The 72,089-nt window shown below is 49.6% G+C and overlaps 1 protein-coding gene across 1 annotated transcript; it reads left to right on the forward strand.

Annotated features, from left to right (window-relative positions):
- Positions 1-20,135: 20,135 nt before the first annotated feature.
- On the forward strand, positions 20,136-54,014 carry LOC121875039 (repulsive guidance molecule A-like). Its single transcript, XM_042379388.1, has 3 exons — positions 20,136-20,462; positions 50,312-50,913; positions 54,000-54,014. Exons 2-3 carry the CDS (start codon positions 50,332-50,334, stop codon positions 54,012-54,014), a joined length of 597 nt encoding a protein of 198 aa, XP_042235322.1. The 5' UTR covers positions 20,136-20,462; positions 50,312-50,331.
- The last annotated feature ends 18,075 nt before the right edge of the window (positions 54,015-72,089 follow it).

Here is a 72,089-nt window from a genome sequence, read left to right on the forward strand (position 1 = left end):
CTGGGGGCTGTGTTGGGCTGCTGGGGCTGTGATGGGCTGTTGGGGCTGTGTTGAAATGGGTGTTGGGGCTGTGTTGGTGCTGGGGGGCTGTGTTGAAATTGTTGGGGGCTGTTGAACTGCTGGGGGATGTGATGGGCTGCTGGGGGCTGTGAAATTGCTGGGGACTGTGATGGAATGCTGGCTGGGGAATTGCTGGGGACTGTGTTTGGACTGGGGAAACTGTGTTGAACTGCTGAGGGGATGTTGGGACTACAAGGCCAGGACTGTAATGGGCTGTTGGGGGCTGTGTTAAACTGTTGGGACTGTGATGGCTGCTGGGGGCTTTGTTGAACTGCTGGGGGCCGTGCTGGGCTATGATGGCTACAAGTGAACTGAGGGCTGCTAGGGGCTGTGCTGGGACTGGAGGATCAGCCTGGGACATTCTGGGCTAGTTCAGACCTGAAACTAATGAAGGTCAGAGTGTGGAGCTGGAGGGGGCTGTATAAGGTTGAGGGCTTAAAGGGCTACTGGTTCAGGGCTGGGTCAGGTGTGGCTCAAGGTGTGAGACGTTGGTGTGGCCAGGTGGAGATGTTGGTGTGTTCAGGTGGAGACGGTGTGTGTGTGTGTGTGTGTGTGTGTGTGTGTGTGTGTGTGTGTGTGTGTGTGTGTGTGTAGGAGACGGTGTGTGTGTGTGTGTGTGTGTGTGTGTGTGTGTGTGTGTGTGTGTGAGGTGGAGGTGAAGGTTGGCAGACTACAGGTTGATCCTTGATGATGATGATGGCGGTGATGGTATGGTAACTAGGGAGCCCTGTGTGCTGGTGAATGACACAGAGGGCAGCAATAGTCGTATCAATAGTAACACTAGTAATGAACGGTAAGAGTTCAGGTTACTAGTAGTAATAGTAGCAGAAGATAATAGCACTAGTGTTAACAGCATCAAAAGTAGCAGTAGCAAACAACAGTAAATAAATAATAAAATATTAGTAGTATATAGCAAAACAACAGTAGCAAATAGTAGAAATAGTAGTAGTAATAATAGCAACAACAGTGACAATAGTAGAAATATCAGTAGTAACAATAGAAATAAATAACAGTAGTAACGTAAATAATAGCAGCAAATAGAGCATTGAAAATAAAAACAAAAACAAGGAAAAGTAGGTGGAGGAGGTTATAGGTGGCGGGGAACAGGTGTTCCTCGCGGTGATTCATCATGCCGGGAGACTCTCAATTAGCGGGCGACTCTGTTGCATAGCGGGTTCTTCGTTACCGTCTGCTGGGGCGATGCTGGGGAAGGGCCTGACGAGGAGATGAACGGGGATGACTTGTTGTACGGACCTCAAGCAAGAAGAATGGTTGTACCTGTGGGGTGTAGGCTGTAGCTGTGGGTGTTGGTTGTAACTGTGGGTTGTAACTGTGGGTGCTGGTTGGTACCGTGGGTGTTGGTTATACCGTGGGTGTTGTTGCACCGGGTGTAGGTTGTAACCGTGGGGTGTAGGTTGTAAGGTGGGGTGTAGGGTTGTAACTGTGGGTTGTAACTGTGGGTGCGAAGGCAACGAGTGAAGGTTGTAAAGGTTATGGGCCCAGGGGTGTTGGTTGTACCGGTGGAAGGTAACTGTGGTGTTGCTGTACCGTGGGGTAGGTTACCAGGTGTAGGTTGTAAATTGCAGGTTATAACTGTGGGTGCAGGTTGCAACTGTGGGTGTAGGTTGCACTGTGGGTGCAGGTTGCAACTGTAGGTTATGTAACCGTGGGTGCAGGTTGTAACCGTGGGTGCAGGTTGCAACTGTGGGCGTTGCCATAACCGTGGGTGTTGGTTGTAACCGTGTGGGTGTTGGTTGTAACTGTGGTGCAGGTTGCAACTGTGGGTGCTGGGTTGTAACTGTGGGTTGTAACCGTGGGTGTTGGTTGTAACCGTGAGTGTAGGTTGTAAATTGTGGGTGTTGGTTTAACGCTCGGTTGGGTAACCGGGTAGGTTGCAACCGTGGGTGTTGCAAATGTGGGTGTAGGTTGTAACTGTGGTGGTGCAGGTTGTACCGTAGGTTATACCGTGGGTGCAGGTTGTAACTGTGGGTGGGTTGCAACTGTGGGTGTGGTTGTAACTGTAGGTTACAACTGTGTGTAGGTTGTACCGTGGGTGTAGGTTAAAATGTAAAAGAAGGTACCGTGGGAAAAGCAAGGCAACTGGGTGAAGGTAAATTGTGGGTGTTGGTTACACCGTGGGTGGAAGGTAATCAGGGTGCAGGTTGCAACTGTGCAGGTTGCAAACTGCAGGTTACAACTGTGTGCGCAGGTTGCAACTGCGGTGCAGGCTGTAAAACTGTGGGCGTGAAATGTAACTGCAGGTTATGGGCCGTGTGGGTGCAGGTTGCACCGTGGGTGTAGGTTGCAACTGTGGGGTGTAGGGTTGTACCGTGGGGTGCAGGTTGCAACTGTGGGTGCAGGTTATAACTGTGGGTGTGTTGTAACTGTGGTGTGAAGCTAAAATTGTGGGGTGTAGGTTATAATGTGTGCAAGGTACTGTGTGTGTAGGCTGTGTGGGTAGTTAAGCGAGGCAGTGTACAGGCAAGCCTATGCGGAATAAAACTGCAAACAGAGTATGTGAATGTAGCAGTTTTACCTAGTGTGTGTGTGTGTGTGTGTGTGTGTGTGTGTCAAGAAGCCGTGGAAGACAAAATGGAGACAATACAGCTGTGAGACAAAGTGAGACATACCTACACATATTCCAGACACACTACACACACATACTCCACACAAACACTCACATACAACAGGAGATAGACAGACACACACACACACACACATTTCACACACACACACATTTACACACATATACTTCAGAGACACGCAGACACACACACACACACATTTCACACATGGTTTACACATGGGCTTACATACAGGACATACAGACATACTACATATACAGACATACTTCTACACAGAGCAGACACATACACTTCAGACGAGGTAACACTTCAAAGTTTTGGATATTGGATATAGAGAGAGAGAGAGAGAGAGAGAGAGAGAGAGAGGTCGAAAATGTCAGGCTGGGAGAGGAGGGGACTGAGATGAGGTGAGAGGAGAGATGGGGGGGAGAGAGAGGGGAGATGGGGGTAGGAGAGAGAGGGAGAGATGGGGTAGGAGAGAGAGGAGAGATGGGGGGTGGGAGGAGGAGATGGGGGGAGGTGAGAGAGGGAGAGATGGGGGTAGGGAGAGAGAGGGAGAGATGGGGGGTAGGGAGAGAGGAGAGATGGGGGGAGAGAGAGAGATGGGGGTAGGGGAGAGAGAGGGAGAGATGGGGGTGGGAGAGAGAGGAGAGAGGGGGGGTAGGAGAGAGAGGGAGAGATGGGGGTAGGTGAGAGAGGGAGATGGGGGTAGGGGTGAGAGAGGGAGAGATGGGGTAGGAGAGAGGGAGAGAGGAAGGAGAGAGAGGGAGATGGGGGGGAGAGAGGGAGAGATGGGGGTAGGTGAGAGAGGGGAGAGATGGGGTAGGAGAGAGAGGGGAGAGATGAGGAAGGAGAGAGAGGAGAGATGGGGTAGGAGAGAGAGGGGAGAGATGGGGGTAGGGGTGAGAGAGGGGAGAGATGGGGGGGGAGAGAGAGGAGAGATGGGGTAGGTGAGAGAGAGGGAGAGATGGGGTGGGGAGAGGAGGAGATGGGGTAGGAGAGAGGAGAGATGCAGGAGAGAGAGGAGAGGTGGGGTAGGAAAGAGAGGAGATGGGGGGAGAGGAGGGAGAGATGGGGTAGGAAAAGAGGGAGAGATGGGGGGGTAGGGGGAGAGAGAGGGAGAGATGGGGGGAGAGAGAGGGAAGAGATGGGGCAGGGAAGAGAGAGATGGGGGGGTGGGAGAGGGAGAGATGGGGGTAGGGGAGAGGAGAGGGGAGAGATGGGGTAGGAGAGGGGAGATGGGGGTAGGGAAAGAGAGGAGAGATGGGGTAGGGAGAGAGGGAGAGATGGGGGTAGGAGAGAGAGGAGAGATGGGGGGGAGGAGATGGGGGTAGGGAGAGAGAGGGGAGAGAGGGGGGGTAGGAGAGAGAGGAGGAGATGGGGGGTAGTGAGAGAGAGGAGAGATGGGGGTGTGAGAGAGAGGTAGAGATGGGGGTAGGAGAGAGGGAGAGATGGGGGTAGGAGAGAGTGGAGAGATGGGGGCAGGAGAGAGGAGAGGAGAGATGGGGGTAGGAGAGAGAGGAGAGATGGGGGAGGAGAGGAGAGGAGAGATGGGGGAGAGAGAGGGAGAGAGAGGGAGAGATGGTATAAAGGTGGTGGAGAGATGGGGGGAGTGGTGGAGAGAGAGGGGAGATGGGGTAGGGAGAGAGAGGAGAGATGTGGGAGAGAGAGGGGAGAGATGGGGGGTAGGGAGGAGAGAGGGAGATGGGGGTAGGAGAGGGGGGGAGAGATGGGGGCAGGGAAAGAGAGGGAGAGATGGGGGTAGGGTGAGAGGGAGAGATGGGGTGGGGGAGAGAGAGGGGAGATGGGGGGCAGGAGAGAGGGAGATGGGGGTAGGGAGAGAGAGGGAGAGATGGGGGTAGGGAGAGAGGAGATGGGGGTCAGGAGAGAGAGGGAGAGATGGGGGGCAGGGAGAGGGAGAGATGGGGGGCAGGAGAGAGAGGAGAGATGGGGCAGGAGAGAGAGGAGAGATGGGGGTAGAAAGAGAGGAGATGGGGGTGGAGAGGGAGAGATGGGGGGTAGGGAGAGAGGAGAGATGGGGTAGGAGAGGAGGAGAGATGGGGGGGGAGAGGGAGATGGGGGGGAGGAGAGAGGGAGAGTGGGGCAGGGAGAGAGGGAGGGGGGGAGAGAGGGAGAGTGGGGGTAGGAGAGGAGAGATGGGGGAGAGGAGGGGAGATGGGGGGCAGGGAGAGAGGGGAGAGATGGGGGGTAGGAGAGAGAGGGAGAGATGGGGGCAGGAGAGAGGGAGAGATGGGGTGGGAGGAGATGAGTGGAGGGAGAGAGGGAGAGATGGGGTAGGAGAGAGAGGAGAGATGGGGTGGAGAGGGAGATGGTAGGAGAGGAGGAGAGATGGGGTAGGAGAGAGAGGAGAGATGGGGGAGAGAGAGGGAGATGGGGGTAGGAGAGAGAGGAGAGATGGGGGTAGGAGAGAGAGGGAGAGATGGGGGGGAGGAGAGAGGAGAGATGGGGGGAGAGGAGATGGGGGAGGAGAGAGGGAGAGATGGGGGGGAGAGAGAGGGAGAGATGGGGGAGAGAGAGGGGAGAGATGGGGCAGGGAGAGAGAGGGAGAGATGGGGGTAGGAGAGAGAGAGAGATGGGGGTGGGGAGAGAGGGAGAGATGGGGGGTAGGAGAGAGAGGGAGATGGGGGGGGAGGGAGAGAGAGGGAGAGATGGGGGGGGAGAGAGAGGGAGAGATGGGGGAGGGAGAGAGAGGGGAGAGATGGGGGCAGGAGAGGAGAGATGGGGGTGGGAGAGAGAGGGGAGGGGGGCAGGAGAGAGGAGAGATGGGGGCAGGAGAGAGAGGGAGAGATGGGGGGTAGGGAGAGAGAGAGGGAGAGATGGGGGCAGGAGGAGAGGAGAGATGGGGGTAGGGAGAGAGGGAGAGATGGGGGGAGGGAGAGAGGGAGGGAGAGAGATGGGGGGGTAGGAGAGAGAGGAGAGATGGGGGCAGGAGAGAGAGGAGAGATGGGGGGGAGGAGAGAGGAGAGATGGGGGTAGGAGAGAGAGGGAGAGATGGGGGCAGGAGAGAGAGGAGAGGATGGGGTAGGAGAGAGAGGAGTGGGGTAGGAAGAGAGGAGAGAGGGGTAGGTGAGGAGAGAGAGATGGGGTAGGAGAGAGAGGGAGAGATGGGGGTGGGGAGAGAGAGGGAGAGATGGGGGTAGGAGAGAGAGGGAGATGGGGTAGGAGAGAGAGGGAGAGATGGGGTAGGGAGAGAGAGGGAGAGATGGGGGAAAGAGAGGGAGAGATGGGGGGGAGAGAGAGGAGAGAGGTAGGGGAGAGAGGGAGAGGGGGGGTAGGAGAGGGGGAGAGGGGTGGGAGAGAGAGGGAGAGATGGGGGTAGGGAGAGAGAGGGAGAGATGGGGGGGAGAGAGGAGAGATGGGGGGGTAGGGAGAGAGGGGAGAGATGGGGGGAGGGAAAGAGGAGGAGAGATGGGGAGGAGAGAGAGGAGAGGGAGGAGAGAGAGGAGAGGTAGGAAAGAGAGGAGAGATGGGGGGGTAGGAGAGAGGAGATGGGGGGTAGGAGAGAGAGGGAGAGAGGGGGGTAGGGAGACAGAGGGAGAGATGGGGTAGGAGAGAGGGAGAGATGGGGGTAGGAGAGAGAGGGAGAGATGGGGGGGAGAGAGAGGGGAGAGATGGGGTAGGAGAGAGGAGAGATGGGGGGGAGAGGGGGGGAGATGGGGGAGGGGAGAGATGGGGGGGTAGGGAGAGAGAGGAGAGAGGGGGGAGGAGAGAGGGAGGAGATGGGGGGTGGGAGAGAGAGGGAGAGATGGGGGTGGGAGAGAGGGAGATGGGGGGGTAGGGAGAGAGAGGAGAGATGGGGGGAGAGAGAGGGAGAGGATGGGGCAGGGAGAGAGAGGGAGAGGATGGGTAGGAGAGAGGAGAGATGGGGGGAGGGAGAGAGGGGAGAGATGGGGGGTAGGAGAGAGAGGGAGAGATGGGGGAGGAGAGGGAGAGATGGGGAGATGGGGGTAGGAGAGGGAGAGATGGGGGCAGGGAGAGAGAGGAGATGGGGTGGGGAGGGAGAGGGAGTGGGGGGCAGGAGAGAGAGGAGATGGGGGGTAGGGAGAGAGGAGGGGGGGGGGGGGGGAGAGAGAGGGAGAGGAGTGGGGGCAGGAGAGAGGGGAGAGATGGGGGTAGGGAGAGAGGGAGAGATGGGGGAGGGAGAGAGGGGAGATGGGGGGGAGGGAGAGAGGGAGAGGGGGGGTGGGGAGAGAGAGGGAGAGATGGGGGTAGGAGAGAGAGGGAGAGATGGGGTAGGAGAGAGAGAGGGGAGAGATGGGGGTAGGGAGAGAGGAGAGATGGGGTAGGAGAGAGGAGGGGAGAGATGGGGGTAGGGAGAGAGGGGAGAGATGGGGGTGGGGAGGAGAGGGAGAGATGGGGGTAGGGAAGAGGAGGGAGAGATGGGGGTAGGAGTGAGGAGAGGAGATGGGGGTAGGAGAGGAGGGAGAGATGGGGGTAGAGAGAGAGGGAGAGAGATGGGGTAGGAGAGAGGGGGAGAGATGGGGGTAGGAGAGAGAGGAGATGGGGTAGGAGAGAGGGGAGATGGGGGGGGGAGAGAGAGGAGATGGGGGTAGGAGAGAGGGGAGAGATGGGGGTAGGAGAGAGGGAGAGGTGGGGTAGGAGAGAGGGAGAGGGAGAGACGTTAACGAAGGGAGAAGCAGATAAGGATGAAATCAAACCAGTATATTCCCTCTCTCTCTCTCTCTACATCTCAGAGTGGGGTCAAAGTTGATAGCTATATAAGTTATTGGTCGACTGGAGATTAATGGCTGGATAGATGGATTAACACAGTCACCACCACTACACAGTCACCACAATCACCACTACCACCACTACAGTCACCACAATCACCACCACCACTACTACACAGTCACCACAATCACCACCACCACTACCACAGTCACCACACCACCACCACCACCACACAGTCACCACAATCACCACCACCACCACTCACAGTCGCCACAATCACCACCACCACTACTACACAGTCACCACAATCACCACCACCACTACTACACAGTCACCACCAGTCACCACCACCATCATGCACGTCACCCAATCACCACCCACACAGTCACAATCACCACACCCACTACAGTCACCACCACCACCACCACGTCACCACCACTACACAGTCACCACAATCACCACCACCCTACACAGTCCCACCACTACACAGTCACCACACCACCACCACCACCACACAGTCACCACAATCACCACACCCACCACACACACCACACCACTCACCACCACCTACACAGTCACCACAATCACCACCACCACTACTACACAGTCACCACTATCACCACTACCACCACTACACAGTCACCACCACTACACACAGTCACCACAATCACCACCACCACTCCCACAGTCACCACCACCACAGTCACCACAATCACCACCACCACTACCACACAGTCACCACACCACTAAGTCACCACAATCACCACTACCACCACTACAGTCACCACAATCACCACTCACCACTACCAGTCACCACAATCACCACCACCACTACTACACAGTCACCACAATCACCACTACCACCACTACAGTCACCACAATCACCACCACCACTACTACACAGTCACCACACACCACTACCACCACTACACACACAATCACCACCACTACTACACAGTCACCACAATCACCACTACCACCACCACAGTCACCACAATCACCACCCACCACTACACAGTCACCACATCACACCACAACCACACCCATACACAGTCACCACAATCACCACTACCACCACACAGTCACCACAATCACCACCACCACTACTACACAGCATCACAATCACCACCACTACACAGTCACACAACTACCACCAGCATCATCACACAGTCACTATCACAACAGTCACCACAACTAACTCCATCATCACCACAGTTACCACCACCACCACTTCCCACCACTTACCACCATCACCACTTACCACTCACCACTTACCACCATCACCACTTCCCACCATCACCACCTCCCACCACTTACCACCATCATCACCACTTCCCCCATCACCACTTACCACCATCACCACTTCCCACCACTTATCACCATCACCACTTCCACCCACTTACCACCTCCATCACCACTTCCCACCACTTCACCAGCACCACTTCCCACCACTTACTCACCATCACCACTTCCCACCATCACCACTCCCACATCACCACTCCCACCACCTCTACCACCATCACCACTCCCACCATCACCACCCCACCACCACCACCACTCCCACCACCTACCACCATCACCACTCCCACCATCACCACTCTACCCACCACTTCACCACCACCACTTCCACCACTTCCCACCACTCCTATCACCATCACCACTTCCCCACCACTTACCACCATCACCACTTCCCACCACTTCTACACCACCACCCCACCACTTACCACCATCACCACCTCACCACCATCACCACTCCCACCACTCCCACCACCACCACCACTCCCACCACTACCACCATCACACTCCCACCATCACCACTCCCACCATCACCACTCCCCACCACTTACCACCATCACCACCTCCCACCATCACCACCCACCACCACTTACCTCCACCACCACCACCACTTCACCACTCCCACCACTCTACCACCATCACCACTTCCCACCATCACCACTTCCCACCACTCCACCATCACCACTTCCCACCATCACCACCTACCACCACTCCTACCACCACCACCACCACTTCCACCACCTCCCACACTTACCACCATCACCACTTCCTGCACCATCACCACCCCCACCACCACCTACCACCACCACCACCACTTCCACCACTCCCACCATCACCACTTCACCACCATCACCACTCCTCATCACCATCACCACTTCCCACCATCACCACTCCCACCCCACCACCATCACCACTCCCACCATCACCACTCCCCACCACCATCACCACTTCCCACCACTATCACCATCACCACTCCCACCACTCCCACCACCATCACCCACTCCCACCACTTCACCACCAGCAATCCACTTCCACCACCTAATACCACCACTTCCACCACCTCACCACTTCCCACCATCACCACTTCCCACCACTTCACCACCCATCACCACACTCCCACCATCACCATTACACCACCACCACTTACCACCACCACCACTTCCACCACTCTACCACCATCACCACTCCCACCATCACCACTTCTACCACCACTTCCAATCACCACTTCCACCACTTCCCAACCACTTTCACCATCACCACTTCCCACCACCTACCACCATCACCACTTCCCCACCACCACTCTCACCACCACCACCACCCCCACCACTTACCACCATCACCATCTCACCACCATCACCACTTCCCCACCACTTCACCACCACCACTTCCCCACCACTCCTGCCACCATCACCACTCCCACCATCACCACTTCCCACCATCACACCACTTCCCACCACTTACCACCATCACCACTTCCCACCATCACCACCTACCACCACCTCCCACACCACCACCACCCTTCCACCACTTCCCACCACTTATCACCATCACCACACTTCCCACCATCACCACTTCCACCATCACCACTTCCCACCACTTCCCACCATCACCACTTCCCACCATCACCCACTCCCACCCCACCACCACTTCACCACCACCACCACCACTTCCACCACCTCCCACCACTTACCACCATCACCACTCCCACCATCACCACCCACCACCACTTCACCACCACCACCACCACTCCACCACTTCCCCACCACTTACCACCATCACCACTCCCACCACATCACCACCTACCACCACCCTACCACCACCACCACCACTCCACCACTTCCCACCACTTATCACCATCACCACTTCCCCACCCACTTACATCACCACCATCACCACTCTACCACCACCATCACCACCTCACCACCACTTCCTTACCACCACCATCACCACTTACCACCATCACCCACTCCCCACCATCACCACTCCCACCACTTACCACCATCACCACTTCCCACCATCACCACTTCAACACCATCACCACTTCCCACCACTTATCACCATCACCACTTCCCCACCACCTCTACCATCACCACTTCCCACCACTCTCACCATCAGCACCACCTCCCACCACACATTATCATCACCACTTCCCACCACTCCTCACCACTTCCCACCATCACCACTTCCCACCACTTACCACCATCACCACCTTCCCACCATCACCACTTACCACCACCACCACTTCCCACCACTTACCACTCCCACCACTTACCACACCATCACCACTTCCCACCATCACCACTTCACACCACTCCTACCACCACCACCACCACTCCAACACCACTTCCCACCACTTATCACCATCACCACTTCCCACCACTCTACCACCATCACCACTTCCCACCACTACCACCACCACCACTTCCCACCACTTCACCACCATCACCACTTACCACCATCACCACTTCCCACCACTCTACCACCACCACCACCACCACTTCCCACCACCTCTACCACCATCACCACTTCCCACCATCACCACTCCCACCATCACCACTTCCCACCACTTACCACCACCATCACACCACTTCCCCACCATCACCACCTACCACCACTTACCACCACCACCACCACTTCCACCACTCCCACCACTTATCACCATCACCACTTCCCATCACCACTTCCACCACTCCACCATCACCACTTCCACTCCCACCACCACCACTTACCACCACCACACCACTTCCACCACTCCCACCACTTACCACCATCACCCCTCCCACCATCACCACCTACCACCACCACCACCACCACCACCACTTCCACCACTTCCACACCACTTACCACCATCACCACTTCCCACCACTCACCACCTACCACTTACCACCACCACCACCACTTCCACCACTTCCCACCACTATCACCATCACCACTTCCCACCACTCCTACACCATCACCACTTACCACCACCATCACCACCTCACCACCACTTACCACCACCATCACCACTTACCACCAGCACCACTTCCCACCACCACCACTTACCACCACCACCACACCACCACCATCACCACCACCACCAGCACCACTTCCCACCACCACCACTTCCCACCACTCACCACACCATCACCACTCGACTACCAGCTGGGGATCCATTTATGTAAACCAGCTTAACGACACATAAACTACCCCACCATTAATGGCCAAGAACAATTAGACTTGACAATCGTTTAAGCCTGAGATGTACCGCTTGACAGGTTAATGTGCTCTGCGTCTGTCTGTCTCTGTACCTCTGACCTGCAGCATAGTGGAGGGAGACAGACAGACAGACAGACAGACAGGGTCGAATGGCATAATACACTCGTTTTCCTCTCTCTCTCTCTCTCTCTCTCTCTCTCTCTCTCTCTTTTTAGTTCTCATTCGTTTTTTCTTCAGTCAAAGCATTAGTCCTCCTCCTCCTCCTCCTCCTTCTTCTTCTTCTTCTTCTTCTTCTCTTCTTCTTCTCTTTCTTCTCTCTCTTCAGTATCCCGGTGACTGAGGGTGACTTGGTGATCGATTTGTTACGGTGTTGTATTGTATGGTGACCTGGCCCTGAGTCATCCCCTCACCTGTACACTCTCTCACCTGTACACCCCTCTACCTGTACATCCCCTCACCTGTACACCCCTCTACCTGTACACCCCCCACCTGTACACCTCCCTGTACACCCCCACCTGTACATCCCCCACCTGTACACCCCCACCTACACCCCTACCTGTGTACACCCCCCACCTGTACACCCCCACCTGTACACCCCCATTTTGTACACCCCCACCTGACATCCCCTCTACCTGTACAGTGTACATCCCCCACCTGTACACCCCCACCTGTACACACCCCCACCTGTACACCCCCACCTGTACACTCCCCCACCTGTACACCCCCTCTACCTGTACACCCCCCACCTGTACATCCCTCTACCTGTACACCCCTCTACCTGTACACCCCCTTACCTGTACATCCCCTACCTGTACATCCTCTACCTGTACACCCCTACCTGTACACCCCTCTACCTGCTACACCCCCTCTACCTGTACATCCCTCTACCTGTACATCCCTACCTGTACACCCCTACCTGTACACCCCCTCTACCTGTACATCCCTCTACCTGTACAGTCAGAAAAAGTCGCGTTACGCTTAAGATTCCCCGTTTCACACAACACACACACACACACACACACACACACACACACACACACACACACAAGCCCCTCATAACACCAACTGTGAGGGAATTACTACACCACGTGTCTGCTGTTCAACACCTCAGCTTATATGATCTACTGTACGTGACCTCCACTGTAAACATTAATCTGTATGTTCACTGTATGTTCCTCTCTCTCTTCACCCTGATAGCCTTCTCCTACCCTCCCTGCCCCCTGGCATTGTAGTGAGCGTGGCTGCTCCACCCCTCTCCCCTGCCCCATCTGGCACCCTGGCAGTAACGGTGCCAATCACGCTCGCCCACTACCATTCATCCCCCCCACACACACACACCACCGGCTACTGAATGACTGTGCTGTACTGCCCTTCTTTTTTTTTCTAATCTATATCATCGTCATTCGTCTTACTGATACAAATACTGTTATTATTACTATTATTATTATTACAACACAATAATCTGTATCAAATGTGTTCATGATGATGTTTATAGAATTTGTGTGTTAATTAATTTTAAATTTGCCACTTACAGCGGCTAGTTTATTGTGCACTCCATACTCATCCTGTGAGCGGTAGCGCAAAAGGATTACAGAGTAGAGTTTACAAAGGGTGTGTATAACTAACCCTCGTGGTCGGGATATTATGGCAATTATTGTTATACAGTATTTCAAATAAATTCTCTCTTTAGTTCTATACTTAAAGGGTAACTTATTCACAACTGGGTGAGTGTGAGGCAGTATGTCTGGCCGCACACTTTGTTATTCACATTTGCGTGAGAAGTATTCAAGCACATTGTGTATTTGGTTCTTGAGGACAGTTCCCTTCGATATCACAATACCGACATATCCGCCTAAAAAATTAATTCTACAAAGCATTTATCTCCAACACACTGCCAAAGTGAGAGTTTTGAACACATACACACTCTACAGACTGATGATAATATCACAGACCATCGACACTGATGGATCTCTTAACACCGCCTGTGGAGGGCTGGAAGTGCTATTGTTGTGACTCAACCTGACGGTAATATAATTGAGAAAGGAGTTAGAATTAACAACTGGGCATCCACTCTACAAACTGAATTAGTTGTCATACTCACAGCTATAATTCATTGACCACTGACAGTCTCATCATCACTGACTCTCTATCCTCTGTGTGTGTGTGTGTGTGTGTGTGTGTGTGTGTGTGTGTGTGTGTGTGTGTGTGTGTGTGTGTGTGTGTGTGTGTGTGTGTGTGTGTGTGTGTGTGTGTGTGTGTGTGTGTGTGTGTGTGTGTGTGTGTGTGTGTGTGTGTGTGTGTGTGTGTGTGTGTGTGTGTGTGTGTGTGTGTGTGTGTGTGTGTGTGTGTGTGTGTGTGTGTGTGTGTGTGTGTGTGTGTGTGTGTGTGTGTGTGTGTGTGTGTGTGTGTGTGTGTGTGTGTGTGTGTGTGTGTGTGTGTGTGTGTGTGTGTGTGTGTGTGTGTGTGTGTGTGTGTGTGTGTGTGTGTGTGTGTGTGTGTGTGTGTGTGTGTGTGTGTGTGTGTGTGTGTGTGTGTGTGTGTGTGTGTGTGTGTGTGTGTGTGTGTGTGTGTGTGTGTGTGTGTGTGTGTGTGTGTGTGTGTGTGTGTGTGTGTGTGTGTGTGTGTGTGTGTGTGTGTGTGTGTGTGTGTGTGTGTGTGTGTGTGTGTGTGTGTGTGTGTGTGTGTGTGTGTGTGTGTGTGTGTGTGTGTGTGTGTGTGTGTGTGTGTGTGTGTGTGTGTGTGTGTGTGTGTGTGTGTGTGTGTGTGTGTGTGTGTGTGTGTGTGTGTGTGTGTGTGTGTGTGTGTGTGTGTGTGTGTGTGTGTGTGTGTGTGTGTGTGTGTGTGTGTGTGTGTGTGTGTGTGTGTGTGTGTGTGTGTGTGTGTGTGTGTGTGTGTGTGTGTGTGTGTGTGTGTGTGTGTGTGTGTGTGTGTGTGTGTGTGTGTGTGTGTGTGTGTGTGTGTGTGAACTTTGGACATGTACAAAAATAGTGGTTTAATCGATGCAATTATACTACATCAACCGCCTCTGCCTGCCTATTTACCCACCCACCCACCACCCCACCACACCTCCACCCACTTTTGCAATCCCAAAACACTATTGCACTTTAGATTGTTCTCTGACGTTCTTTCCTGCCAGGGGAGAGAAGCAAGAAGAAGGAGAGGTTAGAGAAGGAAGAGGAGGAGAGGTTAGAGAAGGAAGAGGAGGAGAGGTTGGAGAAGGAAGAGGGGGAGAGGTTAGAGAAGGAAGACGAGGAGAGGTTAGAGAAGGAAAGAGAGAGAGAGGTTAGAGAAGAAGAAGAGGAAAGGTTAGAGAAGGAAGAGGAGGAAAGGTTAAAGAAGAGGAGGACAGGAGGGAAGAATGAGAGGAAGGGGAGGGAGATAAGGAAGAATGAAAAAGAAGAAAAAGCAAAGGAAGGAAGAAAGAGAATGGGAAGTAGAAGATGAGGGAAGAGGGATGTAGAGGATGAGGGAAGGGGGATGTACACACACACACACACACACACACACACACACGGATATAGACAGACAGATAGACAGACACCACTGTATTAACAGATGGACGCCACCTGACCCATTTATAGGTGTGAGGGGTAACGTGTTGGAGGCTGAGTGGTGGAGGAAAAAAGCGGGAGTATGAGGTGGTGGTGAAGGAAGGAAGGAAGGAAGGAGGTAATAGTGGTGAAGTAGGAGGTGGTAGTGTTGGAGAAGAAGGATGTAGAGGGTAATGATGGTTAAGGAGGATATAAGAGAGGATGGAATTGGAGGAAGATGAAATAATGAAATTTTGAATTTGAATTTTGTTTTGTTTACTCAGACATCAGCTAGTTTATTGTGCACCCTAGTGGGTCAGTGGAGTGCACCAGATGTTTATATTTGTATCATAGCCACAATCTACAGCAGCAGTGACGACATCCTCCTAATATAATGACATTATTAGTTCTGTTTTACAATGCAAAATTATATTCAAACACATTTAGCTGAAGTATCACATCTGTTATACTCGGAAGATTCAGATTTGCGCCTCGTGGGGCTAGTTTTTTGTGGCACCCCCCCCTGCACAAGGCGAAGCACCAAAACGTTTACAGAACCCAACAGGAAAGCATGCCGGGTCCATGCTTGCCTTCTGTGACTCATACTTGTGTAAGGACGCCACAACAACATGATCTTAACCCTTCACTTGTGTGGCACTCAGTTGTGGGACTCGGGACCAAACAGTGGAGACAGGGAGACAGTCCATGGACCAGAGAGGTTGGTCGGCACTGTACCACTGGGCGGCCCCAAACACCCGTTGGTCAAGGATGCTAAATACGTGACACAAATGATTGTTGGACATTTATAAAAGTTAGTTTTATTGTTATCTCGGCCTTCTAAGCTTGTACTCACGGCCAAATAACGATATACTACATGAAATTATCAGCCTGAAAGCTACACAGTATACATGTCCAGTAGACTGTTTTGGAAACTACGGATATTTAGCTTTTAGAAAATAAGTGTTTTATCTGGTACCTTCATTTGGTACCAAGAGAGCAATACCCAGAGTCAGTGATGATGAGACTGGCTGTGGTAGTGACTTGTACCAGTTTAAGTGTGGTGGATGGCCAGCTGTAAACTGAAACTCCATATTCTAGTTCATGCTTAACTCTTAACAGACCAGGAGTGTCTCACACCTGGATAAAGTCGTTTGTTGTTATCCAGAATAAAATACCTAAGTACATCGCTGCCCTCTAAAGAGTTAAATACAGTTACAGACACATGTTCAAGTACAGCTAAGTCAACCACACACACACACACACACACACACACACACACACAGCAATCACCGGAATATATACATGTTGTTACTGAAGGAGAGAAAAAGATTGTGTGAGAGAAACGGGGAGACCAAACGGGGCGGGGCGAGGCAATTCGGAACGGGCTACACGAGACGGGGTACAGTGGTAGAGGACGGACGGGCGGGGCAGACCGTCAACATCTCAGCATCTATGAGGGAGTAGGAGGACGGTCGGATCACCCTCAGCCAGCATCGTCTCACAAGGCGGTACAGTTTTACTCACACTCATTTCCGGTGCGTGAGTTAATGTGCGGGGCAGTGCTGACGTGAACCCCGCGGTGTGGTGGGAGGTCGTGCTGACGTGAACCCCGGGGTGTGGGGAGGTCGAGCTGACGTGAACCCTGGGGTGTGGGGACAGTTCTGACGTGAACCCCGGGGGTGGAGGTGGTGCTGACGTGAACCCCGGGGTGTGGCGGGAGGTGGTGCTGACGTGAACCCTGGGGTGTGGGGACAGGTTCTGACGTGAACCCCGGGGTGTGGCGGGAGGTGGTGCTGACGTGAACCCCGGGTGGCGGGAGGTGGTGCTGACGTGAACCCTGGGGTGTGGGGACAGGTTCTGACGTGAACCCTGGGGTGTGGGGGACAGGTTCGACGTGAACCCCGGGGTGTGGCAGGGAGGTGGTGCTGACGTGAACCCCGGGGTGTGGGGGACAGGTTCTGACGTGAACCCCGGGGTGTGGCGGGGAGGTGGTGCTGACGTGAACCCCGGGGTGTGGGGACAGGTTCTGACGTGAACCCCGGGGTGTGGCGGGAGGTGGTGCTGACGTGAACCCCGGGTGTGGTGGACAGGTTCTGACGTGAACCCCGGGGTGTGGCGGGAGGTGGTGCTGACGTGAACCCCGGGGTGTAGGGACAGGTGCTGTCGGGTAATATCAATCATGGGGTAGTTCATCACACACACACACACACACACACACACACACACACAGGGTAGTTCATCTCTCATGGCTGTGTAAGTTTTAACCGTGAATTTTGTCCTGGTGGAGGTTGAGGTGAGGGTTGTCTGGTCACACATACACGGGTCCTGGTGGGTAGAGGTGAGGGTTGTCTGGTCACACATACACGGGTCCTGGTGGAGGTGCCGTTGCTCCAGTGGCTTCTCAGATCAGAGTATGGAGCGTCCTGGTAACCTGTGAAATTAACCCCCGATCACTCGAAGTTTAGGCACCCCAGCGTATTTCAAGTGCAGATCAAACACCCTAACGCTACCTGGGGGTGTTAGGTTTGGGTTAGGTAGGTTGGTTAGGTTAGGTTAGGTTATGTTTGGGTATTTAATCGTCAGGTGATTCTTAACCTCAGTTCTGGTGTATGAGAGCCACACAGAAGACGTATATTCTAAACACAATTCGTCTAAAGTATTACTGGCAATCGTAAATCCTCGCTGCTTCTTTGTTAGTTATGTGGTTTACAATATTAATCTTATCCAGTATTGAGTTGACGCCACACCTCTGTTCACCTCACCTGGACAACAGCAGACAGGGAAGTAACGTTCTTCTCAGAGGAACATGATAGTTATTTGGACATGGAAACCAACCTCTCCCTCTCATTCATCTCCCTCTCCTTCTTCAACCTCTCTCTCTCTCATTCCTCATCCTTTCCTCTCATCCCTCTCATCCCTCATTCCTCTTCCTCCTCCCTCTCATCCCTCTCCTCCTCTCCCTCTCATCCCTCTCCCTCAACTCGTCTCCAAGTTAAGACAAAGACTGATGACTGTTGCTGGTGAGGTTAAGCCTGGGAACATCTCTGGTAACATTACTAGAGTCAAGAACATCTGCAGTACACAGTGGAGAACTTGTTGAACTTATCCAAGAACATTATGTGACGTATGTATGTATGTATGTCTGCACCATGTATGTATGTATGTATATAATGTATGTATGGGTATGTATGTATGTATGTATGTATCTATGTGTATGGGGATATGTTTACAGACATTGTATATCTGTGTAAGTATGTTTGGTGTGACGCTGGTGGTGAGAGATGCTTCTGGGAGGGTGAAGATAGGGCGGGGGAGAGAGGGACCCACCGTGTGATAGAAGGGGTGGGGTACTACTGGCTTGGTGTTTTAGGTAAGGTGACGGTCGTATAAGACAGTGTTGGGAGTGTTAGGTACAGGCGGTCACAGGATTATGTATACACACTGTAGCTGTAAGGTCCGAAAATGGTCTGGTAACGTTGAAACTGCGCATCCAGGCGCATGATGAAACTCAGCTCCCCTCCACCTGTTATCTCTAACTATTTTCTGTTTCCTTCTTATTCTTTTTATTTATCTCCTTCCTTTACTAATCCAAACATTAATAAAAAAGTAGGGTAAGAGAAAGTGGGGAGGAGGAGGGAGCCGTACGATAACTGCAATCCAATTCAGCAACAAGTTTACTACCATTGGCTACAATATATTACTTGAATTGAAACACAAGACACTAGTAAAACATTCACAACAAATGTATTTATAACATATATGTAGGAATAAAACATAAATTACAGGCCATTTATAATTTGTTTGGTCTGTTCCGGACAGTGTTACCAGATATTTTGTCTCAAACACGAACATACTTATTCTTGTGGCCGACTGTACCTAAGCTGGTGTTATAAACCTCTGTGAGTGTTTAATCTACAGTTCCTTGTTTGTTTATTTAATTTTTTTCATTTATTTGCAGTCTTTTGATTTGTTCATCATTATCTTGTTTTAATTGTATTTGTATTATTTTATTCGTTCTTTAACACCGTTTTCTTGATCTTATTTATCGCTTTGTATTGTTTCTGTTTCTTATCTGTGTTGTTGTTGTTGTTTTACTTGTTCCTCCGTCTCTTCTTTCTTCTTCCTCTTTGTTTTTAATCATCTTACTTGTCCTCTTCCTCATACGGTAACACGGACCCTCCTCCAGGTATATTACAGGTAAATAGAGTACTGTACCATGGCCTGAGGGGCCGGGTAACACGTGGTGCTTCTCAAAACATTTCTCTCTTAGTTAAACTGTTTTCCCTTTTTTTTATTTTTGTCTCCCCGCCTCTCTTGACTGACAGACTGCCGAGGTTTTTTCCCCCACGTGAGGGATTTTTTTCACAAGGCTCACTAATTACGCTACCAGGTGGACGAGCGACCCACACTGACATAGATATGAGGAGTTGTGGCCTTTATTAAATTGTATTATTTTCCATTCAAGAATTTAGGGCGTTAGTTAGCTTAATGAACGCTTTTCATTGCTGACTTGACTAGCCCATCAAAGAGTTTTTACCCCGCGGCTCCGACCCGCTTCTTACTGTACCCCTGACTAGTCCGTCACTAACGCAGCTGAAGACTAACTCTTTGTCACCCCTCAATTTTATTTTTTATTTTTTGTCTTTTTCCAGTAGCAGCGACGGAGTGACGGTATGGCCGTGAGTTTCAACACCTCTTAATTCACCCCAAGACGGTGATAAAAACCCTCTCAGTGTTCTCCCCTTAACCTTATGTTTCTCTTGGCCGCAGGTAGGGGGCGCTACCACTGCGGGACGCCAGGAGACCTGCCGGCTGAGGACCACACGCAGCACAAGTAGCACCAGCAGCAGTACAAGAAGCCCTTTCCAACACCAACCCGGTGACTGCTGAGACGTTAGGAGGAGGTGCCGCAGAAACAGAAATCCTTCTCTACCTCCGTTGAAACTCTAGAAGGAGGTGGTGGTGAAGTAATAGGAGGCAGAGAGGAGGAGGGGCTGGTGGATCAAGGGGGTCGTGCCTGGGGGGGATGAGGCTCCCCCCCCGCCCTCACATGCTGGCCTCGCCACCACCACCCTCCTGCTGACCACACTGCTCACTGCTGGTATGTCAACACACCACTTCCTGCCCACTGCTGCTTCTAACCTGTAGTTAGCACTCCTACCTTCACCCCTTCCCCGCCCTGCTGCAGACACTACTCCTCTCCGTCACCTGTACCCCTTCCCCGCCCTGCTGCAGCCACTACTCCTCTCCGTCCTGTACCCTTCCCCGCCCTGCTGCAGCCACTACTCCTCTCCTGTCACCTGTGCCCCTTCCCGCCCTGCCAAGCCCTTTCTCCTCTCCTGTCACCTGTACCCTTCCCCGCCCTGCTGCAGCCACTACTCCTCTCCGTCCTGTACCCCTTCCCCGCCCTGCTGCAGCCACTACTCCTCTCCTGTCACCTGTTCCCTTCCCGCCCTGCTGCAGCCCTACTCCTCTCCTGTCACCTGTACCCCTTCCCCGCCCTGCAGCCACTACTCCTCTCCGTCACCTGTTGCCCCTTCCCCGCCCTGCCAGCCCTACTCCTCTCCTGTCCCTGTACCCCTTCCCGTCTGCTGCAGCCACCACTCCTCTCCGTCACCTGTACCCCTTCCCCCCCCTGCGTACCATATCTCCGTCACCTGTACCCCTTCCCGCCCTGCTGCAGCCACTACTCCTCTCCGTCACCTGTGCCTTCCCCGCCCTGCTGCAGCCACTACTCCTCCTGTCACCTGTACCTTCCCCGCCCTGCTGCAGCCATACTCCTCTCCGTCACCTGTGCCTTCCCCGCCCTGCATGCTCTCTCCCGTCACCTGTACCCCTTCCCCGCCCTGCTGCAGCCACTACTCCTCTCACGTCACCTGTACCCCTTCCCGCCCTGCTGCAGCCACTACTCCTCTCCGTCACCGCCTTCCCGCCCTGCTGCAGCCACTACTCCTCTCCGTCACCTGTACCCCTTCCCCGCCCCTGCAGCTTTTCTCCTCTCCTGTCACCTGTACCCCTTCCCCGCCCTGCTGCAGCCACTCTCCTCTCCTGTCACCTGTACCTTCCCGCCCTGCTGCAGCCACACTCCTCTCCGTCCCTGTGCCCTTCCCGCCCTGCTGCAGCCACTACTCCTCTCCTGTCACCTGTGCCCTTCCCCGCCCTGCTGCAGCCACTACTCCTCTCCGTCACCTGTACCCCTTCCCCGCCCTGCTGCAGCCACTACTCCTCTCCTGTCACCTGTACCTTCCCCGCCCTGCTGCAGCCCTTTCTCCTCTCCGTCACCTGTGCCTTCCCCGCCCTGCTGCAGCCACTACTCCTCTCCTGTCACCTGCCCCTTCCCCGCCCTGCTGCAGCCACTTCTCCTCTCCGTCACCTGTCCCCCTTCCCCGCCCTGCTGCAGCCACTACTCCTCCTGTCACCTGTACCCCTTCCCCGCCCTGCTGCATGCACTACTCCTCTCCCGTCACCTGTACCCCTTCCCCGCCCTGCTGCAGCCACTACTCCCTCTCCGTCACCTGTGCCCTTCCCCGCCTGACCACTCTCCTCCGTCACTGTGTACCCTTCCCCGCCTGCTGCAGCCACTATCTCCTGTCACCTGTGCCCTTCCCGCCCTGCCGCAGCTACTCTCTCCCGTCCACTGTGCCCTTCCCCGCCCTGCTGCATTTTCTCCTCCGCATCACTGCCCTTCCCGCCCTGCTGCAGCCACTACTCCTCCGTCACCTGTACCCCTTCCCCGCCCTGCTGCAGCCACCTACTCTCCCGTCACCTGTACCTTCCCGCCCTGCTGCAGCCACTACTCCTCTCCCTGTCACCTGTACCCCTTCCCGCCTGCCAGCCACTACTCCTCTCCGTCACCTGTGCCCCTTCCCCGCCCTGCTGCAGCCACTACTCCTCTCCCGTCACCTGTACCCCTTCCCGCCCTGCTGCAGCCACTACTCCTCCGTCCTGTACCCCTTCCCCGCCCTGCTGCAGCCACTACTCCTCTCCGTCCTGCCCCTTCCCCGCCCTGCTGCAGCCACTACTCCTCTCCGTCACCTGTACCCTTCCCCGCCCTGCTGCAGCCACTACTCCTCTCCGTCCTGTACCCCTTCCCGCCCTGCTGCAGCCACTACTCTCTCCTGTCACCTGTACCCCTTCCCCGCCCTGCTGCAGCCACTCACCTCTCCCGTCACCTGTACCCTTCCCTGCCCTGCTGCAGCCACCACTCCTCTCCTGTCACCTGTACCCCTTCCTCCCTCTGTAGCCACTACTCCTCTCCTGTCACCTGTACCCCTTCCCCGTCCTGCTGCAGCCACTTACTCCTCTGTCACCTGTACCCCTTCCCGCCCTGTTGCAGCCACTACCTCTCCCGTCACTTGTACCTCTTCCCCGTCCTGCTGCAGCCACTACTCTCTCCCTGTCACCTGTACCTCTTCCCTGCCCTGCTGAGCCACTACTCCTCTCTGTCACCTGTACCCCTTCCCCTGCCCTGCTGCAGCCACTACCCTCTCACGTCACCTGCACCCTTCCCTGCCTGCTGCAGCCACTCACCCTCTCCTGTCACCTGTACCCCTTCCCCTCCCCTGCTGCAGCCACTCACTCCTCTCCTGTCACCTGTATTCCTTCCCCTGCCCTGCTGCAGCCACTACTCCTCCTGTCACCTGTACCCCTTTCCCCGTCCTGCTGCAGCCACTACTCCTCTCCTGCTCACCTGATTCTTCCCCTGCCCTGCTGCAGCCACTACTCCTCTCCCGTCACCTGTACCTCTTCCCCGTCCTGCTGCAGCCACTCTCTCCTCACGTCACCTGTACCCTTCCCCCCCTGTTGCAGCCACTACTCCTCCTACCTGTCACCCCTTCCCCCTCCCTGCTGCAGCCACTACTCCTCTCCTGTCACCTGTACCCTTTCCCCTCCCCTGCTGCAGCCACTCACTCTCTCCTGTCACCTGTACCCCTTCCCTCTGGTTGCTTTCACTACTCTCTCCCACACTGTACCCTTCCTGCCCTGCTGCAGCCACTACTCCTCTCCTCTGTCACCTGTACCCCCTTCCCCGTCCTGCTGCAGCCACTACTCCTCCTGTCACCTGCACTCTTCCCCGCCCTGCTGCAGCCATCCTCTCTGTCACCTGTACCCCTTCCTGCCCTGCAGCCACTCACTCCTGTCACCTGTACCTTCCCGTCCTGCTGCAGCCACTACTCCTCTCCTGTTCCACCTGTACCCCTTCCCCTGCCCTGCTGCAGCCACTCCACCTCCCCGTCACCTGTACCCCCTTCCCCCTGCCCCGTGCAGCCACTCACTCCTCTCCTGTCACCTGTACCTTCCCTGCCCCTGCTGCAGCCACTACTCCTCCTGTCACCTGTACCCCTTCCTCCCCTGCAGCCACTACCTCCTCACGTCACCTGTACCCCTTCCCCGTCCTCTGCTGCAGCCACTATTCCCACGTCACCTGTACCCCTTCCCTGCCCTGCAGCCACTACTCCTCTCCTGTCACCTGTACCCCTTCCCTGCCCTGCTGCAGCCACTACTCCTCTCCCGTCACCTGTACCCCTTCCCTCCCTGCTGCAGCCACTACCTTCCACGTCACCTGTACCCCTTCCCCTGCCCTGCTGCAGCCACTACTCCCTCTCCCTGTCACCTGTACCCCTTCCTCCCCCTGCTGCAGCCACTACTCCTCTCTCCTCCTGTCACCTGTACCCCTTCCCCTGCCCTGCTGCAGCCACTCACTCTCTCCTGTCACCTGCACCCTTTCCCCTGCCCTGCTGCAGCCACTACTCCTCTCACGTTACCTGTACCCCTTCCCCGCCCTGCTGCAGCCACTACTCCTCTCACGTTACCTGTACCTTCCCCGCCCTGCTGCAGCCACTACTTCTCCCCTTATCTGCACCTCCCTCCCTCATACCACCACTTCTCCCCTTTACCTGCACCTTCCTCCCTCCTGCAGCCACCACTTCTCCCTACCTGCACCCCTTCTGCCCTGCTGCAGCCACTACTCCTCTCCTGTCACCTGCATTCCTTCCCTCCCTCCTGCAGCCACCACTCTCCCCTTTACCTGCACCCCTTCCTCCTGCTGCAGCCACTACTCCCCTTTACCTGCACCCTTCCCTCCCTGCTGCAGCCACTACTCCTCTCCTGTCACCTGTACCCTTCCCCGCCCTGCTGCAGCCACTACTCCCCCCACTGCACCTTCCTCCCTCATGCAGCCACTACTCCCCCTTACTCGCACCCCTCCCTGCTGCAGCCACTACTCTCTCTCCTGTCACCTGTACCCTTCCCTCCCTGCTGCAGCCACTACTCCTCTCCTCCTGTCACCTGTACCCCTTCCCCGTCCTCTGCTGCAGCCACTACTCCCCTTTACCTGCACCTCCCCCTCCCCCACAGCCACTACTTCTCCCTTTACCTGCACCCCTTCCCTGCCGTAGCCACTACATATCTTGACCACAATGGTACACGGTCCTCACTACATACTGTAGGTCGTGTACTTAAGCTGCTCTCGTAACACACTACTGAGGCACCGGTGACTTGCTAACACAACCAGACACTCTCGCCCACCCATCGTCCTAGTGTAAGAAGGCAAACATCAACTCCCGCATGTCTTCCCTGTTGGGCCAATGCCTTCGTGTTTCCCCTTACACAGGATGTAGATGGGGTGGGGGTGGGGTGCCAATAAATTAGCCCCGGCGCTATGTGGGGGCTAATCTGGAAATCTGAATCCACAAGCATCCCTCCTCCCTTCTCCCTCCTTCCACCTTCCCTCCTCCTTCCCTTCTCCTCCCTCCTCCTTCCCGTCTCCCCCACATACCCTCTCCCTTCCTCACGGGGATGGTGGAAGGCAGTAACCCAACCCTACCCTACCCAAACTTAACCTAGCCTAAACAATGTTAATTTAGCTTACACTAATTAACTAACCAACAGTAATTTAACCTATCTTAACCTAACTGAGGCTTATTTAACCCAAACTAAACTATTGTATATTAAAATTTTCACTTGTAACCGAACCAACACCCACTACACCCGCCAACACCCACTACACCCATCACTGCCCACTACACCCGCCAACACCCACTACACCCAACAATACCCACTACACCTGCCAACACCCACTACACCCATCACACCCACTACACCCGCCAATATCCACTACACCCCGCCAACACCCACTACACCCGCCAACACCCACTACACCTGCCAACACCTACTCCACACCCGCCAACACCCACTACACCCGCCAACACCCACTACACCCGCCAACACCCACTACACCCACCAACACCCACTACTACTACTACTACTTTGCTGTCACTCGGAATCGAGCAATGATACAATGATATGAGTTATTACTGATGTCACCTTCGTTGGTGAGTTCTGGGGTGACTAAAGAGGCCGATACGGGACCGGTAGGATCGATCACAGATGTTGCACATGGGGGCTACATCTAGTGGGAGGGCGTCTTCTCGGCGTTGGCGCTTGTCTGACTCGGTATGCAGTCGGGCTAACTCGAAAGTATTGACACCTTCTTGTGTGGTGATCCTCCAAGCGTTACGGTGTGGAGTAATCGTCTCCGCTTGAAGGGGTCGATTTGGCACTTTTTAGGTTTGTCATATACTATCTTTTTACCTTTTCAGTTGCCCGCCAATGTTACGTTTACTATTCGTTAAGTTATTGTAAAGTAGCTGCTTTGGCAGTCTACTGTTGTCCATGCAGGTAACATGGCCAGTACAGCATAATTGTTCATGGATTTGCGATAGCCTCGATGCTCCTACAGTTGATGCCAGCGAGAATACTGAAATTTGTTCTCTTGTCTTCCCAGGGAAGTCGGAGGATAGAACGTAGACTACGTTGGTGAAAGTTTTCAAGTGCCTTGAGGTGCCTACTATATGTGACCCATGTCTTGCTGCTATATAGCAGGGTGGGGAGGACCACTGCTCGATATACGCATACTTTGTAGATAATTTCAACTCCCTACAGCTGAAGACACTGGTACGAAATCTGCCAAAGGCTTGAGATGCACATCTGATCTGATGCTGAATCTCTTCATCGATGTCCACGGTGGTGGACAGGTGGAAGCCGAGATACTGAAAGTGGGTAACATTAGAGAGGGTAGTACCGTTAAGCTGGATGGATTGTGGAGGTGTGACTGAACCAGGGGCAGGCTGAGAGAGAATCTGAGTCTTACGTACATTCACCTCAAGGCCAAAGTGTGCCTGAGCATCTGCATAGGTGTTCAGCATCTCTTGTAGGTTGTGTTCAGTGTGAGTGACAAGGTTGAAGTCGTTTGCATACTGAAGTTCAGTAGTGGAAGCTGCCAACACCTTTGTTCCTGCCTGGAGTTGTCTTATATTATAAAGACCCTTCATCTGGTATTGATGTCCACCTCTGCAAATTGGCACTGGCACGAGTAAGGAAGGCAGCCAAGAAAATGGAAAAGAGTTGGTGCTAGCATATTCTTGCTTTACTCCCTGCTTTGGATGGGGAAAACTCAAACTGGGTGCCATTGTAGACACTGCCATTCATGCCATTGTAGCAAGATTTGGTGGGCAGCCAAAACGGCTGAGGGTCTACCAGAGGGTTTCCCTGTTGACCGAGTTGAAGGCCTTGGTTAGGTTGATGAAGGCTATGTACAGGTCATGTCGCTATTCTCTACACTTTTCCTGTATCTGGAGTGTAACAAAGATCATGTCAGTGAGGCCATGTGATGGTATAAAGCCACATTGAAATTCTGGGAGGAAATTTTCTGCCTCAGGAAGAAGTCTGTTTAGGAGGACTCTGGCGATAATCTTACCAGCTATGGACAGCAGCGAGGTCCTGCAGTAGTTGTCACAGTCTGACCGGTCTCCCTTGTTCTTATAAATATTTACGATGGAGGCGTCTTTAAGAGCTTGTGGAGACGGCTGGTAAGCAGAGGTCCTCCTGCTTTATACACCTCGGCTGGGATTCCATCAGACCCTGAGGCTTTGTTATTTTTCATCTGTGTGATGGCAGTAGCTACCTCATCCAGGGATGGAGGATATTGATGTGGCCAGCTTTGGATGCTGAGGGACCTGCTGGGTAGCCATTACATCCACATTGGTGTTTCGATTGAGCAGCGAATGACAGTGCTCTTTCCAGTGCTGAAGGATGCCTTTCTTCTTTTTAATTAGGAGTTACCATAGGATGAGAGGAGGGGGCTGCGCCACGAGTGACCCATAAAATGTTTTAGTGGAATTGAAAATACTGCCCCATCTTGTGTTGATCAGCAAGCTTTTGCATTTCGCATGCTTTATTTTTAAACCAGTCGTTCTTTAGATTGCGAAGTTTGTGCTGGGCCGCCGGTTTCTTCCAGCTGAAGGTATCAGCTTTGGTTCAAGACTGAGGGTTGTTCTGCCAGTCAGTTAAAGCAGCACGTTTATCATTGACTAGTACTTTGATTTCCGGATCATTATCATGAAACTTATCCTGGTGTATTTTTTCGAACTGGCCGAGGGTCGCTCTGCAGGTTTTTGTCATGACAGTGTCGAGAATACCCTTCGGCTCTGGGGTTTGGGCTGTTTATCAGCCCCTCTTCGAGCTGCTTTCTGAAAACTTGTGCTACCGCTGGATCCTCCAGACGCTTAGTGTTAAAACCTCTTCTGGAGGCTTGTTGCCTTCGCCGTTTTGGGGCGACGTGAAGTGAGACCTTGGCTCTGATGAGCCGATGGTCAGTGTCACAGTGGTCTGAGCCACGCATGGCTCGGGTGATGAGGACATCTCGACGATCTCTTTCTCTGACAATGATGCACCCACTACACCCACCAACACCCACTACACCCACTAACACCCACTACACCCACCAACACCCATTACACCCACCAACACCCACTCACCCACCAACACCCACTACACCCACTAACACCCACTACACCCACCAACACCCACTACACCCACCAACACCCACTACACCCACTAACACCCACTACACCCACCAACACCCACTACACCCACCAACACCACTACACCCACTACACCAACGCCCACTGAACCCACCAACGCCCACTACACCCACCAACGCCCACTACACCCACCAACGCCCACTACACCCACCAACGCCCACTACACCCACCAACGCCCACTACACCCACCAACGCCCACTACAAACCAACACCCACTACACCCACCAACGCCCACTACTCCCACCAACGCCCACTACACCCACCAACACCCACTACACCCACCAACGCCCACTACACCCACCAACGCCCACTACACCCACTAACACCCACTACACCCACCAACACCCACTACACCCACCACCCACCACACCCACCAACACCCACCAACACCCACTACACCCACCAACGCTCACTACACCCACCAACACCACTACACCCACCACCCACTACACCCACCAACACCCACTACACCCACCAACACCCACTACACCCACCAACACCCACTACACCCACCAACGCTCACTCTCACCTACCACACTCCACCATGACTCCACTCATACACCAACACCACTACACCCACCAACACCACTACACCCACCAACACCCACTACACCCACCACACCACCACTACCCACAACACCCAATAACACATCCCACCACCCACTACACCACCAACACCCACTACACCCACTCACCACACCACACCCACTACACCCACCAACGCTCACTACACCCACCAACACCCACTACACCCACCAACACCACTACACCCACCAACACCACCTACACCCACTAACACCACTACACCCACCAACACCCACCACACCCACCAACACCCACTACACCCACTACACCACTACACCCACCAACACCCACTACACCACCAACACCCACTACACCCACCCACACTCCACTACACCCACTAACACCTAACACTCCACCAACACCCACTACACCCTACACCCACAACACCCACTAACACCCACTACACCTTCCATCTACCTGGGTAAGTTCAGCCACAGGTAAACAGTTAATTAGTTCCTTGTTAACATTATAATATTCCTACACAACAGAGTCAAGTTAACCTCCTGTATAATTATCTATGTATATTTATGTATAGTTTTGGTCCTAGAACGTGTATGACTGATGGAGGTTGTATACATGATATATGAGGTTGTATACATGATATAAATATAATGAATATGATGATGATGATAAAAATTATATATAAAACTGATGCTTATGGTGATGATGATGATGATATAAAACACGTTTATGATGATGATGATGATGATGATGATGATATAAAAAGACGTAATACGGATCATAATAACAAAAAAAAGCTATAAAAGATACATTTCATTATAAAACATCATTTCCTGTATTGATGTGGCCTGGAATAATGCAGGAGGCGTGGGTGGGGGTGGGGAGGGTGGATGAGAGGTATACAGAGGAGGGGGGGGAGGGGGGTTAGTGACGGGGTATGGTTGGGGGAGGGAAGTGTGGAGGGTGGATAGATCGATCCAGAGTGAGTCAGCTTACTCCTGCTTGCCTCCACTCCACCAAGCTGTCCACACACACACACACACACACACACACACACATACACATACAGGTATACACAGACATAAACAGGCTCTTGCTTGCTTGCTTGCTTGACTGGGCACATCCTCACTACAAATAACAATCCCATTTTGGACAGGTAAGGTTAGGAGAGTTAGAGGTCGGGTAGGTGAAGGATAGGTAAGGTTAGGGAGAGGTAGGAGGTTGGGTAGGATGATAGGTAAGGTTAGGAGAGGTTAGAGGTTGGGTAGGTGAAGATAGTAAGGTTAGGAGAGGTTAGAGGTTAGTTAGGGTTAAGAGAGGGGTTAGGGAGAGGTTAGAGGTTGGGTAGGTGAAGGGATAGGTAAGGTTAGGAGAGGTTAGAGGTTGGGTAGGTGAAGATAGGTAAGGTTAGAGAGGTTAGAGGTTGGGTAGGTGAAGATAGGTAAGGTTAGAGAGGTTAGAGGTTGGTTAGGTGAAGGATAGGTAAGGTTAGGAGAGGTTAGAGGTTGGGTAGGTAAGGATAGGGTAAGGTTAGGAGAGGTTAGAGGTTGGGTAGGTGAAGATAGGTAAGTTAGAGAGGTTAGAGGTTGGGTGGGAAGATAGGTAAGGTTAGGAGAGGTCAGAGGTTGGGTAGGTGAAGGATAGGTAAGGTTAGGAGGTTAGAGGTTGGTGGGTGAAGATAGGTATTAGGAGAGGTTAGAGGTTGGGTAGGTGAAGATAGGTAAGGTTAGGAGGAGGTTAGAGGTTGGGTAGGTGAAGATAGGTAATTAGGAGAGGTTAGAGGTTGGGTAGGTGAAGATAGGTAAGGTTAGAGAGGTTAGAGGTTGGGTTGGTGAAGGATAGGTAAGGTTAGGAGAGGTTAGAGGTTGTAGGTGGAGGATAGGTAAGGTTAGGGAGAGGTTAGAGGTTGGGTAGGTGAAGGATAGTAATGTAATGAGTGATTGTCAGACCAAAGCTTAAGCCCAGAATTATGTCACATATAATGAGTACACCACAGCACCCTTGCAGCTCACCACATTCCGGGTTGACACTTAGGTCGACCCAAGGGACTTGACCTCGCCGGCTAATGACGTGAGCCGCGTGACTCACAACCACACCTGCTCAAGAACCGGCCAGAATGCACCTGCACACACACCACCAGATCAAACCAGTTTAGTGTTAATTGTTAGAGGTCAGAAGCCGGCTGGGCCGACCCCATATAAAGGCTCCCTACAGTCCTGTCCACGGGCATTGACAGTCCATTACGATTATCATTCTGGTTGCTGTCATCTCTCCCCGTTCGGGTAAACAAGGCAAAGATTGCGTAAAATAGAAAGGTTAGAATGATGGTCAAAAACTAAACTAGAATAGGAGTTAAAACCAAACGTATAAGGAAGACTCAAAACAATTAATTTTAAATGCATAACATGTAATGAAAGTAGGAAGGATAGAGAAACAAAATGGATGATATTAAGGCCTTGGCAAGGTACCGAAGAAAATCTAGACATAATCGCATTCATCGAAACATGGATCAAATCATGTATATTAATGAATTTATCAGTCGAATACCAAATTGGTGGGTTACAAACTGTTCATACCGATATAGGTGACCAGAAAGGAAAGGAGAAAATTCTGGTTAGGATAATCTAAATAAATACAAAATAAAAACTGAGAGGAATACACAGAAACAAATTTCTGACAGAATTAAGCTACCAAGTCGAAAAATAATCACAGGGTTGAGGCAGACCCCCAATCTCTGAGAGTCTTCTAATGAGCGACTGGGGATGAAATGCACAAAGCTCACACAACAACAAAGTTCTGTATAGAAGCATTTCAACCTTGGGCCAAATAGATTTAGACTGTCTCACATGGCAGAATTTGGTAAATCAGAGTGATTTTTCGAGACGATCCAGGACTGTTTCAAGTCAACATATATAACCCAACCCACACGGGTAAATAATATACGGATTTAGTTCTGACGAACAGAGAAACCCCTACGGCAATGTGCCGAGAGGGAACTGAACTTTGCAAAAACAGCGTATCACAAAGAATTGATTCCAGTTAGATTTTCAGGCAGACGAAGGAAAATTCACCAAAGTACTCACAGATTTCAGTAAAGGCAACCTTGACAGTTTAAAGAGGCAGTTGAGAGAGGGGGTGTCATATTGGGTCAGGAAAACTGAGTTAGTAGATGATATCACCTCAGATATCTAGACCTTGAGATTGAAGCGGAGTTCTGCCACACCAAATAGTGAGTTACTAATGCACAAAGGCAGAAGATATCATATACAAAAACTCAGATCAGAGAACACACCCTAAAATGGATAAATAATATTTAAAGAACATCTGGCTGGGCCAAAAGGCTGCTATAGGTAGAAGGATAAATCGTACAAAATTCACCGTGACTATTATTATAGGTATTAAGGTATAGGGTTAAAACTTGATATAAAGGAAAAGCAAAGAGGAATAATGAGGTAAGTGGGTAGCAAGTGAGTAAATGAGCAAACTTTAGACTTTATAACAATGTATCAAACTAAAACATGAGAAAAGATTAATTAACAGATTCGCGAGTCACTGATAACGACGGGAGAAATGAGCAATAATTTGAATAAATATTTTTCAAATAAAGCTTTTACCACTGAAAATTTAAACATGATACCCGGTGTACCACTTATTCAGATAGTAAAACAAATGGCGAGATAGTAGTGACTAGCAATTGATGTTAGTGTTAAATACAAACTGGAAGCCAAGGAAGCCACCGGTCCATGATATTTTGCTATATTAAAGGAATGTAAGGAAGAGCTTAGTATGCCCCAGCAAAAGCTACGTTAACATGTCTCAAAAGCAGGTGGCAATTGAGAATCTGGATGATATGCACGGTCATTTGATTAGTGGATTTTACGGTCTTCTAACTAATGCCCAATCAGTTCAACATCAATAGCAGCAATCATTGAAGCAAATTGGTCGTTAAACTCTATTGAAATCACCTGAGAAGCACCGACGACCATCGATTCCAGCATGGCTTGCCAAGCGATGCTTGCCTAACTAACGCCAATACTACTGCTTTTTAACCAGTGACGAGGGGGCACAACAGACGTATGGTCTCGACTTTGAAAGGTAAAAGCTCGACAGAGTCCTCGCCGAAAGACTAATTAGAAAGGTAGAAGCTCATGGCATCAAAGGTGGTATCCCTAAATGGATTAAAGCGGTTACAGGACAGGAAACAGCGAGGAGCATTAACGGCAGTACCAAGTCCAATGGAGCAAAACGTCACAAGTGGAGTTCCCCCAAGGCTCAGTACTTGGACCATTATTGTTTATTAAGTATACATAAACGACATAGATATCGGCATAGACAGCAAATGATAAGTAAATTGCTTGATGACACTAAAATAGGACGTGTTATCAACGAGATCAAAACTACAGGACGATCTAAACAATTTCCAATGGTCTAAAAATGCAAGTGCAGATGAAATTCAATGTCGACAAATGTAAAGTACTCAGTATAGAGATGTAAATAGGAAACGATACCTTATTAAAACAATGATGCTATAGAGAAATCGGATCATGCAGAGAGATTTAGGAGTAATGATAAAGTGTGAACCTTAAGCCAAGTAAATGTAGTCATTTTTGCTCGTAAATAAATTGGCTTGCACGGTGGTTCATACAAAGGAGTGTTAGTTACAAGACTAGTTAGAGGCCCATTCCAAAAACTGTATCTTTATGCTCTTTTGTGAGACCACACCTGGACACGTGAGTTCAAGTTCAGTCACCGTATTACAGAATGGAGGAACTTGGAAAGAATTCAGAGGAGAATGACAAGACTAATCCCGCATTAGGAACCCTGAGTATAGAGACAGGTTAAAGTATCTTAATTTGCACTCTCGAGAGACGTAGAGCGAGGGCGACTGATGGTGTGTGGGTGGAAGACAGGGCTACAACAAAGGGGATGTTTATGTAAAGGTATCGCAATTATCCAACCAGGAGCGAACTCGTAACAATGGTTTTAAATTAGACAAATTTAGATTTAGGCGAAACAGGTAAACACTGGTTGGAACAGAGAGTTGATGAATGGTCAAGCACAAACATTTCATCATTAACTCGAATTCGCTTGAATTGCTTCAAACAGGAAGCTGATGCTCATATGAGCAATAGGGTTGGGTGTAAACACCGCCCAGTATGGGTCAATATGTCTGCCGCAGTTTCCATCATTCTTATGTTCTGGCAATTCTTGCGTCTCTCGGTTCACTAAGAAAGAGTCACGCACGTCCTTCCCCAGGTCGGGGAGGGAGGACCTGACCACATTCACAGCATCACCAGCTACAGATTCTCCCATAGGAGGCAGCCCAGCCAGCACCCACTGGCCTATACGTCAGGGCACGTGAGTCTTGTCAGAACGTCCTAGGGTGAGTTACCTACTGTGGGAAGTGTATTCATTCAGGTGTGTCCGAGAGTCAGTGTCAAGTAACGTAAAGCATAATGTGTTAGTCACCGATATAATAGTGATATTAATGTGTCCATGTCATTGAGTGAATTAATAAATAGTTATCGAAGAGGTGTTTAACAAGTCTTTAAGTCATATATGTGTATTGACATACGAGATAAGATAAGCGTAGTGACGCTGTGCAAATAACATCCAGGCCACGCTACCAAGTTTCCTACCTTTACATTCCTACTCTCTATACTTCCTACTTATATATGTGATTCTCTTCTTGTGAGTTTTGTCTCATTATAGTAAGGTTAGAGGTTGGGTAGTGGAAGGATAGGTAAGGTTAGAGGTTGGGTAGGTGAAGATAGGTAAGGTTAGGAGAGGTTGTCTGTCCCTTTGTTTATCTGTCTGTCTGTCCCTTTGTTTATCCGTCTGTCTGTCTCTTTGTTTATCCGTCTGTCTGTCTCTTTGTTTATCCGTCTGTCTGTCTCTTTGTTTATCCGTTCTGTCGTCTTTGTTTATCCGTCTGTCTTTCTTTCTTTGTTTATCCGTCTGTCTGTCTTTTGTTTATCCGTCTGTCTGTCTCTTTTGTTTATCCGTCTGTCTGTCTCTTTGTTTATCCGTCTGTCTGTCTCTTTGTTTATCCGTCTGTCTGTCTCTTTGTTTATCCGTCGTTCGTCTCTTTGTTTATCCGTCTGTCTGTCTCTTTGTTTATCCGTCTGTCTGTCTCTTTGTTTATCCGTCTGTCTGTTTTGTTTATCCGTCTCGTCTGTCTCTTTGTTTATCCGTCTGTCTGTCTCTTTTGTTTATCCGTCTGTCTGTCTCTTTTGTTTATCCGTCTGTCTGTCTTTAACGGTGAGGAAACAGATCATATAAAGGAAGGAAGGATGGTAGTCTTTATAGAATGGATGGGGGGTATGTTGTGTCGGAACTGGTGGGGGGGCGTATGTTGTGTCCGGAACTGGCGGGGGGCGGTATGTTGTGTCCGGAACTGGTCGGGGGCGGTATGTTGTGTCCGAACTGGGGGCGGTATGTTGTGTCCGAACTGGCGGGGGGCGGTATGTTGTGTCCGAACTGGTCGGGGGCGGTATGTTGTGTCCGGAACTGGGGGGATGTTGTGTCCGGAACTGGTGGGGGGCGGTATGTTGTGTCCGGGAACTGGGGGGTGGTTGTGTCCGGAATTGGTGGGGCGGTATGTTGTGTCCGGAACTGGCGGGGGGCGGTATGTTGTGTCCGAACGGGGTATGCAGTCCGAACTGGCGGGGGGGTTGTGTCCGAACTGGCGGGGTATGTTGTCCGGAACTGGCGGGGGTATGTTGTCCGGAACTGGCGGGGGGGTATGTTGTGTCCGGAACTGGCGGGGGGTATGTTGTGTCCGGAACTGGAAATAATTATTCCCAATTAATTGGTTAACTGATTTATAAACTAATATAACAAAGAAGGGAATGTTAATATCCTCAGATTTTAACACATCTTTAATTTAGCGAACTGGTCGTGTGTGTGTGTGTGTGTGTGTGTGTGTGTGTGTGTGTGTGTGTGTGTGTGTGTGTGTGTGTGTGTGTGTGTGTGTGTGTGTGTGTGTGCGCAGTATATGGCAGTGACTCAAGTGACGGTAAACAAAGTCACAATAGATTTCTTTCACTGCTGTTGTAAGAGTGAGTATAACTTGACAGGTATGACACAGTATACCACTTGCCATTTACTGGTTTAACTGTGGTGTATGTTGTAAGGTACAGTGACTGACAGAGTGTATGACTGGTATACCGCACATAACAATTTAACTGTGATTGTATGTTGTAGAGTGAGTGACTGACAGGTATGACACAGTATACTTGCACTGTTTACTGGTTTAACTGTGAGTGTATGTTGGCAAGAGTGAGTATTTGACGAGTATGACCTGATATACCGCACTGTTTACTGGTTTAACTGTGAGTGTATCATGAAGTGGTGACTGACAGTGTGACCCTGAATATACCCATTTACTGGTTTAACTGTGAGTGCCTATTGTAAAAAGTGAAGTGACATGACAGTGCATGACTTACAGTATACCACTGTTTACTGTGGTTTAGCATGGTGTATGTTGTAAAAGTGAGGTGACTGACGAGTATGACACAGTATATGCCACTTTTGTATTTTACTGGTTTAACTGTGAGTGTGTATGTTGTAAGAGTGGTGACGGCAGAGTATGACACAGTATACACTGTTTACTGGTTTACCCCAGCTGTGAGTGTATGTCCTTCAGGAAGTGGTGACTGACAGAGTATGACACAGTATACCGCACTTTGTTTACTGGTTTAGCTGTGAGGTGTATGTTGTAGAGTGAAATTGACTGACAGTATGACACAGTATACCACTGTTTACTGGTTTAACTGTGAGTGTATGTTGTAAGAGTGGTGACTGACAGGTATGAGCACAGTATAATACCCACTGTTTACTGGTTTAACTGTGAGTGTATGTTGTGTAAAGAGTGAGTGACTGACGAGTATATGACTACGGTATACCACACTGTTTACTGGTTTAACTGTGTGAGTGTATGTTGTAAAGTGTGACTGAAGAGTATGACACAGTATACCGCACTGTTTACTGGTTTAACTGTGGAAGGTAATATGTTGTAGAAGTGAGTGACTGACGAGTATGATAACAGTATACCGCACTGTTTACTGGTTTAACTGTGAGTGTATGTTATAGAGTGAGTGACTGACAGCATGACACAGTATACCGCACTGTTTACTGGTTTAACTGTGGTGTATGTGTTGTAGAGTGACTTGACAGTATGACACAGTATACCGCACTGTTGTTTACTACATTTTAACCTTTGTAGCCCTATTTGTAAAGAGTAGTGACTGACTAGTGACATGACACAGTATGCCGCACTTTGTTTACTGGTTTAACTGTGAGGTGTATGTTGTAAGAGTGGTATTGTTATTGAAGTATGACACAGTATACACTGTTGTTTGCTGATTTGCTGTGGTGTATGTTGAAGTGAGTGACTGACGAGTATGACACAGTATACCACCTGTTTACTGGTTTAGCTGTGTGAGTGTAAGTGAGTGAATGACTAGTGATATGACACAGTATACCGCACTGTTACTGGTTTAACTGTGTATGTTGTAAAATTGAAAGTGACTGACGAGTATGACACAGTATACCACTGTTTACTGGTTTAACTGTGAGTGTATGTTGTTGCTCAAAATTACTGAAGAGTATGACACAGTATACCGCACATTTTTACTACTGGTTTAACTGTGAGTGTATGTTGTGAAGTGAGTGATGACTGACAGGTATGACACAGTATACCATGTTTACTGGTTTAACTGTGGAAGGTGTATGTTGTAAGTGAGTGACTGACAGGTATGACACAGTATACCGCACTGTTTACTGGTTTAACTGTGGTGTATGTTGTAAAGTGAGTGACTGACAGTGACACAGTATACCGCACTGTTTGCACTGGTTTAACTATTGAGTGTATGTTGTAAAAAGTGGTGACTGAGTATGACACAGTATACCGCACTGTTTACTGGTTTAACTGTGTGAAGGTGTATGTTGTAAATTGACGGCGGTATGACACAGTATGCCGCACTGTTGTTTACTGGTTTAACTGTGAGTGTATGTTGTAAAGAGTGAGTGACGAGCAGGTATGACACAGTATACCGCACTGTTTACTGGTTTAACTATGTGAGTGTATGTTGTAAGTGAGTGATGACTAGTATGATTATACCCACTTTACTGGTTTAACTGTGTGTGAGTGTATGTTCATTGTAGAGTGAGTGACGGCAGTGTTGATACCGCACTGTTTACTGGTTTAGCCCCAGTGTATGTTGTAGAGTAGTGACGACGAGGTATGACTGATATCTGCCTGTTTGCGTTTTAACTGTGAGTGTATGTTGTAGAGTGACTGACTGGTATGACGTATACCACTTACGTTTGCTGGTTAGCCCCGAGTGTATGTTGTAAAGTGGTGACTGACGAGTATGACACAGTATGCCGCACTGTTTTACTGGTTTAACTGTGGTGTATGTTGTAGAGTGAGTGACTGAGCAGAGTATGACTTCAATATACCCGCACTGGTTTAGCCAGAGTGTATGTTGTAGGTAGAGTGACTGACGACGAGTATGACCTGATACATACCGCACCTTGTTTACTGGTTTAACTGAGTGTATGTTGTAGAGTATTTGACAGTATGACACGAACCACCGCATATTTACTGGTTTAGCCCCGGAGGTGGTGTGTGGCAAGAGTGACCCCGGCAGGTGACACAGTATACCTGCGCACTGTTTACTGGTTTAACTGTGTGAGTGTATGTAAAATTGAGTGACTGACGAAGTGACTGATATACCACACTGTTTACTGGTTTAACTGTGATTATTATCATGAAGTGATGGTGACGACGAAGTATGACACGGTATACCGCACTGTTTACTGGTTTAACAGCTGTGAGTGTATGTTGTAGAAGTAGTGATGACCTTGAGTATGAAACTGCTCTGCACTGTTGCACAACTGTGGTGTATGTTGTAAATAGTGAATGACTAGTATGACACAGTATACCGCACTGTTTACTGGTTTAACTGTGAGTGTATGTTGTGAAGTGGTGAATAGCTAGTATGACACAGTATACCGCACTGTTTACTACTAGCTGTGAGTGTATGTTGTAAGAGTAGTGACTGACGAGTATGACACAGTATACCGCACTGTTTACTAACTGTGAGTGTATGTTGTAAGAGTGAGTGACTGACTAGTATGACACAGTATACCGCACTGTTTACTGGTTTAGCCCCGAGTGTATGTTGTAAGAGTGAGTGACTGACGAGTATGACACAGTATCTGCACTGTTTACTGGTTTAACTGTGAGTGTATGTTATGGAAATTAGTGTGACTGACGAGTGCTGTATTTTACAGGTATACCGCACACTGTTTGCTCTCGTTTAAGCTTTGAGTGTATGTTATGCCAAAGGTGATGACTGACGAGTATGACACAGTATACCGCACTGTTTACTGGTTTAACTGTGATGTGGTATAGTGAGCTGACAGAGTATGACACACAGTATACCCGCACTGTTTGGTTTGTTGAGTGTATGTTGTAGGTAATTGTTGACTGACAGGTATGACTACACTGTTTGCCTGGTTTTAACTGTGAGGTGTATGTTGTAGATGGTGACTTGACAGTATTATATTTAAATACACTACCACTGTTTACTGGTTTAACTGTAGTGTATGTTGTAAAGTGAAGAGTGACTGACAGTACTTATTGACCTTACAGTATGCCGCACTGTTTACTGGTTTAACTGTAGTGTATGTTGTAAGTGAGTGACGGCAGAGTATGACACAGTATACCGCACACACTGTTTACTGGTTTAACTGTGAGTGTGTGTTGTAAAATAATTGAATGACTAGTATATTTTGATATACTGTTTACTGGTTTTAACTGTGAGTGTATGTTGTAGAGTAGTGTAGTAATAGTATGACTGGTATACCGCATATTTTACTGTTTAACTGTGATTATTATGTTGTAAGTAGTGACTGAAAGTATGACACAGTATACCGCACTGTTTACTGTGGTTTAACTGTGAGTGTATGTTGTAGAAGTGATGACTGGCTTGAGTATGACACAGTATACCGCACTGTTTACTGGTTTTAACTGTGAGTGTATGTTGTAGGAAAGTGACTGACTAATGACTACAGTATACACTTTTCGTGCACAGTTGCTTGCCTGAGTGTATGTTGTAAGAGTGAGTGACTGACGAGTATGACACAGTATACCGCACTGTTTACTGGTTTAGCCCCGAGTGTATGTCCTGTGTGTGTATATCTCTAGTTTATCATCAACGACAGCCTCAAGATAATTTATCATTGTGTTCACGTTTGGGGACTGTATTACCGAGGTACAGGGGATGTGTGTGGCTAGCGTACAGGTTATTATCATCTTCAAATAACGTGTACTGTACTTTATGAGTGTGCTGGAGGTGTCTGTCTGTCTCTCTGTCTGTCTCTCTATTATTAATATGTGTATACCTTCCTACTATCACATTCACAAACCTCACTTGAGCAGTCGTTAATGGCACCAGGTGAGGGGTCGTTACCTGGTGATTTATAAAGGTAATTAGTGGACGGGGAAAATACTTAATGAAAGTGCCAAGTATTTGGGGGTGATTTATGGCCGCCTGGGTTAGTACAGTGCTAAGTGGGGGGTATTGTCTGGCTCTGTGATTGGTGGAGGTGGGTGAGGGACGGGGGTGAGGAGGGGGAAGGGGTGAGGAGGAGGAGGGGGGGTGAGGAGGGGAGTGAGGTGGGGGGTGAGGAGGGGGGAGGAGGGTGGGGGTGAGGAGGGATGGGGGGGATTGTGATTACTGGACTAAATTGCGTTTTTTTTTCTCGGACAAAATCCTTAAAAAAAATCTATACTGGACAAATTCTCAGTAGATGGTCCCCCATTGGACCAGGTGATGAGTGGAACAGTTACCCCTCCAGTGGACCAGTGGACCAATTACCCAGAAGGACTAGTGGATGAGCTACCCGAGTGAACCAGTGGACCAGTTACCCCAATGAACCAGCTACCTGAATGGACCAGTGAACCAGTGAACCAGCTACCCGAGTGGACCTCTGAACCAGCCTCCTTCATCTTCATCTAGCTCGACCAATCTCCTCCCTCCTCCAGGACTCGCAGAAACTCGCACGCTAAACTTTCTCCAGGAACTGAAGGTGTGAGAACGCAGCCACATGATCATCTTCACCTACGACACAAAGATGGATTCTAACAGGTTCTTAGGCTGAAGTAACCCTCAGCCGTCGACAAGAGAAATCCATCCGAGTCACATGAGCTACGACACAAAGATGGATTTTGAAGGGTCCACATGGCAATTTGTCCCCTTAATTAGAGGTGTGAGAATGTATCGTAAATGACCCACTTCACCTAGACGGAAGCATAAAGGGAGAGAGAGGTGGAAATTTCGTGAGTACCCAGGAAGACCTCAGCTCTGTAGCCTTTGGTCCAGATCTCGGTCAGGTCAGGGTGTATTGGACGCACCGGGCGATCTCTAGTGTGGGAATGTAATTACAAAAGAAGGTTGTTAGCCAAGTGGACCTTAGTTTTACTGGGCCTAACCTAACCTAACCTAATCAAACCTGATCTAACCTAACCAAACCCAACCAGACCTGACCTAACCCAACCAAACCTGACCCGACCATAAGAAGTTGAAGTACTCGTAATGTTGGAGTGGTGGAGGGAGTGTTGGGGATACGTTTAAGTGGTGGAGCACCTTTGTATTTGGGTATATTAGAAATGGGCATCAATTTTAGTGGTTTGGTTAGGTTAGGTTAGGACTGGGGGCTTGTCTGTTAGGATAAAGGGCCCATTTGACCTAGGATAAAGGGCCCATTTGACCTAGGATAAAGGGCCCATTTGACCTAGGATAAAGGGCCCATTTGACCTAGGATAAAGGGCCCACTCTACCAGTCACACGAAAGATACTAGTTACACGTATTATCGACCGTTCCCCGTTTTCTCTCGTGTTCAGAGCCGCTTTTATATTCCGTATTGCAACACGGTCATATATTTACGGTAATGATATTATATCCGGGTTACAGCAACAATACCATCATTAGTTTCCGGCTTGGGTAAACATAGTTTTGATGGTAAAGTCATTTGTTCTGAGTTTGTGAAATTTAGTCTCGTTCATAAAATTACTAATTCCGGGTCATAACAGCATTATCGTAACACGGATCACGGCAATAGAAGAGTTTTTATATTGTTGCTATTTACGGGTTACAGTTAAGGTATAAATGATTGAATTAGTTAATTTCTACTTTATTTACCTCTCATTAATTCAGAAATACAAACATTAACACTAATACAGTACAGGTTAAGGTACATATTATAGAGGTACAGTAACCGACACCTGGTGACAGTAAATAAATTAGTAATTAGGTCCGTAGTGTCAACAAAACAAACGATAGACAAACTTATTATAGAAAAATAAGACTAAATACTACAAAAAAAAGTAATTAGGTTCGTAATATTAACAAAAGAATAGAAAACAAAACGAATCAGTATACAAACACGTAATAACAATAAAACTGGAGAATAAGACAAAATAAATGGAACACAGTAGACAAGACACACGGTACACATTGTCAGCGGCGACAATCGGAAATTCTCTGAGTATTAAAACAGAAGGGACGGTCCAGGCAGCTCACTCGGGCACACACACGTTGAGTGGAGGAACACGACGCCAGCTCCGGAAATTTCCCAGGAGAGTCGGGTTGGAATTCTGATGGCGAGAGTAAGTCAGGGGTTGGGAGGAAAGGGAGGGAGGTGTATAGATGGCTGTATATATACGTACTGTACATGTGTATTCTTGTGTATGTAGACAGACCATACACGTATACACAACATGATTCCTTATGTACATACAATATACACATTAGAGAATATATACACGCTTGTACAGTACGTCTCTATCTCTCTCTCCTGACATGTTTATATCTGTCTTTCACGTTTTTCTGTCTGTCTGATTATCTGTCTTGTCTGTCCATCTGTTTATATATCTACTCTTATCTATCTTACTGTACATATAAAACTGAACGAGAGGAAGAAAGCCAGTCACATAGGGGTCTAATGAATCTCCAAATGAACACTGCGAATCCTGCTGTCTTGAAACCAGGAGAGTCGGCGTAAAAAAAATATATAATGGATACTCTTGAATATAATGCGGCTTTGAGCGGTTGTATATACGGGCATTTAATGTACTGCGGTCCTTTAATATATTCTTCATCAGCAATTAATAATTTTAGATCCATTTATTAACTGGTTATGCAGAGAACTGACTGACTGACTGGCGGATTTAAGCTGGCCGGTTGACGTTTGTTGTGGTCGAGCGTGTTGGTGATTGGTGGTAATGAAAGCTCAGGAGTTGATTTGCTGCATGTAAGGGCGTGGTCTGATTCGCTCTGTGTGCGTGTGTGTGTTAGAGCGACGGTGATTGGGTGACCGTAAGTGTGGCGGTAATTGGGTGATCTTTTGACTTTCTACTCCTCTCAGTTTTTGATTGGTGAAGACTCAGTAACTCCTCTTGCAGGTAGTAAGAAACTCCAACCTGGTTTATTTACGTCAGGTTTTACAAGGGTAAGTGATGTTGCTCCCTATCCCCTTGATGGAGACTTGCACCATTTCACCATTATCTTGTCTGAATGGTGATGTTAATGGTGAGTGATGGGACTTGTGCAGCCTTTAGTGTCCTGATAGGGCGTGGTGAAAGTTGCTCGAAAGACGTGTTATCTAAGAAGAAAATTAATGTAGTTTGTTTCAGTCTAAGTTTTACCTGTACCACCACCGTGCTTTACTGATCCATTTTTTATTCTGGATATTAATTGTGTTTCGTGTTTCCAAGGGACGCTTCACTTCGTCTCTAATTTTGTTCTCTGTGTGTTCAATTTTCTATGTTTGTGTCTCTGTAGTCATTTTTTTTCTGAGTAAATTATATATATATGTTTTGGTCGTCAATTAAGTGTGTTAGGGACTACTTTACTTTACGGTCATAAGTCTCTGTGTGATTCAGTACAATATAACCGTCCTTATAGCGTTTGTAATTTCATGTCATGTTTCCTTTCATATTTATCACAATATTTAGTTCATTTTCATGCGTCCTTAGACCAATCATATATATTTGCATTTTCATTTATTCACCTTTAAACCATTTATTATCATTTATAATTCCATTTATATTAGTATTTTTCCACCATCGTCTTATTCTTACTCGGCGTGTTCCGGTATCACGGTCGCCTCCCTTCGTGTCGAGGGGCCGCAACTCCTGGGTCCTGAGACGTGCTATCCCCTATACGTCCCACCGCCGGCGTCCCCACCTTCGTCGTAACGTGGGCGTCGCGTGCCAAGCGTCCGTAAAGTAAGACTAGGTACTAGACAGGTGAGCCGTGCGTTGTTGTTGTGCTGGGGGGAGGGTGGGAGGTAGGTAGCGTTCCAGGTGTTGGGGGTGTTCTAAAGTAATCATGGATGGACCCCTACACACCTTGCTGTTGTTGACGACCCGACCAAATGGAAGGGGGCGTTATAGTCCCGACTCTTACCGTGTACCAGTACCCACACCGCCAGAGTAAGCCTGGAGCCCACCTCACCTGGCTATGGTTGACGGTCGGGTTAAATTGTTAAAACGTTCCAGACTGAATTCTTGGCGTGTTCCAGTCCCAGGTGTTACAGTGTTCCATTTTTAGATGTTGAGATGTTTAAATTTCAAGTATTAAATTGTTCCAGCCACTAGATGTTATGGTGTCTAGACCTGACTGCTGGTGTGCTCCAGAAGCAACGTGGTATTACCCTAGACAGCTGGACCACAATGCTTGAGTGTTGTAGAGCCAACATGGAGTCCGTCACATCAAGCTAATGATAGTAGCGGCACCGTGTTATTAAGACGTTCTTGTCTCAACTCCTGAGGTGGTCCAGAACCAACATTAGTCCTCCCTCTGGTTGTTGATGATAGTTGGTCCAAATTGTTGGAATGTTCAGGTGCCGCTGTTGGGTGTTTCAGGCAACTCCATTGCCGTCTCAAGTAATTATATTCCACGACTAATTGGTTAACGTGTTCCAGGCGTGCTGCTTGTTGTAGCCTATCACAACCTTTGTCTTAAAGCTTGAGCTGTTGTACTCCTGACGCAGGTGTGTTGTAACACTTCCTTCACATCATACAACTTGGAGGTTCCAAACATGACGATGTTCGAGCTCCTAGATGTGTTGGGATGCGCTCTCAGATGTAGAAGTACTGTACATACGGAGCTGTTTTATTGTGTTATACCCAGATGATGAGACAATTACGAGTCCTCTCATATCCATGAATGTCCAACCGCCTTTTGGGACATTCTTTTGTTTTGAGTAGTAGATAGATCGATCTGTATCTACCAGTAACATTCCACGCCTCCTACCACCTCGGACACCACAGGCAGTGTGCTTGCGGGCGGTCGTGTAAAGAGCACATATTGGCAGTCTTCCAAGACGCTTAGTAAGTAGTGACATTCCAATCAATGCCTCGGCAATATTGCCTGTGAGGCAATATTTGTGTTCCTGGCTTCTGACATTCCAACTAGAGAGAAAAGAATGTGTAAGATTACTTTCCTGTACTTGGCCGCCAGAGGTCTAGGTGTACAGTATAGTAACGGTGATCACTGCTGTGCTGAAGAGGGTCTTGGTCGTGTACTGGCAACTGGTAAGGTCTTGAATTTATGCTGGCGGCACTTCAGGCTGTACTGGCGAGTTCCCTGGACGTGTACTGGTGAGGTTCCAGACACTGTACTGGTGAGATTCCAAACACTACTGGTGAGATTCCAGACACTGTACTGGCGTGATTCCAGACACTGTACTGGTGAGGTTCCAAACACTGTATTGGCGAGGTTCCAGACACTGTACTGGCGAGGTTCCAGACACTGTACTGGCGAGGTTCTAAAGGGTTTTCTGGCAAAGGTAAGGGTGTTGGGGTCGGTGTTGGAGGGAATTGGAGTGTGTTTGAGGGAGAACTGGAAGGGGTGTTGAGTGTTGGAGTGTGTTTGAAGGCGTATTGGAGTGTGTTTGAGTGAGCGTTGGCGTGCGTTTGAGGGAGTGCTGGAAGGGGTGTTGGAGGGGGAGCGTTGGGGTGTGTTTGAAGGAGTTTTGGAGGGGGAAGGTGGGTGTTGGAGGGTGGCGTGATAGCGTGTCTTGTTGTGGTCGTCATAGGTGATACAGTGACGATAAAAATGTTTCGCAGGAATATTTTGGCGCTAAACGGTGGACAACAAAGAACAGGAAGCGGCGGCGTTCTTTTACCGGCGTACGTGCCATAGAACGTACACACACACACACACACGCACACACATACGTACTTACATACATACTTACTCACCAGGTCTAGGATATTAGTATCACAATCAGTCCTTTTGAGGGATTATCTTGTCTCTTGAACCCAACGACTCCTCACCCTCCCCTCCACGACTCCTCACCTCCACGACCCTCACCCTCCCTCACGACTCCACACCTCCCCTCCACGACTCCTCACCTCCCTCCCCTACTCCTCACCTCCCTCCACGACCCCTCACCCTCCCCCTACGACCCCTCACCCTTCCCTCCACGACCCTCACCCTCCCCTCCACGACCCCTCACCCTCCCTCCACGACCCCTCACCTCCCCTCACGACCCTCACCCTCCCCGACACCCTCCCCTCCACGACTCCTCACCCTCACCCTCACACGTTCTGTAGATCACATGCTTCCCGGATCACAAGTTTCACGGATCACAAGCTTCCAGGGATCATGGAAGAATCACATGCTTCCCGATCACAAGTTTCACGGATCGGCTTCCAGAATCACTTCCCGGATCACAAGTTTCACGGATCTCTTCCAGAATCACATGCTTCCCGGATCACAAGTTTCACGGATCACAAGCTTCCAGAATCACATGCTTCCCGGATCATGCATCAAGTTTCACGGATCTCTTCCAGAATCACATGCTTCCCGGATCACGGATCACAAGCTTCCAGAATCGCTTCCGGATTGCAAGCTTCCCGGATCACAAGTTTCACGGATCATCTTCCAGAATTACATGCTTACCGGATCACAAGCTTCAGAATCACATGCTTCCCGGGATCACAAGGTTCACAAGCTTCCCGGATCACATGTTTCACGGATCGCAAGCTTCACGGGTCGCAAGCTTCACGGATCACAAGCTTCACGGATCGCAAGCTCTCTGGAACACAAGCTTCTCGCATCACAAGCTCTCTGGATCACAAGCTTTACGGATCACAAGCTTCACGGATTGCACGCTTTTCGGATTGCAAGCTTCACCGTTCACAAGCTTCCAGGAACACAAGCTTCCAGGATCACAAGCTTCCCGGGTCTCAAGCTCTCTGGATCACAAGCTGTCTGGATCACAAGCTTCCCGGATCACAAGATTCACGGATTGCACGCTTTTCGTATTGCAAGCTTCACCATTCACAAACTTCTTGGAACACAAGCTTCTCCGGATCACAAGCTTCCCGGATTACTAGCTTCACCGATCACAAGCTCCCCGGATCACAAGCTTCCCGGATCTCAAGCTCTCTGGATCACAAGCTTCCCGGATCTAAAGTTCTCCGGATGATAAGCTCTGGATCTCAAGTTCTCCGATCACAAGCTTCCTGGATCTCAAGCTTCACCGATCACAAGCTTTCTGATCTCAAGTTCTCCGGATCATGCTTCCCGGATCACTAGCCTCCCGGATCACAAGTTTCCCGGATCACAAGCTTCCCGGATTTCCCGGATCTCAAGCCTCCCGGATTTCAAGCTCTCCGTATCACAAGCTTCCCCGGATCACAAGTCTCCCGGATCTCAAGCTTCCCGGATCACAAGCTTCCTGGATCACAAGCTTCCCGGATCTCACGCCTCCCGGATCTCAAGCTTCCCGGATAACAAGCTTCCCTGGATCACAAGCTTCCCGGATCTCACGCCTCCCGGATCTCAAGCTTCCCGGATAACAAGCTTCCCTGGATCACAAGCTTCCCGGATCACAAGATGAACCAGTTTGTACCGTGTTGCGGGAGTCGAGTTTTTCTGAGGGAAATCAAGAGTTGATTAACCGGACCATTTTTTTTATTCCTCTCTTAATATATTGTTTTGTGTCGTCCCTCCTGCACCTTCTTCACCGTCTCCGTGGTCTGTGCTTCGTTGAACGTCGCTAGAACTAACCTAACCTAACATTGCTTAACGTAACCTAACTTTACATCTGCCTGTGCTTCGTTAAACGTAGCTGGAACTAACCTAACCCAACATTGCTTAACGTAACTTTAACTCCTATGTACTCCGTTAAACGTTTTTTTTTTTTAACTAACTTAATGGATTGCTATATACTTCGTTAAACGTCGTTGGTGTTCGTTATTATTACCAAAGCTCATTGAAGTTCATTTATTTACTGAAAGTCGTTGGGATTCCTCACATTAAGCGCTTGGAACTGTTTGAACTCCTTGGGCAGTGAGTCATTATCTCGGGTCAAACTCTTCGCTTGCTACCTGTTTGTTCCTGGTTCGTTAATGTGATTCGTTGATTATCGTTGTATTTCTTTATTTGTCGGTGATTTTTTCGTGAATTAGTTTGAGTCACTGAAACATTTAATGAAACACTTTGAATCAATAGACTCCTTTTATTTACCAATTTATTAATATTTCTCTACTTATTTTTTTTCAATAAACCTTTTTCCTACGTTGATTGTTCCATAGGTTATCCCTGACCTTCGTCGAATGTCGTTAAACTAAGAAAATATAATGGGTTCGAATCTTCAACTCCCGGTACAATGAATCCCAAAGCTTTATTTCGTGTCTGTATTTCCACTTTATGTGTATCTGTGTGTATTATATCCTTGTGTACATTATGTCTGTGTACTTTCACCCATTATAGTACATTCATTCTATCATCGGCAATTATTAATCATCGTATATTCCTGAAGATCTTTAAACCTTACGAAACAAAATCAACTGCTTCGAACATTTCAACTCAGATGGCCGCGAGGTTTAATGAAACATTTACCTGATCTAATTTGATAATTGAACGAGTCAAGGTTCACACTTTGTTTAATGCCGTTGAACTTCATATTGTTGCCAGAATTCGTTAGACAATTATAATGGGACGCTGAAAGTAATTGAACTTCCTGAGTTGTGGATGTCTTAAGGTTAATGAGCTGTTTATTGTGTGTGTGTGTTTGTTTCTTTATTGTGTATATTTGTTTGTTTGTTTGTGTATGTGTGTAGACTGTTGAGGGTGTGGTTGGTTGGAACACACAAACTGAACGCATATTATGACCGTGTAATCCAAGGGTCGTGCCTCCCATTATACTAGACCTGGCTCGCCCTCCTCACCTCCTCTATACCAGCCCTGCCTCGCCCTCCTCACCTCTCTATACCAGCTTCACCTGCCATCTCCCACCTCCCTCTACCCTTCCCTACCTCCGCCTCCTCACCTCCCTCCTGCAAACCTGGCTCCCCTTCCCCTCCTCACCTCCTCCTACCAGACCTGCCTCCTTCTCACCTCCTCTACCCAGCCCTACCTCGCCCTCTCCCCACCTCCCCTCTACTACCCCAGCCCTGCCTCACCCACTCCTCACCTCCTCCCCTTGAGCCTGCCTCTCCTCCTCTCCTCCTCTGCCACCAGACCTGCCTCGCCTCCTCTCCTGCCCAGCCTGCCTCCTCCCTCTCTGCCCAGCCTGCCTAGCCCTCCTCACCTCCTCCTGCAGGCCACCCTTATCCTCCCTGCCTCCTCTGCAACCAGCCCCTGCCTCGCCCTCTCTCCTCTCTGGGCCCACGCCCTCCTCCCCTCCCCTCTATCTGCTTCTCGCCTCCTCTCCTCTCTGAACCTTGGTTGGGTTAAGTTTGGGCCAATTTTTTTTATCTATATATGGTATTTTGTTGAGTATGTTACCTTACCTCCCTCCCCACATCCCCTCTCTTCTTCTCCCTTCTTCCCCTTCCTCTGTCTTTTTTCTTATGTATCTTATTCCTTTTTCTTTCTTGTCGTCTTTTTCACTTTTCATTTCATCTCCTCTCTTCTCCTTCTCTTTTCCTCCTTTTCCTCCTTTTTCTCCCCTCCTCTTGTCTCCTCTCTCTTCCTCCCCTCCTCTTCTCTCCTCCCCCTCCTCTTCTCCCCTCCACCTCCTCTTCTCCCCTCCTCCTCCTCCTCCTCCTCCCCGACCTCCTTCCTTCCTCCCCTTTAGATGATTAAATAACACAACAAAACAAGTGATTACCTGTGACCCCATTAATGAACCATCACCTGTCCGGGGGTGTTCCTTTTATTACCTGTTGACCTAGACCTGGCGTTGACGTCATCCTCATCTCTACCTGTACTTGTTATCCTGCCTTGTGGACAGGACAGTGGACATGTGGAAGTTGTTACCCCTGTGTAGATATGTTACTCTATACATTGTTGATCTTATGTAGGTTAAGGCATCACCTATATGATACTGCTACTAAGTGGGAATTACTGTACAAAGGTTTTAGGTGATTCATAGTATTGTAAGGAGAGCCACCAGGACTATCACACGTAATTATACATAAATGTTTAACTTTACGAATTAATTAACAGGATCTGGATTTAAGTTTGTGTTTTTGTTGTGTTGCAGGTGTGGGTGGCGAGTGTGGCATGAAGGGGTGCACGAAGGCCTACGTGACAGGGATGGCCGCTGGGGTGGAGGAGGGGGCTACTACAGCCTACTGCTCCCTGATGCACCGCTACAAGCAGTGTACGGACGACCTCAGCAGCAACAAATGTCGGGGAGACCTTCAGTACCACAGCACCCACAGGATGATCTCCTCCGTCATGGGCCGCTTTAACTGTACTCACATCCTAGCTGAGGACCCCCAGCACCAGGTCTTACCCCAAAGCCCCAGCGTGGCCCCTACTGACGCCCACGACGAGTGTCAGTACCCCGTGAGCTCCACCCCCGCCCCTGCCCACTGTGGACTCTTCGGCGACCCCCACCTCAAGACTTTCAACGACTCGTACATGACGTGTGGGGTGGTGGGGGCGTGGCCACTCCTCAACACCCCTTACCTGGCCATACAGGTGACGAACGAGCCCGTGGGTCCCGCCAACCACGCCACCGCCACCACCAAGGTCAGTACCACGCCCACAGATCATGGTTATGGTCCATGCCCCACCGCCTACACTTCATGCTCATACTCCACAGCCACACCTCTCAGCCACACCTTACACCTTCACACAGCCACACCTTACACCCTCACACAGCCACACATATCCTCACACAACCACACATATCCTCACACAACCACACCTTACACCCTCACACAACCACACCTTACACTCACACAACCACACCTTACACCCTCACACACACCTGTACACCTTACACCCTCACACACCTGTACACCTTACACCCTCACACACACCTGTACACCTCTCTCAACCAGGTAAGTTTCTTCCTGTGTTATATCCCCTTTATCGGAAAAATGGGAGGATAGACAGAGGATGAGTTGTGTCTGTCCGTTTATCCATCCGTCCGTCCATCCGTCAGTTTCATACGCAGTTTCCGCTCGATAATGTCTCACAGCCTCGGGTTCTTGGTCGTGGCTGATGGAGGTATTGGTGGCACTGGTGATGCTATTTACAAAGAGGTTTTAGAAGTAATTGGCTCCTGGTGCACTGTGTGTGTGTGTGTGTGTGTGTGTGTGTGTGTTATGGCGCAGTGGTCGGAGGCGCACTTGAGAATATTAACCTGTCACTTTCCCCTCAAGACTTCCTCCTGTGAACTGACTGGTTGCAAGTAACTCTCGCTTCTGCAGGTAAAGACGGACTGTTGACTGTTGCAGATAACTGTCACTCGACCAGGTGGTGTAATAGGACTGACCGTTGACTGTAATAAGATCTCGCTCAAGACAGCCTAGCGTGTGGGGTGGTGGGGGTGGGTGGTGGAGGGGTGGGGGAGATGAAAGGCAAGACCAGCACACAGAGAGACTCAACACACCATTACCAGTTGAGGATTGTGGCTAATGTGGTAGAGTGAGGAGAGGAGGAGGGAGAAGAGATGGAGGAGGAGAATAATAATAAGAATAAGAAGAAGAGTGGGGTAATGAGGAGGAAGAAGGGGGAGAGGGAGGGAGGAGGTGAATGTGACCAACTAGGACCGTCATTTCCGATACGACTGAACCTGGGTCCCATTTTGTCAACAGTTTTTAGGCTAAACATAATCCAAGAACTTTGTTAATATTAATGATATATAATAATAATAATAAAAATAATAATAATAATAACAATGATAATAATAATAACAATAATAATAATAATAATGTAATGACAATAATGAAAATAATAATAATAATAATAATAATAATAATAATAATAATAATAATAATAATAATAATAATAATAATAATAACCACCAACCAGCCCCCAATAAATCACTTACATTATAAACGAGTTACAAGCGTGATAGATCAGGGTTACGGACTGGACATATTTATGTGATGAATTCTCCCCCTCTTCACTGTGGCTCAGAGAACGCCTGTCTAGGTATGGTAGAGTCTCCCAGCAATCTCTTCGCCATTTTGTCCTTCCTCTGCGTGGCCTAGTTAAAGTGGGGTAGTTAGTGTGGTCTTGAGCCTGCAGGTGGCGCTCAAGTTCCTGTAAGTTGTAAGGTTAAAATTACTCCCCAGCCTTGATAGACCTTCTTAACCTAACCTATACGATTTCAAGCTAACCTAACCTAACCTAACCTAACTTAACCTAACCTAACCTAACTGATTGGTGGTGACCTGAGGCGATGCTGACTTGGTGGCACTGTACAGGTAGTCCCTCTCCACTCCTCTCCCTCCCTCGTGTTCCTCTCTCTCTCTCCATCTCCTTCCCTCTCATCCATCTCCATCCACCTCCCTCTCCACTCCTCTTTGCTTCTCCTTCTCCACCTCCCTCCTTCTCTCCCCACTGCCTGTCTCCCTTCCTTCTCTCACCTTCCTCCTCACCCCATTTCCATCCCTCCTCCACCCTCCCTCCTCCTCCCTCCCTCCCTCCCTCCCTCCCTCAGTGTACCTGGAGTGTGTTGGTGATTGATGACATTATAATATCAGCTGGTTACCTGCTAATTACACCCGCTTGTTGCACCCCTTTGTTTTACTTCCCCTCCCCCCACTACCCTCCTCTCCCTTCCCTTCCCATATTACACTCCTGCCATCCCCTCCCTTCATCCTCTCTCCCCACCTTTCCCCCTTCTCTCCCCCATTTCATTAACCCGCCCCTATTTCCTTGTCATCTCTTCTATCCCCCTTTCCTTTAGCCTACTCTCGTACATCCCTCTTTATCACTATCTCCCTCTCCTCCTTTCACTTTCTCACTTACCCTCCCACTCTTCCCCCTTTCACTCCTTCACCCACTCCTCTCTACCCTCTCACCCTTTCACTCAATCTCTCATTCTCCCCCTCCTCCACCCCCTCCTCCACAACCCCCCCTCCTCCACAACCCCCTCCTCCCAACCCCCCCCTCCTCCCACACCCCCTCCTCCACAACCCCCTCCCTCCACCACCCCCCTCCTCCACAACCCCCTCCTCCCCCCCTCCTCCAACCCCCCCTCCTCCCCCCCCCTCCTCCCAACCCCCTCCTCCACACCCCCTCCCTCCCCCAACCCCTCCTCCCACAACCCCTCCTCCACAACCCCCTCCTCCCCCCTCCTCCACAACCCCCTCCTCCCCCACCCCTCCCCCACCCCTCCTCCACACCCCCTCCTCCCACCCCCTCCTCCCCAACCCCTCCCCACCCCCTCCTCCACCCCCTCCTCCACAACCCCCTCCTCCCCCCCCTCCTCCCCCTCCCTCCCCACCCCCCTCCTCCACAACCCCTCCTCCAACCCCCTCCTCCACAACCCCTCCTCCACCCCCCTCCTCCCCCTCCCCCTCCTCCACCCCTCCTCCACACCCCCCTCCTCCACACCCCCCTCCTCCTACCCCTCTCCCACAACCCCCTCCTCCCCACCCCCTCCTCCACCCCCTCCCCCCCCTCTCCCACCCCCCTCCTCCCCCCCCTCCCACCCCCCTCCTCCCACCCCCTCCTCCCACCCCCCTCCTCCCCACCCCCTCTCCCACCCCCTCCTCCACACCCCCCTCCTCAAGGTTAATGGCCTACCTTAGCCCCTCCCCACCTTCCTTGATTCTCACCTACACTTTCACCCAATTTCCCCCACACACCCCCCCCCCCCCTCCCCACACACTGAGGGCAGGAGAGTGACCTTGGTGGTTTAACCCTCCTCTTTTACAGGATCCAAATTCTCAAAAGTTTTTACGATATGTTTTTTATGTTTCCAGGTAAATAAGGATTGAGAACATACCTCTAGTTACAGTAGAGTCTCCGAGCATTTTATCCGCCATTTTGACCACGGGTTTTGGAGTGTCGTTGGTGAAGTGAGTCAGGTTAATGTGTTCTCGTTGTCTGCTGCTGCTGTCTGTGTTGTGGGAAAATAAATAAATTAAGGTGTCTTGATTTTCCGGGCCACTATCACTACTGCTACTCCCACCACTACCGCCACCTGGATAACCACTACTACAACCACACTACACAACCACCACACTACAGCCACCACCACCACCACCCACACACCATCATCACCCCTACCATCACCCCCCAAACATCACCACCACCACCCCTACTACCCTACGCCCCCTCACCACCACCTCTTCTACCCAGCCCGCCCCCTCACCACCACCTCTTCTACCCGCGCCCCCTCACCACCACCTCTTCTACCCGCCCCCTCACCACCACCTCTTCTACCCAGCCCGCCCCCTCACCACCACCTCTTCTACCCCGCCCCCTCACCACCACCTCTTCCCTGCCCCACCTCCCTCTCCCCCCCTCACCACCACCTCTTCTACCCCCGCCCCTCCCACCACCACCTCTTCTACCCAGCCCGCCCCTCACCACCACCTCTTCTGCCCTGCCCTACCACCTCTTCTACCCCGCCCCTCACCACCTCCTCTTCTACCCCTCCCTTCTTCTACCCCTCGCCCTCACCACCCACCATCACCTCAGGCATTACACACTTAGCCTCCCAAAATTACCTACTGTTCTCGCTTCTACCCTACCTACTTTTTCTCCCATCCGTCATAAACGATAATAAATTAAAATATTCTTAACAAAAACAACAGTAATGATTATTTACACTAACAACAATAGTTCTGATAATATTGACAAAATAACAGCAAAAATAATTATAATAACAACAACAAGAATGATGTCAATAATAAATTAAACAAATTCCTATCGGATACAAACTCAGCCCTTGAACCTGTGCCGTGACTGAGTAAATAGTGTTGTTGTTATGGTAAATTAATGTAGTGGTAAATGTGTATTATTGCTCCAATTGTTACCATGGCAAAACTCGGTCAATTTTGGAGCAATTTACACCAAATGTTGATCAAATCTTTAATTTCTTTTACACACACACACACACCAGTGGACATGGTATTACGAACAACAACGATGGTTCATAATTATTAAGAGAATAATAATTATAACGGTAATAATTATATCATTGGTCATTAAAAGATTATAATAATAATAACAGTATCAACCATCAACTATAATAATAATAATAATGACCACCACACCTAACCAACTTAAGCATGACTTCACCAAACCAACATTAATTGACCCACACACCTGATGATGACTGAGGCAGGTATAATATGGGTGTTTCTACATCATGAGGGCCAGAGAGGTGAAGGAGGGAGGGAGGGGAGAATTAAACCTTAGAATAGATCGTTATACCTAACCTAACTTTCTGTTGATTTCTGTTGGTTTCTGCAGGTTTTTTCGTGGTCTTGTTGCCGTTATTGTTACGTCTTCATCCAGCATAGAAAATCCGAGTTGTTGTCCCCCCATTTGTGCGTGTCATAAAAAACGTCGTAACAGGAGATACCCAGATATTATTCACACGATATGACAGGGAGATGTGGTAAGTTTTTTGTTATTATTATTCGTCCTGGGGGAACCTGTTTTATTTTTTTATTCTTTTTTTATATATACCGAGAGGTTATTTTTAGAGTGGAACCCGTTTGTTTACATTGAACTCTTCTCTGATTGGTTTAGGAACCTGTGTTTTGACGCTGAGCTCGTCGCTGATTGGCTATTAGACATTAGGTCTAGCCACGGATTTAACCAGCCACCAATCAGCGGCGAGGGTTTTCCCACATAAGAACAGGTGGAGGCCGCAGTGAAAATATAGATTTACGTAACTTAATTTGCATACATCTGCATCAGGATTAACGACATGTTTAATAGTGAAGTATGTTTTTTTTGTGTAGGTATTTATTAGTGAGAAAGAAACGTATGTATGATGGAGTCAATGTTTTCAGTGTTTAGTATAGATGTTTAAATATTTATACGGTGGAAAATAAATGTTGATATTGTGTTTAATCGTATAAATAAAAATATTTATTCAAAGTGTTTGTCAATATTTTTTTTAGTAGTTAATTATTCAGTTGTTTTTTACATTAAATTTATATATGTAACTGTTGGTAATTTATGTCCTTAGGAGTATATTTCATTATTTATTGTTTTTCATGAGTGTAGTATTTCACTTGTATTGTACCTGTATATTTAGAACCCATTATTGTGCACTCTTATTATTCACACTTTATTTCACTCTAGCATGTACAGTTTATCCATCACATTATCATACGCTATCATACACTCTTTATCATACACTCTATCATTCACTCTTTATCATACACTCTTATAATGCACACTATCTTGCACTCTTTATCATGCACACACTATGTTGCACTCTTTATCATGCACCCTATCATACACTCTTTATCATGCACTCTTATCATGCAGACTCTATCATACACTCTTTATCATGTACTCTTATCATGCACTCTTATCATGCACACTCTATGTTGCACTCTTTATCATGCACTCTTATCATGCACCTATCATACACTCTTTATCATGCACTCTTCATGCAGACTCTATCATACACTCTTTATCATGCACTCTTATCATGCAGACTCTATCATACACTCTTTATCATGTACTCTTATCATGCACTCTTTATCATGCACACACTATGTTGCACTCTTTATCATGCACTCTTATATGCCCTATCATGTCTCCTTATCATGTCTTATCATGTATCATACTCTTTCTGCACTCATCATGCAGTCCTATCATACACTCTTTATCATATTACTGCTCATTACTCTTTATCATGCACACACTATGTTGCACTTTTTTATCATGCACTCTTATCCACCCTATCATGTACTCTATCATGCACTTTCTTATCTTACTCTATCATACACTCTTTATCATGCACTCTTATCATGCAGACTCTATCATACACTCTTTATCATGTACTCTTATCATGCACTCTTTATCATGCACACACTATGTTGCCTCTTTATCATGCACTCTTATCATGCACTTATCATGTACTCTTATCATGCACTCTTATCATGCACACTCTATCATGCACTCTTTTTGTGGACTTACTCAGCTGAACTTAATGAAGGACATATAGAGAGGTAAAGTGTCCATTATGTGAAACTGACTAGTGGGGGGGAGGGGAGGAGAGGGAGGGAGGAGGAGAGGGAGGAGGGAAGGAGAAGGGGAGGGAACCATTTAATATGCGAGGATGGGAAGGGAGGAGGGAGGAAGAATGATGGAGGGAAGGAGGAGGGAAGGATGGGGTTAGGGAAGTAGAGGACGGATAAAGCAGATGGGAAGAGGAAGGGGAGCTAGGGTAGTCTAATGAGGAGGGAAGGAAGAGGAGATGAGGATTAGAAAGAATAATGGAGGAAAATAAATTGAGAGAAGAGTGAAGGGAGAGAGAGGAGGAAGAAAGGGTTGGGGGATGGAGAGAGAGAGACGAAGGAGGAAAATGATGGGGGTGATGCGAAGGAGAAAAGATAGAGAGAGAGTGAGAGAGAGAGAGAGAGTGTGAAATTTCGTCAAGTCTTTAACTAAACTCTAACACCTGATAGCCAGTGTGAAGGCAGTAATGTGCGAGTGTTCATCACACTTTGATCAATCCATGGCCGCCGGTGTGCCAGGTTGATGTGGTGTGTGAAGGTGCAACAAGTGTCCAACAAACCCTTCACACATACTCACATACACACACATACACACACATACACAGGTAGAAGTGTGCAAGGGTGGGACCAGTGAGGTAGGACACAGGTGGGCTGGTATGGGTGGGTGGTAGGTGAAGGGTGGTGGATGGTGTTGGGTGGGTTTGTTGTATGTGTGTGGGTGGATAATCTGGGTGGGTGGGTGGTGGCGTACAGATGCAGGTAAGGTGGTGTGTGGTCAGAGCACCTGCTGGGCCACTGTACTGCAACTAAGCGACCTCACAGCTCTCTCTCTCTCTCTCTCTCTCTCTCTCTCTCTCTCTCTCTCTCTCCACCTTACCACTCATCCACCTCTCATCCTCCTCCTCCTCATCCTTCTTCCTACCTCCTGTTTCTTCTTTTCATATCTCTCTCTCCCTTTATCCTTTTCTCTCCTCTCTTTTCACCTCCACCGTGTCCTTCCTCCCTCCTTTGCCTCCCTGCTGCACTACACTACTTTCCTCCTTCCTCCTCCTCCTCCTCCTTTCCTCTCCTTCACTGCGCCATTCTCCTCCTCATCCTCTTATTCTTATTCTACCCCCACTGTACTGCAACCTCCTCCCCTCCTCCTCTCCTCCTCCTCTCCTCTCCTCCTCCCTCCTCCTCCTCCGCCGCCTCCTCCTCCTTTCCTCCACCGCCCCCTCCTCCTCCTCCTCCTCCTCCTCCTCCTCCTCCTCCTCTCCTCCTCCTCCTCCTCCTCCTCCTCCTCCTCCTCCTCCTCTCCTCCGCCTCCTCTCAGGTGTGGGGTGGTATTATAGCTCTCCTGCCTTTCTGCCACCTGCCACTTCCTGCTGCCTCTGCCCTTGTGTTACTGCCACATCCCTGCTTTCTCTGCCTTTCTGCTGCCGCGCCCCTCCCTGCAGCCTGCCGCCCCTGCTACCTGCCGCCCCCTCCTGCCTGCTGCCTTTCTGCTACTGTCGCCTCCCCCCTTCTTCTGCTGCCGCCACCCTACCCTCCCTACTGTCCCTTTCTACTATCTGCCACACACTACTGTTACCTGCCTCTCCGCCGACTCTCTTTCTCTACCTGCCGCCATCTACTACCCTCCCTGCTACCTGCCGCCCCTTTCTGCTACGCCTCCCTGCTACCTGCGCCCCTCCTGCTACCACCCTCCTGCCTACCGCCCCTCCCCTGCCTGCACCCTCCTGCTACCTGCCTTCCTCTTTCCACCACGCGCTCTGCTACCTGCCACCCTCCCTGCTACCTGCCGCCCCTCCCTGCTCCTGCCACCCTCCCTGCTACCTGCCGCCCCTTTCTGCTACTGCCACCCTCCTGCTACCTGCCGCCTTCTGCTACCTGCCGCCCCTCCTACCACCTACCACCAGCCAAGGTTTGGGTCGCCCATTTTCCTGTTTCCTTCCAGCTCTCTGTATTTCCTCTTTCTTTATAAAACCTTTTCACTCTCTCCTCCTCCCTCTCCCCAAACCTTCCCTCACTCTCTCCTACAACCTTCCCTCACTCTCTCTCCCTCCCTCAACCTTCCCTCACTCTCCCTCCCACAACCTTCCCTCACTCTCCTCCTCCTACAACCTCCTCACTCTCCCTCCCTCCCACAACCTTCCCTCCCTCTCCCTCCCTCCCACAACCTTCCCCTCACTCTCCTCCCTCCCACAACCTTCCTCACTCTCTCCTCCCTAACCTCCTCCTCTCACTCCTCCCACAACCTTCCCTCACTCTCCTCCTTCCCACAACCTTCCCTCACTCTCCCTCCCTCCCACAACCTTCCCTCACTCTCCTCCTCCACCTTCCTCACTCTCTCTCCCTCCCACAACCTTCCCTCACTCTCTCCACAACCTCTCCCCACTTCCCTCCCACAACCTTCCCTCCTCTCCCTCCTTCCCACAACCTCTTCCTCCTCTCCCTCCTTCCCTTTCCTCTCCCTCCCTCCTCCCCACAACCTTCCTCACTCTCTCCCTCCCCAACCTCTCCTCCTCTCTCCCTCCCACAACCTCTCCTCTCCCTCCCTCCCACAACCTTCCCTCACTCTCTCCCCTCCCACAACCTCCCTCACTCTCTCCCTCCCACAACCTTCCCTCACTCTCACTCCCTCCCACAACCTTCCCTCACTCTCTCCTCTCCACCAGATGCTTTTTTATGCACTCTCTCCGCCTTTCTTTAGAACTACGACACACACACACACACACACACACACACACACACACACACACACACACACACACACACCTTCTTGTCGTACATAATCCTCTCCTCCGTCTCTTCCTCGTTATAAACTTTCTCCCTTTAGTTCTCCTCATGTTAGTCTCTTTTCTTCCTCTTCCTTCTTTTCCAACTCCATCTTCTCCTTATCATCCGTATTATTTTCCTCCTTCATCTCCTCCTCATATTCAGCCCCACCAGGGAGGGTGGTGGTGGTCGTCAGCCCACCAGGGAGGTGGTGGTGGTCGTCAGCCCCACCAGGAGGGTGGTGGTGGTGGTCGTCAGCCCCACCAGGGAGGGTGGTGGTGGTGGTCGTCAGCCCCACCAGGGAGGGTGGTGGTGGTGGTCAGCCCCACCAGGGAGGGTGGTGGTGGTGGTCAGCCCCACCAGGGGAGGTGGTGGTGGTCAGCCCCACCAGGGAGGTGTGTGGTGGTGGTCAGCCCCACCAGGGAGGGTGGTGGTGGTGGTCAGCCCCACCAGGGAGGGTGGTGGTGGTCAGCCCCACCAGGAGGGTGGTGGTGGTGGTCAGCCCCACCAGGGAGGGTGGTGGTGGTCATCAGCCCCACCAGGGAGGTGGTGGTCGTCAGCCCCTACCAGGGAGGGTGGTGGTGGTCGTTAGCCCCACCAGGGGAGGTGGTGGTGGTCGTCAGCCCCACCAGGGAGGTGGTGGTGTCGTCAGCCCACCAGGAGGTGGTGGTGGTCACAGCCCACCAGGGAGGGTGGTGTGGTCGTCGCCCACCAGGGAGGGTGGTGGGTCGTCGCCCCACCAGGAGGTGGTGGTGGTGGTGGTCAGCCCACCAGGGGGGGTGGTGGTGTCATCAGCCCCACCAGGAGGGTGGTGGTGGTGGTCAGCCCACCAGGGAGGGTGGTGGTGGTCGTCAGCCCCACCAGGGAGGGTGGTGGTGGTCGTCAGCCCCACCAGGGGTGGTGGTGGTGGTCGTCAGCCCACCAGGGAGGGGTGGTGGTGGTCGTCAGCCCCACCAGGGAGGTGGTGGTGGTGGTCAGCCCACCAGGGAGGGTGGTGGTGGTCGTCAGCCCCACCAGGGAGGGTGGTGGTGGTCGTCAGCCCCACCAGGGAGGGTGGTGGTGGTGGTCGTCGTCAGCCCCAACCAGGGAGGTGGTGGTGGTCGTCAGCCCCACCAGGGAGGGTGGTGGTGGTCGTCAGCCTGGGGAGGGTGGTGGTGGTCGTCAGCCCCACCAGGTGGTGGTGGTCGTCAGCCCCACCAGGAGGTGGTGGTGGTCGTCAGCCCCACCGGGAGGTGAGGTAGATGCCTCAGTACACCACAAAGGCCGTCTCCTACATCACTCGTGTTAGTGAGCCTGCTGGGGAGAGAGAGAGAGAGAGAGAGAGAGAGAGAGAGAGAGAGAGAGATAACCAGACAGTAAACATACATAACTGTTCATTAATATTCAGATGAAAAGGTTAGAGTAATATTTGAATACTGTATTAGTTTAGTGCTCAACACGTCCGCCTGCACTGTCAATACACGTCTGGAGAAGTTGAAGGAAATTGGCCTCAGATGGTCGGGGACGTGTCCTCCACACCAGTAATGATGTCGCCTCGGCTCACTGAGAGGCCCGCCGCACTCTACCTGAGGGAACCTTACCGGAAAAATCTCAGTGGTCGGGTCTGGGGATGATGAGGTGCCGGCAGTGAGTAACTTGTGTGCTGTCCGCCATTTTGGGTGCTAAACAAATAATCATACATTATTGTTACTCTTCCATGTACGAACAAGTGGTGTGCTTAATTCGGTAAGAAGCAACCTTATATAAGTGCATACATCCAATAAAGGTTCGTGTAAAAAAAAAATACAAGACCACGAAACATAACTCTTTCATAAAGCTTGTGGTGTTGTGTCTGGGCGTCACAACAGTCTGGGTGTAGTATCGTAGTAACTCTTGTCTCACGGATGGAGCCAAGATGCATCACCGTCCCTTCCACACCGCCCCTCACCTCCCAGGATGTGAGAAGAGACAAAACAACCACGGTAGCCATTGAGACGTTGACCTGCTTGGTAGTGGCAGTAAGTTTAATGCTGTGTCGCTCCTGACCACGCCTTTAGTGTGTCATCCGTGCAGGTATAGTGCTGTACCTGGACGCCCGGGTCGCTGCGCCTTATGTGTGTGTGTCTTGTCTCTATGAAAGGTCTTGCATCACACTCAAGACTGTTGCCGTAACAAGACGTTCATTCCGTACACCTACATGATTTAGTGATGTCTTCTAGCCATTACTGTGTCCTCTATACACACAAGTCACATTATGCTGCTCTCCTCACCGTGTTTACACATGGTCAGCCTTCCTGACACTGGTGGTGGAGAGGAGGTGTGACACAGGTGGTGGTGGTGGTGGTCACTGTGGTAGGAGGAGACAGTATGTGTGTGTCACTGCTCTCGCAATCCAAACCCGCGTGTGTCTCTGGTTAACCTTTAAAGACACACCTCACACTCTAACGCCTTAAAACACTGACACTGTACGGTACATATAATGACAAATTTATGTTATTAACCATTAACTCAAATTACTAATATTTTTAAAGTAATTCTCGAATTAAAGAAATAGAAATTGAGTTAATTCCCCATAAATCTAATTTAAATATATATCGGTATTTTATTTTGATAATCAGTAATAACTGTTAGTACAGCTCTCAGTACTTCAGTAAAGTATCGTAATAAAACTGTGTCAGTAAAGCTATCTTATTAACCCATAGAGTTACTGACTCAATATAGGTGATGTTGCCTCGACTCTTAGTTTTTGTCGAGTTCTTCGTCTCCTCTTACTACCGTCTTTGTCCCCCTCTACACGGGAGACATCTCCACACTCCTCTTCTCCACACTCCACCTCCACACTCCTCCACCTCCACACCCCTCCATCTCCACACTCCTCCTCCATCTCCACACTCCTCCTCCATCTCCACACTCCTCCTCCACCTCCACACTCCTCCACCTCCACACTCCTCTTCCTCCTCCAGTAAGCTGCCCCGATAACCTTCCAATTTATGTGTGATGGACCGGCGGTGTAGGGAATCTTAATGTTATAGACCAGCGACCACTGGCTTCCTGTTTCTTTCCTACCTTGAGATGTGTTCCCTACCTTGTAATGTGTTTCCTACCTTGAGATGTGTTCCCTACCTTGTGATGTGTTTCCTACCTTGTGATGTGTGTCCTACCTTGTAATGTGTTTCCTACCTTGAGATGTGTTCCCTACCTTGTAATGTGTTTCCTACCTTGAGATGTGTTCCCTACCTTGTAATGTGTTTCCTACCTTGAGATGTGTTCCCTACCTTGTGATGTGTTTCCTACCTTGTGATGTGTTCCCTACCTTGTGATGTGTTTCCTACCTTGTGATGTGTTTCCTACCTTGTGATGTGTGTCCTACCTTGTGATGTGTTTCCTACCTTGTGATGTGTTTCCTACCTTGTGATGTGTGTCCTACCTTGTGATGTGTTTCCTACCTTGTGATGTGTTTCCTACCTTGTGATGTGTTTCCTACCTTGTGATGTGTTTCCTACCTTGTGATGTGTTTCCTACCTTGTGATGTGTTTCCTACCTTGTGATGTGTTTCCTACCTTGTGATGTGTTTCATACCTTGTGATGTGTTTCCTACCTTGAGATGTGTTCCCTACCTTGTGATGCGTTTCCTTCGTTTGCAGTTTGTATTAGATATGCGTAGTATTTCCTCTGTGTCTGTCTGTCCGTCTGTCTGTCTGTCTAGTATCGTTTATTACTATTACGCCTCAGTAAATAAGTAAATAAATAAATAAATAATACGAACGATACTGTACTTATAAAGAAGAAGAAGAATATATCCATTATTTTAACAAGGTTCAACTACCCACCATGTAGTGTTCTTGCTCAACTTCCTCAAGGAAATGTTTTCACGCCTGAGAGGAAACTGTACAGGAAGCTCAGGGAAGTTAAAAATATGTACAACTTTTAATGCGGTGGTCACTCCTTACTCCTGGCTTAACTGGTAGGACGTGTGTTATCATCATCATCATCATCATCATCATCATCATCATCATCATCATCATCATCATCATCATCATCATCACCATCATCATCATCATCATCATCATCATCATCATCATCATCATCATCATATCATCATCATCATCATCATCATCATCATCCTTCATCATCATCATCATCATCATCATCACCATCATCATCATCATCATCATCATCATCATCATCATAATCATCTCATCATCATCATCATCATCATCATCATCATCTCATCATCATCATCCATCATCATCACCATCATCATCATCATCATCACCATCATCATCATCATCATCATCATCATCATCATCATCATCATCATCCATCATCATCATCATCATCATCATCATCATCATCCTCATCATCATCATCATCATCATCTCCATCATCATCATCATCCACCATCATCATCATCATCATCATCATCATCATCACCATCATCATCATCATCATCATCATCATCATCATCTACATCATCATCATCATCATCTCATCATCATCATCATCATCATCATCATCATCATCATCATCATCATCATCATCATCATCATCATCATCATCATCATCATTTTTATTTTTTTCTTACCATTATTATTATCTCGAAAGTTATAAGTTATCAACAAATGACCTGTAAGAATACTAGTACACTCTCTCAGGGTAACAAGGTAATTCATCCCCTTACTTGTAGTTCTAACTGGGTCATTTAAGCTACCACACAAACATGGCGACCAAAGTACCTTGAGACTATAGTGTGTGATAGTGTTTAATATAACCAATGAGGAGGAACACGGGAAAGACACAAACTAACTGGTAGGAATGTGGACGAACTGGTAGGAATGTGGACGAACTGGTAGGAATGTGGACGAACTGGTAGGAATGTGGACGAACTGGTAGGAATGTGGACGAACTGGTAGGATTATTGGACGAACTGGTAGGAATGTGGACGAACTGGTGGAATGTGGACGAACTGGTAGGAATGTGGACGGATGGTAGAATTGGACAATTGGTGGGAATGTGGACGAACTGGTAGGAATGTGGACAGATTGGTAGGAATGTGGACGAACTGGTAAGGAATGTGGACGAATTGGTAGGAATGTTGGACAAACTGGTACGAAATGTGGACGAGACTGGTAGGAATGTGGACGAACTGGTAGGTGTGGACGAACTGGTGAATGTGGACGAATTGTGAGGAATGTGGACGAACTGGTGATGTGGACGGACTGGTGAATGTGGATGAACTGGTAGGAATGTGGATCAGACTGGTAGGAATGGATTGAACTGGTAGGAATGTGGACGAACTGGTGGAATGTGGACGAACTGGTAGGAATGTGGACGAACTGGTAGGAATGTGGGGCGAACTGGTAGGAATGTGGACGAATTGGTAGGGAATGTGGACAGACTGGTGGGATTGTGGACAGAACTGGTGGGAATGGGGTGGAACTGGTGGGAATGGGGAACTGGGTGGAATGTGGACGAACTGGTAGGAATGTGGACGAACTGGTAGGATGTGGACGAACTGGTGAGATGTGGACAGACTGGTGGGACTGTGGACAGACTGGTAGGAATGTGGACGAACTGGTGGAATGTGGACGAACTGGTAGGAATGTGGACGAACTGGTGGTAGGAATGTGGACGAACTGGTAGGAATGTTAGGTTAGGGTTGGGTTAGGTTAGGTTAGGATTGGGTTAGGTTAGTGTTGGGTTAGGTTAGGGTTGGGTTAGGTTAGGTTAGTGTTGGGTTGGGTTAGGGTTAGGTTAGATTAGATTAGGTTATTTTAGGTTAGGAAGTCGAAACAGAAAACGTAAATGCTGTACTGTATTAAGGGGAAACCAAAACAAAAACGGGAATTGGGTCCAAGGAGGAGGGGGGACTGTAGTCTCTTATTAAGGAGGTCTGGGTGTTGTTGACTTGTGCCAGCCATAGTAAAAGCAATTGTCTGGAACCTAAGAGACAGAGAGAGAGAGAGAGGGCGAGAAAAGGAAAGGAAGAGAGAGATAGAAAAGATATAAAGAGAGAGAGAAATGATGAGAGCCAGGGAAGAGACAAAGGGTGAGAGAGATAAAGAGAAATGATAGGGAGAGAGAAAGATGTTAGAAGGAGAGAGAGAGAGAGATAGAAAGGATGAGAGAGAGAGGATAGACGAAGGGAGAAAGAGAGAAAAGACAAAAGATGAAAGAAATGGAACGGGAGAGAGAGAGAGAGAGAGAGAGAGAATAGACGAAGGGAGAAAAAGAAAAAAGACAAAAGATGAAAGAAATGTAACGGGAGAGAGAGGATGAGAGAAAGGATGAGAGTTAGAGAAGGTAATAAAGACGTAACACTCCAAGTTAGAGAACAGTATTACTATTATTTTTTTATGCTGGTGTAAGTTATGTTTTGTTGCTGTTATTGTTGTCAGTAGTGTGTCGAGTGGACGTGATATTTATTTTTGGGATGGTCCTTGGTCTTATTCTGTGGTCCTGGTCTTAGTCTATGGTCCTTATTTTTTTTTTTTTGGGGGAAGGTTATTTGATCGTCCGTTTGTGTTGTACTTGTTAGTCCGTGTTTTTAACCAGAGGAAGAGGAGATTTAAGGGGTCTCTCTCTCTCTCTCTCTCTCTCTCTCTCTCTCTCTCTCTCTCTCTCTCTCTCTCTCTCTCTCTCTCTTCTCTCTCTCGTTAATTAGATTGAGGACGTGTTGGTCCAGAAATTTAATGCTGTTGTTTCCTCACGATGGAGAATGTGTGTGTATATATGTGTGTGTATGTATGTGTGTGTGTGTGTGTGTATGTGTGGTATGTATTCACGGATTAGCAAAATGAGGCACAAGAGAGAAAAGAGGCTCGTGTCTTGTTTTATTGTCTACTCGTAAACTTCTTGTCCAGTGGTTGCCTTCCTTTATCCCAAGAACCCTCCCCTACCCCCAGAACTACCCCCAGAACCTTCCCTACCCCAAGAACCCTCCCCTACTCCCACAAGCTCTCCCCTAACCCCAGGAACCCTCCTACCCCCAAGAACCTTCCCCTACCCCCAGAACCCTCCCCTACCCCCAAGAACCCTCCCCTACCCCCAAGAACCTCCCCTACCCCCAGAACCCTCCCCTACCCCCAGAACCCTCCCCTACCCCCAAGAACCCTCCCCTACCCCCAGAACCGTCCCGTACCCCAGAACCCTCCCCTACCTCCAGGAGCTCTCCCCTACCCCAGAACCCTTCCCTTACTCCTATGAAGTCCTTCCCTGTGGTTGGAAGCCTTTCCATACACCGAGAACCCTTCCTGGTGTGGGAAGAGGTGTCTTGCTTGAGGCGGGAAGGTTTCTGGGCTGGAGGTCACCGCTGTAGTTTGTTGAGGAAGGAATGGAGTGAGGGAGACAGGTGAAGGATGGAGACAGGAAGGAAAGAGAAGGAGGTGGTGGGATGAAGTTGGGGGAGAGAGAGAGAGTGAGGAGAACGAAAGTGGGAGAAAGGTGAGGGAAAAGGAAAGAAAAAATAGATAAATATCTAGATAGACAAAGAGGCGATCGGCAGAGAAACGAAAGAATTGGGTTGTATCTTTTGGGATAAAGAGAACGAAGTAGAGGCACAATAATAATAACTTCCTATAACGATAAAGTAAAAAATAAATGTATGAGAAATTTTGATTAAATTATAATGAGTGTGGAGCCACTTGCACCATAATATAAAGTAAATATTGACTTCTTGTGGGTAAATTTATACGTAGCGGTGCAATAGACGCCATAATCGTATTACGTGAGGGAAGAGTTAGACTCCATTGAGAGGGTATCCAAGTGTCAGCTTGGAGGAGCACGACTCGAAGTCAATACTCTTACACACACACTGTTCAACGTGTTTTGGTCGTTTCTATCGGTTTTCTCAACTGCCTCTCGTGATTTTATAGACTTTTTTATGTGTTTGTAAGTGTAAACAAGTGACAGTGTGGGCCCAGACACGCGAGCATCAACACAAGGGTTTAGATCCTCTACACGATAAGATATGTTCACAGTTCTGGCATGTCTTTGACCGTCTTTGGTGGGTTTTCTGTTTATGTCAATTCTTAATGTATTTTTACTCCCTCTCGCCCCCCTTCCCCTCCCCGCCCCCCTTCCCCCCTCCCTGTACCGTGTAGGGGGGGCTGGTGTGTTTGTTTGTCCGTTGGTAATATTATGAGTCGTCAGTATGTGTTCAACGATTTTATATGGAATTTCATTAACCTGGTAACAGTGTTTTATATGAATGGCTGCTGCGTTAGTGCCAATAAGGTTAAAGCTACGAGGATATTTAGGTAATTATGGCCTTTTAGTGTTTATTAAGCCACAACTGAGAGATATGTCGCCTTATTGCTCCACACACACACCAGCCTCGACACAGTGGCAGTTAGTACACACACTTTTGTATTAAGATGTCTTTTTTTGATTTTTGCGTTTATAGTTATTTATTTATTATCTATCTATTTTTTTTATTTTTTTTTATTTAGTATTATTAATCTTTTGTTTTCTCTGTTTATCGTGAAACAAGTGAGCGTGTGTACCAGATCATTCAACACCATGGTCAATTTAGTGTGGGCAGGGATCCTCTTTACGTCCGGGTGGATATTTTCAAATGTTTTAGTGTTTATACTTTTCTTTGTGTCATATATAGGGTGTTGGTCTCAATTATCTGTTATGGTCTATTATCCACGTTATTTTGAGCGGTTTTTTTCTTTTCTTTAATTAAATCATAACCTATTAAATACAACGCTTACCTTTCATGACAAATTTAACATCAACACAACGGGTTTGAATCCGCTTTGTGTTTGGATGTCGTGTTCACTGTTTTAATGTGTGTTTTATATGTTTCGTGGTTGTGTTTTTTTTCTTGGTTCTTCTGCATTGTCAGCCACATTGTTCACGTTTCCCCTCTTATTTTACGCGGGTTTTATTGCAGTCAAGCGGCGGACTGGTTGTGGTTAATGGACAAACTTCACACATGCGTCACCCTTCCACCACCACCTCTCTGACACCACCACCTGACACACCACTACCTCCCTCACACACCACTACCACCTCACACCACTACCTCCATACACACCACTACCACCTCACACACCACCACCACCCTCACACCACTACTACCCTCACACCACTACCTCCCTCACACCACTACCTCCCTCACACACCACCCCTCACCACTACCTCCCTCACACACCTACCTCCCCTACCTCCCTCACCACCACCTCACACCACCTCACACACCACACCACCTCCTACCCACCTCACACACCACACCTCCTCACACACCACCTCACACACCACCCCCCTCACACCACTACCTCCCTCACACCACTACCTCCCCACACACCACTACCTCCCTCACACACCACTACCTCCCCTGACACCCTACCTCCCTCCCCTCCACCCCTCCACCACACCTCACACACCACTACCACCCTCACCACCACCCTCACACACCTCACACACCACCCCACCCTCCCCCTCACTCCCCTCCCACCTCACACCCCTACTCCTCACACACCACTACCTCCCTCCACACATCTACCTCCTGACACACCACTACCTCCCTCACACACCACTACCTCCTCACACACCACTACCTCCCTCACTCCCACTCCCTCCACACACCACTACCACCTCTACACTCCCTCACACACCCTCACCACCTCACACACACACCTCACCACTACCACCCTCACACACCACTACCTCCCTACCTCTGACACCACTACCACCTCACACACCACACCTCCCTCACACCACTACCTCCCTCACACCACCTACCTCCCCTCACACACCACTACCTCCCTCACACCACTACCACCCCTCACACACACACTACCTCCCCTCACACCACTACCTCCCCTCACACCACTACCCCTCTACCCTACCACCCTCACACCACTCCCTCACACACCACCACCCCTCACACACCACTACCTCCCTCCCCCTACCCCTCACACACCACTACCTCCCTCACACCCCTACCTCCTCACACCACTACACCCTCCACACCACTACCACCCTCACACACCACTACCTCCCTCACACACCACTACCACCCTCACACACCACTACCACCCTCACACACCACTACCTCCCTCACACCCACTACCTCCATACCCACTACCTCCCTCACACACCACTACCTCCCTCCACACCACTACCTCCTCACACACCACTACCTCCTCCACACCACTACCTCCTCACACACCCCTACCCACTCTCCACCACACCACCCCTCACACTACCTCCCTCACACACCACTACCTCCCTCACACACCACACCTCCCTCACCACACCTCCACACACCACCCCTCACACACCACTACCACCCTCACACACCTCCCTCCCACACCACTACCTCCCCTCCCCACACACACCACCCTCACACACCACCACCCTCACACACTACCACCCTCCACCTCCCTCACCACTACCTCCCTGACACACCCTCCCCACACACCACTACCTCCCTCACACACACCACTACCACCCTCACACACACTACCTCCCTCACACACCACTACCACCTCACTACTACCACCCTCACACACCACTACCACCCTCACACACCACTACACCCTCACCTCCCTCACACACTACCTCCCCACACCACTACCACCCTCACACACCTACTACACTCCCTCACACCTCTCACCCACACACCACTACCTCCCTCACACCACCTCCCTCACACCACCACCCTCCCACTACCTCCCTCACACCACACACCACCTCACACACCACTACTCCCTCACACCACCCTCACACACCCTTCTCACCCTCACACCACTACCTCCCTCACACACCCTCTCCCTCACACACCACTACCTCCCTCACACCACCCTCCCCACACCACACCACCTCCACACCTCCTACACACACTACTACCCCTCACACACCTACCTCCCTCCCCCCTACCTCCTCCCCTACCTCCCTCACACCCTACCCCCTCCCCCCACTACCCTCTCACACCACTACCACCTCACACCCTCCACCACTACCTCCTCACACACCACTACCTCCTCACACCACCTCACCACACTACACCTCCCTCACACACCACCCACACCCTCCCACTACCTCCCTCACCTCACCTCCCACACCACCCTCTCACACCCCCCCTACCCTCACCACTACCTCCCTCCCACCACACCACCCTCACCCTACCACCCTCACCCTACCTCCCCTCACCTACCTCCCTCCCCACACCACTACCTCCCTCCCCCCTCCCCCACACCCTCCCCACACCACACCTCCATCACATACCACTACCACCTCACACCACTACCACCCTCACACACCACTACCTCCCTCACACACACCACCCTCACACACCACTACCTCCCATGTCCTACATCAACACATGGGTTTGAATCTCGTTATATTATGGAGATTTGAGTCTTGGGTTTGTGTTATTACAAATCTTTTTTTTTTTTTTTTTTTTTGCCGCCTTTAAGTGTGAACAAGTAGGGGTGGAAAAAGTATCATACAGTACAGTATTTTGGGTTATTCTGCAGTAGAAATATGTTCTTTTTTTTTGTCGCTTTTATTATAATTATTTTTGGTTTTTTGTTTTACTGAATTACTTCGTTCAATTTAAGGAATATATCTTTAATCTAAGCAGTGTGTAGTGTATGCTAGTGACGCTATGTGAGGAAGAATGAAAAAATAGTGTCACTGTTACACACACACACACTCCCCGACACTCCAGCATCAACACAATGGGCTCGCATCCCCTTTACGTCAGGGTGATATTTTTTTACGGTTCTGAAGTGTTTTATCATGTTGTGGGCTGTTTTCTCTGTGATGCATGGTACCTGTATTTTGTTTTTGTTGCGCTGTGTTTGTTATAGTCGTGTGAAAAATGGACATTTCACACACACACACACGGCATGGTTCTCTTCACACCAGTGTCCACACAATGGGTTTAGTCCTCTTTGTGGTGATGTTTTTGTTCACTGTTCTGGGTGTTGTGTCGTGTTAATTTATTTCGCCTCGTTGTGTACACTGTCTGCCGCAGTCTATCACATTGTGTTTATTTTATTTTACCGTAAATAAGTAACAGATTGGAGTCGGCCACACACACACACACACACACACACACACACACACACACACACACACACACACACACACACACACACACACACA

Source organism: Homarus americanus, unplaced genomic scaffold (assembly GCF_018991925.1).
Source record: "Homarus americanus isolate GMGI-L3 unplaced genomic scaffold, GMGI_Hamer_2.0 scaffold50482, whole genome shotgun sequence".
Taxonomy (NCBI): Eukaryota; Metazoa; Arthropoda; class Malacostraca; order Decapoda; family Nephropidae; genus Homarus; species Homarus americanus.

Bases quoted from the DNA above. Each gene is read 5' to 3' on its own strand.
- LOC121875039 (XM_042379388.1), top strand. From the start codon at position 50,332: ATGAAGGGGTGCACGAAGGCCTACGTGACAGGGATGGCCGCTGGGGTG.